Source organism: Pristis pectinata, chromosome 12 (genome assembly GCF_009764475.1).
Source record: "Pristis pectinata isolate sPriPec2 chromosome 12, sPriPec2.1.pri, whole genome shotgun sequence".
Lineage (NCBI taxonomy): Eukaryota > Metazoa > Chordata > Chondrichthyes > Rhinopristiformes > Pristidae > Pristis > Pristis pectinata.
The window spans coordinates 33,054,250-33,110,496 of NC_067416.1; the positions used below are offsets into that span (position 1 = coordinate 33,054,250).

The 56,247-nt window shown below is 42.1% G+C and overlaps 2 protein-coding genes across 2 annotated transcripts in view; one reads left to right on the forward strand and one right to left on the reverse strand.

Annotated features, from left to right (window-relative positions):
- Window positions 1-1,738: 1,738 nt before the first annotated feature.
- Window positions 1,739-32,817, forward strand: LOC127576744 (monocarboxylate transporter 12-like). Its single transcript, XM_052027455.1, is given in 7 exon segments — window positions 1,739-1,808; window positions 5,201-5,418; window positions 11,768-11,871; window positions 19,444-19,587; window positions 25,680-25,787; window positions 25,790-26,298; window positions 32,561-32,817. Coding segments are annotated over 5 exon segments (786 nt in total). The 5' UTR covers window positions 1,739-1,808; window positions 5,201-5,308; the 3' UTR covers window positions 26,110-26,298; window positions 32,561-32,817.
- Window positions 32,818-52,775: 19,958 nt separating this feature from the next.
- LOC127576735 (interferon-induced protein with tetratricopeptide repeats 5-like) overlaps window positions 52,776-56,247 on the reverse strand; it is a 15,053-nt gene continuing 11,581 nt past the window's right edge. The window contains exon 2 of the mRNA XM_052027437.1: window positions 52,776-56,247. This exon is cut by the window's right edge and continues 505 nt beyond it. Coding sequence (XP_051883397.1) covers window positions 55,297-56,247 — 951 coding nt within the window. The 3' untranslated portion in view covers window positions 52,776-55,296.

Below are 56,247 nucleotides of genomic sequence, written 5' to 3' on the forward strand. Positions count from 1 at the left end.
GTGTTCTATGGCAAAAAATATTGTTGTGAGCTAATGAAGTTTTGTGTCCCTGGGAAAATGTTCAGTAATATTTAGGATTAAGGACTGAGTCAATGTGAGTAGCATTCATTAAGTAACTGATATTGAATCTGGTCTGGAGTTAAGTGCTCGGTTTTTGTTTTAACTTGGGTACAGAATACTACAGAAATTAATAGTTAACAGCCTTTGACTTTTGCTCTAGAGGGTGTTACGTTACTGGCAGGAGTAAGCTAGAAAACTAACCAAATGGAAAAAGCTAGGCTCAGCAGGCTGGGTCCTTCCAGCATTTTATTGTTTTTATTTCAGATTTTCAGCATCTGCAGTTTTATTTTGATATTTCATGGAAAACTAACATGAGCCAACCAAACACTTCAATACACTTATAAGTGATTATAGCCCATGACAAGCAGATATTCATCCAGGCTATGATGAGGAAGTCCAGAAGATGCTGATGCACTTGTTGCAACTTACTGTGGTTCTCTGTGGAACAACTGGCAAGTTATCAGCATGGATTTATTTGTACTTATTTGAATTTATATGTAGCCTATGCACCTTTCTCAATTTAGTCCTTGTTATCCTCTTACCTGCTGTTAGTGCTGATTCGGTTGATAGTAAACTTGCCTCTGAGTTAAATGTCATAGTTCAAGTCTCTGTCCAGTAACTGGAGGTTAAATCGATGAACTATAAAGGGAATGCTGCATGGTCAGATGCAATATTAAACTGCTGCCTTTTCAGGTGGATGCAAAAGGTAGATGGCAATATCTTAAGGAAGAACAACAATGGTTATTACTGATTGATAGATCTCCCACAACTAGCATCATTAAAAGAGGTTATATGGCCAATTAGCTCATTACTATTCCTTGCATTTCACTGTGTGCAAATTGGTTGCTGTTTTTTTTTCATATTACAACAGTCACCACACTTACAAATGTATTCACTGTCATTATATAAATGCCAGCTCTATCGCTCTGGGTTTTTGGTTGACCAGTCCAGATAGCACAGATGGAAAAATAGCAGTGAGGTTGACTGTTGCCAATTCTTCATGTCTCCATTGGTCTCATTTACTCTGTCTGGACACCTTCCCATTTTTCTGGCATTCAACACCACCGCAATATGTTCCTTATTACAGAGCTGAGTTTCAATCAATGCAGTAGTAACAAAGATTGTATTGTTCACCTAGCTTTGAAATTGGCCTAGTCAAGAATCCAACAATGACCTTAACTTGCAGTATTAACGAGACGTTGGCTAGACAGTCTGCAGTAGCTTTGGAAATATTTTGTTCCATTACTAACTGACTGAAGTGGGCTAAGTAGCACTTTGAATGGGATGACTCTCCATTGTAAATTCTGTAAACCAGTGTTAACAAACAGTACACGTACCTGCTCCATAGTAAGAGAGGTCTGTGTGCTTCTTATCTCATTCTCATGACATGCTGCTAAAAGTCTAAAATAGTTATCCATTTGGCACATAAATCCTCAGTTCACCAACAGTGAAGTAGTACTTAACTCCAACTGTTGCTGGTACATTGATCTCTTATAAACAGCTGATGCTGCTGCTCTCTGGAGGTTTTTAATAATTAGATTTTGGCCTAACAGCTCTCAGAGGGAAGTCCTGAATTCCTAAATCTCATTGTAAGAAGTTTTAGGTATTCATTGTATCTAGAACCACTAACTCGAGTTTTTCATATTCCCAGGGCCCTGATCACTTGATATCCTGCCCTCAGCTGCCTTACCTTGTCAAGCAACCAGTTTTTCTCCATTTACAAGAAATACGTTTTACTATTAATTAAAGTAAGTATTCAAAGAAAGTAAAAGAAAAGCTGTTACTTTTAACACGCTTTGATTTTTCTCCCCACTTGCTTGCAATGTTGTCATAAACCCTTGAGAATTTCAGGAAAATCCAGGAGGATTGCAAATCCGGGAGGAGTGCGATTGTTACAGTTGGGGAATTGTGTGTAGCATGAGGCCTACTTTCTGACAGGCATTTCCAGCAGAAGTCCTTCCAAGATCTCAACAACTGAAGAACAGCCAAATTCATTCAACAATACTTGTATTATGCTCTTCTATAAAAGCAATTGTTAATGCTTTCACATTAATTTTAACATTTTAAAATGTTTGGTTGTGGTTCACCCTCACCTCTGATCTGAACAAGATCTTAATTCTTAACTACCCCACTTTAGGAAAATAATTACAGAATCCAGGCTGGCAATCCTGTGCAGTACTGAGGGCGTTGTACTCTATTTGCGATGCAGTATTATGATGTGATGTTAATCAGAGTCCCTGTCTGCCTTATTAAGTAAGCAGAAAAGAAGAATAGATTAGTTCTCCCTGGCATAATATTTCTCTTAGCCAACCAATATTGAGAGCAAGATATCTGGTTATTGCCTCATTGCTGTTCATGCAAACTTTGCAAATTGACTGCTGTATTTGTTTTATTAAAGAAAATGCTTGAAAATTACACAATTGGTTACCAAGTACTTAATGTCTTGAATATGTGTAAGCTCATTCTTCAAAATGCAAACTCCATTGAACAATTACAGGCACTGTGATTGTTTTTCCATTGAGGTGCATTAAATACATAATAAGGTGGAAATTTATTTATAAGACAGTGCATTTACCAGTTATATGATGAATCTCTAAGCCATTGGTGGAAGCTGTATTGGTCTATTATTGTCACTTGTACCGAGGTGCAGTGAAAAACTTGTCTTGCGTACCAATCGTACAGGTCAGTTCATAATACAGTGCAGTTACATTGAGTTAGTACAGAGTGCATTGAGGTAGTACAGATAAAAACAATAACAGTACAGAGTAAAGTGTCACAGCTACAGAGAGAGTGCAGTGCAATAAGGTGCAAAGTCACAACAAAGTAGATCATGAGGTCAACGTCCATCTCCTCATATAAGGAAACCATTCAATAGTCTTATCACAGTGGGGTAGAAGCTGTCCTTGAGCCTGGTGGTACATGCCCTCAGACTCTTGTATCTTCTACCTGCTGGAAGAGGAGAGAAGAGAGAATGACTCAGGTGAATGGAGTCTTTGATTACGCTGGCTGCTTCACCAAGGCAACGAGAGGTAAAGGGGACTCTAAATGTCGCTGAAACTGTAACATTGCTGACGTGGTTCATCTCTAGCAAAGATCATTTGAGTCCATGTGAACATTTCAGATTCTGTCATCAATTTCAAACATCTCTTGATTCTACAAACCTGTACTGTGTTTTCTACCTTCTAATTGTTCAAACTTGTCTTGCTAGAAGGGGTTAGAACATGAAAGTTTTTTTCAGATTAGTGCAAAGGTGATGCTTTTGACACAACGGAATCTGTTCATCTTTAGAAGCCAAATTTCGTTGAGCAATGTTTGAGCATGTTTCCAATCTTCTCTTCATCAAGAATTCTGCAGGTGAATTCCTCACAGGAATGTGTACAATTGCTCTGTACATTAGCAAGAAATCAGCTGAGCTTTGAATATCTCTGCAACACTTGCTTCTTGAACCTCCTGAACTATTCAGGTTGACCTTTCGACTGATCCATTTGAAGCCAGATGATATGAGGATTAAGAGTATTTTTGAATCCATTCTGTTTCATAAAGTTTGTGAGCAAGTAGCATCATATGCATGCAGATCCTTATTAAAAGCTAAAGATAGTAATATATCCAGGGATAATGAGAAAATCAATATCAGAACCTGGTTTATAACAAACACTACTGACACACTTGATTCTTTGTAGCACACAGTGCTGGGCTCTGCCTCAATTAAACTGGTATTGTATCTGGTCTGATGTTAATGTGCATATTGCACCCTTCTGTACCAGTGTACTTAACATCCTGAATAGTTGATCAAGTCTGACTTTGAAGTGTCAAGACTGAAAATATTCTTCTATGTTAGCATGAGTTGTCTCAGCCAATGCTTCCCTATTAAATTTGACCTGTTTCATAGTTTATACAAGATGAAAGTTTGTAAAGACCTCCACCAGACTGGGTTTTCAGTTTGACAGTACTTTCCATAAACGATATCCGGCTAAATTTGTAGAGTTAATGTCTTTACTCATTACTGAACACCTGTGGCAGTATTAATTCATGTGTTAACACACTGGTTATTAATCAACATGCTGTAATCAAAAGCAGGTCCGTTTGCTGTCACTGCTTGCGGCATTGATCCCGTACAATCCCATTTCACATAGGCCAGATAATGTAAAGATGGAAGATGTCTCAGTTACTCAAACTTACTCTTTCAATTGGATAAGGATGGCAGATATAGACAACAATCCCATCAGTTCATAGTTACCACTGCAAGCACGTGTTTTTTTAAAATTTACTATTTTCTAATAATGTAATTACTTCAATCGAAATTCCTGAGCAGTTGTGATGGGATCAAAATTCTTATCTCCAGGTCAATAGCCCTGACTCACGTATACTAGGTCAGTAACTTCACCACCATGCCACCTGCTATAAAATGAAATTAATCATTTTTCATTGATCACTCCAGCCTGTTTAAGTCAAACGTATCTGTTTCTGTTGTAGCCAGGGTGAAATTTGAGGCATGCTTGAAAATAACATTCCCAGTCCTACCACATTGTTTTGGAATCTCTTGGAATGGGAAATCTAAACCTTGTTGGAGGATAAATAAAGAGGTCTTACAAAAATATCTGAGATAGTTTGAGAGGGGCAGGGTTGTGAAGGCTCAAAGATGTAAAGAAGCATCGTTTGGAAATTTGAAATCAAGACGGCAGGAGCTTATTAACATTAAAGAATAAGGGTACCACTAAGCGCAAGTGGAGCCCACTTTACAGTCAGATGTCACAGGGCAAGAACATCATCAATGCCATCAGAGCATCATGGGATTCCCATAGTATCTGCAATCAGACAGGAAACCAGAAGGGGAGGAGCTCATTGGGCACAGGAGGCCAAGGTACTTAGTAAACAACAACTTGTGTGAGGTTTTCCCAGGCCAGTGCTCCCTCACAAAGGGGATCTACATCTCTGGCTTCCCCCTCATCTCTTCAACAAAACTAAAATGAAAAAATAATTAAAGTTTACTTTTAAATTCCTTCTTTAATGCTTTTACAGTCTTGCTGTAAAGTTGAATCATTTGCATCTGTATATTAGAGTTGCAAATAATTCATGTCATTTTAACCCTGTGGATATGAGCTTTGATCTTACCTATTCTTTGTGTCTCATTTTTTTCTAGATGGTTATCGAAAATCATTTACAAGCAATAATTCCAGGCAGTCAGGCAGTATATGTGAACTGACCTTGGAAGAACCACTGCAACCTGTGTGAATCCCAAAGGGCAGCAATGGCTCATCACTCAAAGGTTCCTTTAAGGGAAGCCCCAGATGGAGGATGGGGCTGGATGGTTGTGATCAGCTGCTTCTTGGTGACCATCTGCACAAGGGCAGTGTCCAGGTTTGTTAGTAAAATATCTCTAGTTCATTTAAGGGCAAGCTGTGTATTGAATTTAGAACCCTCTGCTTAATGTGATCTGTGACCAGTGCTTCTGTTCATTGTGTGACGTTTGTTTGAATCTTGGTTATTGTCCTCTGCGTTATCTTGTGTGCATGCTGTTCCCTTGTAATGAGGCAACAGGTGCATGCTCTGAGGAAATCATTGCTGTTGCTCCTCTTCTATCTTCAGCAGACAGTCTCATACAGCCTGGTTCATTCTGGCTTCACAGTACCAAGAACACTTACTTCTACCATTCGCTGGGACTGTTTGATCAGAGAGTGTAGAGGGAGTGTGACCCATGTCTAACACCCTTCTTTTCATTTTCTTTTATTAATTCTATGTTGAACTCTTCTGTCCCTGCAATGAGATTGTGTGACAGGACTGTAGATGTAACTTTGTTCTGGTTCCACCCCATTTTCTAATTTTCAAACTCTTTTGTTTGAACTTTATCCCAAGCACCCCAGATCGAGTGTGTCTTTTTTGTTTTAAAAGTAACTTCATTTCTAAGATTTTAAATTAAAATACAATCCTAGCTGTCCAGGTCTCACCCCAGCCTCTGCAGTGTGCACCAGTGCTCATCAGCCTGTGGACATTACTGCTCCCTCTCCAGGGACAGCAGGGCATGGAGGTACTTTAGGGAGGTTTCAGAGCCCGGGTCCGATGAGCAATTCCAGCCGAGTGGGTGAAGCTCATTCGGAATCACCTCACACCCCTGACCCCTCGTGGCGCCCACTGTGTCAGAGGCTTCAGCTCTGAGCCTCTGTGCTATGTGGCTTTCTCCTCTACCATCCAGTCTGTCCCCACGTCCAGTTGCCCAGGCAACCAGAGCAGTCTCCTCCACCAGCAGGGGAGCACTCTGACTGGAGCCAATACTTTCTCAGACATATAAGGTCCCATAAAAGACACCCAACTCCCTCAAAACAGCATAGCTGACGCTTGCCACTGGGACCTACCCGCCATCTAGAAGCCTGTGGCAGAAAAAAATACATTGCCAGTGCACACCATTTAGGAAGATGTTCTATGTACAGGTACCTCTGTAGGGATTGAAGGCAGAGAGTGACACCTGGGTGCAGATACCCACCAGTGACTAGCCACCCTTCTCAATTAGGATACTCAGATCTGTGGCAGAGACCCAGTGCTTCCTGTTGCACTAGAAGAAATCCATGCAAAGTAATCAGCTCCTGTGGGGAAGTATTTGGAGCAGTCCTGTCCTGTGCCTGAGCCAAGTGATGACTTTAACCTGCAGCGTCTGCTGGTTTACCAGCCAGACCTCCTCAGCAATGTTCAGGCCGACTTCCAGTTAGAGGAGGTGCTTGGTTCTCCAAGAGAATGGTGCCATCTCCTCTGGCAAGGAGTCTACCCACCACTGACCTACCAGAAGTCCAGAACATTTCTCTCTGTGGATCTGTGCAGAGGACGCAGCCGTAAAGACCTCCTGGCACTCACACATCCTCTGCAGAACAATGGGATCAGTGACCACGAGGAGCATGTCTTCAGCATAAGCTGTGAGGACAACCTCCTTTTCTAGTCTGCACAAAACTAAACCCGTCAACCTTCTTCTCCGAAGGGACAGGAATGGTTCCATGCATATGGAATATAGCTGGCCTGGCATGGATCATCCCCGATGCAGCCTTCCACCAAAGCAATGGGACGTGGTCAAGGACCCATTAACTTTGACCAGACACTCTGTGGCAGCTGACATGAAATGTGGCTCAAATCTAAATGTGTGCAGAGACCAAATAAGGTGTTCATGTTCCACCCTGTTGAATGCCCTCTCCTGGTTGAGAGAGAGCCAGGCAACTGGGAACACTGGGAAAGATGGACAGGATCCCGGATAGATGTTGTCCTGAATGGACTGGCTCAGGATTGCATAGGACTGACTAGGGTGGGTTATGTGGGCCGGCACGGAGCTTAGCTGGGTGGGTGGGTATGGCTCGGCCTGAAGGTGAAGAACGAGTACCGGTTTCATAAGAGGTGGAGATTGCTCCTAATAGGCAGCAGGGCTTCTCCCCAGTCACCAGGCTTTTCCCCCAGGACTTGGTGGACTTCTTGAACTTCAGAGACACCCCATCCAGCCCTTTGAACATGCTTCCTGAGAACTAGTGGAGGGCATTGGTCAGCTTCACCAATGTCAGTGCAGCATGCAGTCGATTGCCACCCTCCTATCTGTCCTTTGGCAGATCCTGCCACGGAGCTGAGTATGTTCTTGCTGGATACCTACACCCCCAGCTTTATTTTGTATCTAACCTTTCTCCCCCCAAAAAATCAGTGACAGTTATTAGCTCTTGCAAAAAAATATGTATAAGAATTTCACAGGTTCATCAAAAGTCGTTGGCAAAATTGAGATCTAGTGATCAAGCTATGCGCTGCTAACATGAGGCCAAGGGAAATTGATAAATGTAGGGCAGTGCAGGATAATAAATAGATGAGGTGGTTGATAAAGGCACAGAGTCTTGATTAAAACCTAAATGAAAATTGAGGGACAAGACAGCACTTAAGGTAGCACGTTAACATCTAAACATCGTGTTGTAGGAGGTGAACACAAAGAAAGCTTGTTGACAGAGGCATGGTTAACAAATGAGTCAAAGACATGGAAGTTGACTTGAGGTCCCCAGAACTATATGGCATGAGGATGCCCGTCTGTGGAACAGTCAGATGTATTTAACCTATGCTGTACCTATCCTGAGATTGTTAGATGGGACAGTGGAGAGAGACTCTAAATCTATTTCTGTAAGCTTGAGCAGCACAGAGTTGTCAAATGACTGCCCACAGAGATGTTACAACTATACCTTTGAGATCTGGAACATTACACTTTTAACTTCTTGGGGGAAGGCTGCAGAACACTGAAAAAATTTGTTACATTTGGTGTTATGTTTAAAATTGTCCTCAAGGGTTATTCATTACATATGACACTGAAGTGTGAACTTTTGGAACTTTAGTATGATATTTTAGGTCATTTAATTCTAATTCTGTAATTTATTGAAATACTGATAGCACATGAAGGTTGCAAGTCTCAATTAGCATGATAGCCAATGTGGATCTTGTCAAAGTTAACAAATAAACCATGTCTGGTTTCAAACTGGGAATGAATATATTTGGAGAGAGGGGTCCAGATGAATTTACAACCTTACTGGAATATCCAAGTGTACTTCCAGTTTGTTAAACATTAAGAGTTCATAACAGAATAATGGATTGAGAGTTTAATCATAAATGATCTAAGTTGAGACTTATGTCGAAAATTGGCAGGCACAGAATGCTGTCACAAGAGACTGTAAGAAAGCTGTTCTATTAGCAGTGATTGGCTTTGAGACTTATTGCTCACTTACTAACTTAGTTGTCCCACTGAAAGGTATCTTCTCCGCAGACATTATGAAGGAAATTAGATGATTACTCTAGTCTACAGCCATTTGAAATAGCAAAGAGTTACAAATTTGGCATGTGGAATTCAAGATTAAGAAGAACAGTCAAGTGAATATTGTCATTGACTACTATCATTGAATGACTTATTCAGCTTGGTTGAATTCACAAGCCACGTGCTGAGGGATAGATTTGTATTTTGCTTAAATGATCCACTACATTTGCATTTGATTTGACTTTCAAGATTACAAATTTGATTAAACTTGCAAAGTAATTTTATCTAGCACTAGGTAGAAACATAACTGCAGTTTATAGTCAGAAGGCATCAGCAATACATATTAATGAAAAGTCAGGAGAGATGCATTTTGATTGCAGATTCTTCTATCCTGGATAGAGGTAGCTGTAACAGTAAGTTCTGTCATCTGTCTTTGACAAAAAGCATAGATAGTTTGAAGGCAAATTCCAGTGAAGTACTAAAGAATGTACAGAATGCTATAGGATTGTCAGTGATAGTAGTTAATTATAGAGGGGCCAACATTAGCTGGCAAGAACTGCCTAAGGGAACTAAAGATCAATTGGATAGATGTATTTGGTATCCATGAAGATACTTGAATATCTTATATGGAAATGGTTTTAAATAAATATGAAGCCATCTTTATATCTTCTGACATTACTTGATGCAAAGCATAGTTCCAAACTTGATGCCAAACTCTTAGATTATAAACTTCACCCAGTCCCTTACCTGTTAAGTCCCATACCTGTTAAACAAACCAGAGAAAATTGGCATCCCAGTGGAATTGACTCAAAGTGAATGGGCAATCATAGTTGTGATTGGACCCAAGGCTGACAAGACTGTCACATTATGTGACGACTAAAAAGTGATCCTCAGACAGGTGGATGACAATGAGCAGTATCTGCCACTGACATCCCAAGATCATTAACAGAATTGGTCACCTAGTTGTTCCCGCACTTACAGTTATGCATGCATACACTCCAATGGCCTGTCCTGGTCCAACCACGTAGACACCATGGCCAAGAAAGTTCACCAGTACCTCTACTTCCTTAGGAGGCTAAAGAAATTTGCCATGTCCCCGTCAACCCTCACTAATTTTTATTGATGCACCCTAGAAAGCTTCCTATCCAGATGCATCACAGCATGGTATGGCAACTGCTCTGCCCATGACTGCAAGAAACTGCAGAGAGTTGTGGGCACAGTTCAGCGCATCACAGAAACCAGTGTCCAATCCATGGACTCTGTCTACACTTCTCGCTGCCTTGGTAAAGGAGCCAACATAACCAAAGACCCCATCCACCCCAGACATTCTCTCTTCTCCCCCCTTCTATCAGGCAGAAAATACAAAAGCCTGAAAGCACATACCACCAGGCTCAAGGACAGCTTCTATCCTGCTGTTATAAGACTATTGAACAGTCCCCTAGTATGATAAGATGCACTCTTGACCTCACAATCTACCTTGTTATGACCCTGCACCTTATTGTCTACCTGCACTGCAGTTTCACTGTAACTGTAACGTTTTATTCTACATTCTGATGCATTTCACTGTGTGTTTCAGTGTGCTAATAAAGACATCTCATCTTTTCCCTTGTATTTCCTCAATGCACTCTTGTAATGAATTGACCTGTATGAATGGTATGCAAGACAAGTTTTTCACTCTACCTCAGTACATGTGACAATAATAAACCAATTTACCAAATTTACTACTCAATTAAGTGCAGAAGAAAGGAATCAACATTATTACACCACAAGCGTCTGTACTCTTATGCAAAATTGCCTTAAGGAATTAACATGTCGATTTTCCAGTCAACAATGAATAAGATTCACTGTTGCCAGTGTAACCAGGCCAATCTTATCAAGCCCACCACTACTAAGGAAGACAATCTTCACATTCTTGAAGAGCTTCTCTAACGACTACATGACCATAACGTGAAACTCCAGCAAAGTAAACATACTTTTACCCAACCATATGTTAGCTATCTGGGATTGAAATTGGAGGTCAGTGATTGGAGGCCAAGGTCAAAGCTGTTGTAAAGGCACAGAGACAAAATATGGCAGATCTCTGATCCTTTTCGCCTATGGTTGAGGATTCCTCAAGATTTTTACAGGATTTGGTAATAGTGCTTGCATCACTGCACTAACTGCTCAGAACAGAGAAATGAGCCGGTAGGTTAATTAACTATTGTATGTTACCGTAGTGTAGCTAAGTGGGAAAAGAATCAAGGGGAGGTAAATGGGAATGTGAGAGGGAATAACCTGTAGAATTACAGGGAAATAATAAGGGTATTGGACTGATGGGATGGCCCAGTTTTCTAAATGGCAGTCTCCTGTGTCATTATGAGTAAGATAGTTAAGAGTGTGTAACTTATATAAACAGAGCTTTTGTAGTGGATGCTTATCAGAATGTTATGACACAACAAGGGCATTGGACTTCACATATACTATTTCAAGCTAAGGTGTGGATGCTGTTATTTTGGGATGATGGCCAAGAGAAGCCAATAACGCTTGTCTCCTGCATTTAAAAAAAGTTGAACAGAACTAAATATGGACATAAATAGAAAAGCCAAGTATGTTTCTTAGAATGAAGAAACTTCAGCAGTTTCTGTTAGATTCTTTAGTTCCATGATGTATCACAAATGTATATTAACTACCTTAGGTCCAAAATCCACGATTTCAACCATGGCAGCTTCCAAAATGCTGAGACAAGCGGTTTTATTATCCCAACATGTCAATATGATTCAGTGGCAAAACCCTATTGTTGATACTTTATTCAGTCTGCCAAACAAAGATTCTGATGAGGGATGGATTCACCTGGTCTAGCTCTATAAATATTATTCATTTTTCCATTTTTTTCATTTTCTGCAGATCCTATTATGTATATGGAACATTTGGTTTGATGTTATGAAACTGTTAATGTAAAACATTGTTTTGGGTCTCTAGGTGCTTCTCCATATTTTTTGTGGAGTTCCAGAATTATTTTGCTCAGGATTATGCAATGACGGCATGGATACACTCCACTGTCGACTGCACTACAATGGTGTGTGGTGAGTGTACATTACTTCCACTCATAAACTTCAGTCTCCCTAGTACAACCAGAGAGCATTCTTTGCATGGAATCGCAATTTAAACATGTATTCTGAGATGCAGCAGATTAACTGTAGGCATTTGTTTGCATTGAAGCTACGAGTTAATCATACTCATTGGTATCATAATTCATATTAGAATTGTGCATGGGATTTTTGGTTCATTCACAAGAAAATGTCATAAAAAGAAAACTAATTCAACTTAATGCTCTTGCACAAGCTCACCATCTGCAGTATCCATGAATTATTCTCAAGTCTTTTTTCTTTGGAGCGCCAGAACAAATGATCACCAACACCCCATTGGATTAAAAATTGTGTTTCAAAATCTCTTGCTATCACAAGGCCTCCTGAATCTTATTGGAGCTCTACTCCACCAGCTTGATCAACATCCTGCTCGTATTTCACTTGGATTGTGGGAAAACATATGGCTTTGAGGAAAGGAAGTAATAAAATTCCTGATTTATTGGGACGGGACAATTAGTCGCCATCTTTGAGTTTTCAGTTTTTCGTCTCTTGACTAAAACCACTTAAAAAGTCCTTCTGTTAATGCCTTTGTGGTAAGTATGGGTAAAAACCACAAACTGCTGTAGGCAGTGCATTGAGCTCCCGAGCGGAGGTAGGGTGATGTTACAGCAATCCTTGCAACACAAAAAAGCTGAGCTAGTTGAAGGGAAACTTCTATGGCCTGCTAGCATGGCAACACTGCCACTGGATTGGAGGCTTGTAATTAAATAATGATGTACTTGATTTTTCACAATTCACAATTGGGAAGTATGAATAAAATGCCAGTCACAATTCAGGTTTTAAATGTACTGAAGGAAGTATAACGACTGCTTCAGCAGCCCTGATTTTATTTTTGCAGTTTAAAAAAGATCTTTTGCATTAAAGATTATATCCTGTTGGTATAAGTTCCATTTTTATGCTGTTTGTGAGTGATTCTGTAACTGTAGTATGGCAGCATGTTTTTTGTTATTGGATCATTAGCTACTGATCTGGAGAATTGAGTTCAAATCCCATTGCACCAATTTGTGGTTTGCACGTCTTTATATGGAGGGAGTCTCCTGTTGTGTGGTGTTTCATTGTCACCGTGCTAAATGATCAGAAGTGGGTAACAGTAGTCATGTGGCCCAGCAGCAGCAGCAGAACAGTATTCCATCACAATCTGTAATGTCATTTTCTGGCATATCCCTTAGTCTACCTTTATTGACAACCCTGGTTTAATGTAGAGTGTAGGCCAGCATACATAAAAATGAAATGCCAACTGCTGAAGCTGCATAGATGGTTAGAACCATGGTAACCAATGGAAGAAATGAGAATAAAAAATGCTGGACAAGCAACATCCATGGGATGAGAAACAGAGTCGATGCTTCTGATCAAAGACCTCCGTCAGAACAGGAAAAGTGAGAAGACAAGCATGTTTTAAGTTGCAGAGGGGAGGAGGGGTGGAGAGAATGGAGGAAGTGTCTGTGATAGGGTGCACAGCAAAATTCTCAAGCCTACAATCACTTTGAAATTCAGCAGTCAGCGACAGAAGAGGAAAGAAGAAGAGACAAAAAGGTACAGCCAGAACTGCGGAGAAAGGGAAAAGGATGGTTCCCTGAAATTGTAAAATTGAACATTTAGTGGAGAGGACTGCAAAGTGGCCAGTTGGAAGATGAGGTCCTGTTTCTCTAGCTTACGTTGGGCATCATTGGAGAAACATAGTCTGAGGACAGAGATCAGAGTGGGAATGGGATGGAGAATTAAAGTGACAGGTGACTGGAAGCTCAGTCCATCCTTATGGACTGTATGGAGATGTTCTGCAAAGCAGTCACCCAATTTGCATTTGGTTTCTTCAATGCAGAGGAGAGCACTGTATGGATTACACTGAATTGGAAGAAGTTGAATTGTTGCTTCGTGTGGAGATGGAAAAATGGATTGATTATCACGGAGGAAACAGTCCATTTGTAATTCTGGGAGAGGAGAGGAATGTGCTTCTGAAGGTGGCAGGAATTATGGAAGGTGATCAATTGAATGTGACAGCAGGTGAAGTGGAAGGTGAGGACAAGGAGAATTCTGTCCTTGTTCTGGCTGGGAACAGAGGGAGTGAGAGCAGATTGGGGGAGACATGGTTTTAAGCCTGTCAACCATGAGGGGGAACCATGGGGAAGGAAGGAGGAAGACACCTTTTAGGCATTTGTGTGGCAGATCTCATCATCAAAGCACATTCAATGATGGTGGCAAATAACTAGAGTGTGCACCTCCACAAGGGTTAGGAATGTCCTAAGTAGATTCCCGGTAGCATAGAGCCGATGCTTGCACTGAGGTCAAGGGGTCAGGCATTGTATTGTTTCTTCCTCGTTCATTTGTAACCAGTTTTGTGTGTGTGTGTGTGTGCACGTCTCACCCTTGTTGCGATTTCCCCTATATTCGCGATCACCCATGTGTGTAAGTGTGTGTCTGTTCCCGTTCGTCCTGTCCCGCGTTTGTCTTTGCAAATAAATCATTTTAACTCCAAAGACTGTGTCCAGAGTCCTTGACCTTTAAGACCTTATGAACTTGTCTTACAACACACCCTCTGTTTGCTCCCATACTCTGCAACTTCAAAACTACCTGTTTTCTCACTTTGTTTTGATGAAGGGTCCTTGACCTGAAACATTGATGTTCTTTCCCTCCCCACTCTTGCTACTTGGCCTACCAAGTGCTTCCAACAATTTCTATTTCTGCTTTGGATTTCTAGCAGCTGCAACTTTTTGCTCCCACGAATTGCAACCTCTTATAGATGAAAACTAAATTCTCCCACAGCCAAGTAATCAGATGAAAGCTCTGTAATCCTGTCCCACCCAGTCATGAATGGTGTTGGACAATAAATAGTAGGAAGAGGCTCCACATGAATTCCCACATGGTGAGGCTTAGCAGGTGAATGCCGATGCCATGGTGAAGCACCTTAAGCTGGAAGGGAGAACAGATAATCCATCTTGGCCTTGTTCTGAAATTCCCCTGTTACAGAATCCAATCCTTAGCCAATTTGATTCACTCCATAGGAAGTCACTGAGAGCACAGCTTATAGCAAAAACTCTGGGACCCGACAGAAACTATAATGAGAAATGGATGCAAATTTGGTGCCTGCCCAGACAATTAAGATTACAAGTTAAATTCTGTGGCCTCAAAGTTGCATATTATGAAAATTACATTTACTTTAGTTTGTGAATGCCCATAATAGAATGCACAAAAGGCGGTGAATTCATGTGCAGTTTTTTTCTGGAAAGTTATCAGGTTAGCCTTGCTTGTCCCATTCTGCATGTCCCTAACTCTGCCAATCTTTATGTCATCAGCAGACTTGGATGGGATTTTCTATCTCATCTTCTAACTTGTTTATAAATATGGAACTTAGCTATAGCTCCACCTGGATCTTGTGAGACACTCTCCTCACATTGTACAAATTTTTTTCTGCCTTCAGTCTCCTGCCACTTGGTCTGTTTCCTGGCCAGGTCAATATTTTACCTTTAACTTTAACTTCAGTTAACAGTTTCTTACAAGGGATCTTTTATCAGATGCCTTCCGAAATTGCAAATTATCAATAGTTATAAGTTTTGCCCTCCTCTTTTACTTTGGACATTTCTTCAGAAAAAGATTTGTCAGGATTTCTTATTCTTTACAAATCCATGCCAGTTATCTGAGAAGCAGAAAGTTTTCAAAATATTTAGACATCATAATCCCAATCACAGACCCAAGTAACTTACAATCAACAAACATCAGAATAAATGATTGTGATTTTCTGATTTTCTCAGTTCCACTCTGGGCTGTTAAATGGAAAGTAATATCTTTGCTAAAATGCAGCCCAAGTGCTGGGTATTGGCCATTTCCAACATAAGGAAGTTGGCCCATCTTCCAATGACATTCTCTGTTGATACTGTCATGAAGTCCACCACCGTTAAAGTCCTAGGGTGCAGCAGAGATCAGTAACTTTGCTGGAATGCCCACATAAATATTGTGGCTACAAGCATGATTCACCTTGTGACTCCACAGTACTTGCTACCACCCACAAGGGTGAAGGAACACTTTCCATCTGCCTGGATAAGTTAAGATCATCATGGAAAAGAGTAGCCTGCTCAATTGGTGCCTTTGACCACAGTCCTGAAGAAGGGTCCTGACCCGAAACATTGACCGCTTACTTTTCTCCACGGATGCTGTCTGGCCTGCTGAGTTCCTCCAGCATCATTGTGTTTTTCATCTAGGCTCCAGCATCTGCAGCCCTTTGTTTCTCAAACATTTGCACCCTCTATGCCTAATGCACCACATCTTCCACCATTCACAAGATGCTCTGCAGCAACTTGCCAAGATTTTCTCAACAGCACCTTCTAAACCCAGGACCTATCATCATATAGTAGGACAGTAGAACAGGTGCAAAACAATGCCAAAAGCTACCAATCAGACTCCATCCTGATTTATTATTGCTGTGTTAAAATCCTGCAGCTATACCCCTGACATAACTAAGCATGCCTTTTTAATATGGGCTACAGTGGTTCAAGAGAGACCCTCCCACAATCTTCTCGAGGGCAGTTAATGATGAGCAATAATGATTGGTCATGCTTACGAGTCTCTTGTCCCATGTAGGAATAAAAAAGTGCTCTTCATTTTATTGATCTAAGTAACTATAACTGTTTTTAAATGGTACAATTTAAATTGGTGTCTGACATTTGTAGCCAAGTGTTTTTTCTTTGTATCCTTAGGTGCCCTAAAGACAGGCTTGATGACTGTGATTAATTATTCTTCACCAGAGCCACTCAGTAACAGGATTGCTTGTACTCTGAGTAGAGCCTGGCATAGACTATTACATTGTGTGTTTAATATGTACAACAGAGAATGAATTTATGCCTTGTTTACATCTGGTGCACACTGCAGAACAGTAATGGAAACAGGCCTGAAGTTCTGCTGAGGATTGCAGGATCCTGAATATGACCTCTTGCATCCTTCAGCTTCAACAAAAATTGCTGAAGTTTTAAAAATAAGGCTGTTGTTCTTGTGTTGTGCTTGTGTTGAGCTCATCAATAATTGTAGTTTCTACCTACTGTTCATCTGTTGTCTGATTCCTTTCACTTGTTCTATAAATATGTGTGATATTTTGATATAGTGATTAAAAAGGTTGGGAACTCTGAACAGCAACAATTTAGAAAGGAAGTGGAGACGGTGAATAGCATTGGGTATGGGGACCTGTCCCAACCTATCCCGGTTTGCCCCGGTGCCATTGGCATGTGATTTACAAGTGTGTGCTCTTGCAAGTGCTTGAGCACTTAAAGGCTGATGGTGCCAATTGTTATCTTTTCCCCATTAACAACTTAGACCATAAGTAGTTTCAGGAGACCCACACAGCATCTGAAACAAATTTGTGCCATAACTACACTTCCTACAAATAAACTGATCACCAAACCAAGTTGCTACTGGAAATCGTTGAGGTGCACTGTTTTATTTCAATGATAGTACAGATGTGGCAGCAAGCTCACCAATTCATGGACCAAACCCCTGCATCCTGGTTGAAGAGGTGGACATTAAGAGAGGGCATGCTTGCTCAGGATTCCAGGAAACTCACCAAGTACTGAGAGGAAAAGGCTTGGACTCAGAAGTAATTCGCCAAGGACCTGTTCCCAGTTCAGGGAAAAAATATTAACTACTTTGTACATCAGAGTATGATCAGTGGAATTAAGGCCAAATCCCATCCACCAAAATTATCATGACTCTAACACTCACAATGCACATCTTGCATAATACACACAATTCCAGCTATTCAACCATGACACACACATCGCTACAAACTCATTGATACTAGTTCTTCTCTTTTGCAGGAGAAGGTACCACACAACTGAAGGCTGGTGAAAGCCTATACAGGGCCCACAGGCTGAGTTGCTTGGGATCAGTTGAGTGATCTGTGTGTAGGTGGGGGGGTTAGATTGGTTGGGTGGGGGTGATTGGTATTGGTGCAGTTCTCGGGGGGGGGGATGGAGCTCGGTAACGGTTGGCAATTAATACCTGGCTAAGATTGAGTGATTGGTTCTGGGAGCAGACACATGGCATATCAGGTCATATGACCAGTGGCTACAGGTGGTGTCTGGGTGGGTGATGGCCATGGCTGAAGGGTTGGGAGCTGGTGCTGTGGAAGATGGGATAGGGTGAGAACCTTGGAGGAGAACCAAATTATAAATAATTTAAAGAAGCCATGCCTTATCAATTTGCCTGTGTCGGGCTAGAACCTGTTCAGGGAGGACCCCTTCAAATTGTATGTTTGCTGAGCACATAAAATTGGGTTGAGTTATGGGTGGCAAGAAACAGATGCACTTTGATATGACCCAGTGTCTTCCAGTAGCATTATAGTTAGCTTTGCCCTGAGAATGACATCATCATGTCCACATAATTCTCAAGTGCAAGTGGGATTGCAACTGGAAATGTCTATTCAAATTTTAGGAATGGTACGATCCAACCTGGTAAGCAACCTAGTAGTGTCGTATTCTGAGAAAGATTGGCTTTTGTACAGGGATGCTGAGAAAGGTGGTGTCATGTGACCAAATTGCCAGTCATTGAGGTCCACTTGCAAGTATTAAAGTAAACACATCAACTCTACTCTGATTCTCCTGCACACCAGGGGCAACTTACCACAGCTAATTAACCCATCAACCAGCACACCTTTGGAATATGGGAGAAGGCCAGAGCACCCAAGGAAAACCCAAGCAGTCACAGTGAGCATGTGCAAACTTCACACTGACTGCATTGTATTGCTCCTTGGCGTTAAATCCTCGGAGATAAACTTTCTGGGCAGAGCTCTTCTGCCCCTCCTCTATGAGGATGATTTGCTGTCGCCTCTATCCTCCTGCATTTGGAGCGCTGGAGGTTTTAATATGTTTGCAACTGAAGCATTTGTTGGTTTTTGGAAAGAAAGAAAGTTTCACCTTTAAAATGATCTGAAATCACCCGCGATATTGCGGCCTAAAGGTCACAGCAGCTGACTGCAATGAACTCTGCTCCTAACGGTTCCCAGGCATACCTGCAACTAATCGATGATTCCATTATATAATGCACATTGCAGGGCTTGTCTTGTTCTCCAGACCCTTTCCCAGTGTATGGTTCACGCTAATGCGGTAATTGAATCAGATTCACAGGGGACTAAGCTGTGTGTTGCACTGCAATGGACACCAAGTGTGTTTGCTCTGCTTCCTTCAGGTGTGTGTATGTGACCCCATGGAATCATGTGACCAAATGTATTACGTGTATTAAGTATATCTTTAGATATGAGAGCATCCCATGGGGTTTGTATAAATGAGTATCTCCAGGATATATCTTAATAGAAAGGAAATGAGTGGAATAGAGGCATAAATATAGTTTATGGTAAAATGTTCTGAAGTATGACAGCATTGACCACATTACCTTAAGAGTTGGTTCCAAGATGCATGGAGAATTGTGGTCTGTTTTATTAGATTTTATGTTTCAACAGAGTGGAAATGTAGCCTGGAAACACAGCAACAATGCATGATTTTCACCACCTTTGTCTTCTGTTCTCTTTAGCTCCTATTGGGAGTATTATTAGTAATCGTTATTCTACCAGAGTGGCTGTAATTATTGGAGGAATATTGGCTAGTGGTGGCCTCATTCTCAGTTCATTCGCAACTTGCCTGGAGTATCTGTATTTGTCGCTGGGAGTCCTGACTGGTAAGAAGCACAACTACATTATAAAATGAAAATTAAAGCATGCAGATGCTGAAAATCTGAAAGGAAAATAGAAACTGCTGGAAACACTGGGCAGGAAGGCAACATCTGAGGAAAGAGAAACAGATTTAACATTTCAGTTCAAAGATCCTTTATCAGGACTCAGTCCATACTAGGACCAATTTGCAGCAGACGATTAACTTGCTTATCTTTGGGATGTGGGAGGATCACCCAGAACACCCAGAGGAAACCCACATGCTCACAGGGAGAATGTGCAAACTCCACTGAGGTTAGAGTGAGACCATTGTCACTGCAGCTCTGCAGCAGCAGCACTCACTGTTGCACCCATGAATTTGATTATTTGAATTTTACATTGCCCAGCCACTGTGGTAAAATTGAAACTCACTTACCTGGCTCTATTTGTTTAATTGGACAAAAGCACTTCCATTTAATTAATGTTGTTCAGGGCTGTCAAATGAAATAAATTTGCTAATCCCTCAATGTTAAGCTAGTGCATAACTGAATGTGAAAGCAAGCAACAGAAGACCTGTGAATGTAGTTCCACCTATTTTGTGATGGCACTACCATTTGGAGAAACTATTTTTGCTTGGACATTTGTGCTGGTAAAACTGCTTCCCAGGAATCAGATAAGGTCCAGAAAAAGTACCACCAGTTCTTTAAGCTGATTGCTCTCTGGCAGCTTTGCAGTTTGAATTTCTGTTCTCAAAAGAAATCTTTAAAGTACAATTTCTGAGTAATTTTAGGTGTGGTCAGTGTAACATGCTTAGTAGGAAAAAGATAGCTTTTGACGCAAGGTTCCTAAAAACCGTCAACTTTGTATCATCTGTCGTATAATGATTGAAAGATTTGTTGCTCTACTAATGTAGAGGATACACCAGATAATCTTTTCTCATCTGGTAATTCCGATATTCTAAAAGATTCTTATTTCCATTGCAAAGGTTAGTTTGAAACCATTTGAATGCTTGGTCCCAATTTCTGGTTCACTCTTTAACAAACTTCATTGTAAGTGAAAGAAAAAGTTGGCTCACTTTAATATCAAAATTTCCTGCTCTGAAGAGACAATGGGTGAAACTTATGTGCTGACATTTCTATAGACAGCTGGGGAATGAAGGGCCATTTACTGATCTTGTGGGGAAGTAGCAGGGCTGGAACATTGTGAATGAATTGGGATATTGCCAAGTTTGAGACTTCCAGTGTTTGCTCAATTATAATGCAAGAAAAAGTTTCAGCTGATCCAATCTATGCACCTTAAGTATATGTGGCTTCCTTGACTGCTACTCATTAAAGTTTGGCATAGAAATAATCTGTGCTGTATTTTGGCTCTTAAAGTACTATTCCATAGCTCCCTAACACTGTGCCAAAAAGCTCCCAAATGATTGCAAAATTCATTCAAGCCAATTGAAAAGCAGCATTGTATGGTCTTTGGGAACTCAGGTGACTGCTTCTCTCAAATATTATTTGCTCCGAAGGTTTTGCAGCTTCAGTAAACTTCACACACATATGAACAGTCCACGCACCATGCACAAACTGAACAGCTCCCATTGCCATGCCGGGTTACAATTAGGATCTCTTCTCTGCTACGTAAACATCTCTTGAAAGAACTATCCAACCAATGGCAGACCATAATCTCTCCGCTACCCCGTACACTTGATACTTATTCCAAAAGTATACTTTATTTTAATATATGCAATAGATACAATCAGGACATGTCTTTCTCTATGTTTACCGTATCATCAATTCGATGCATTCTCTTAAAATACATCAATGCCACTCGTGTTTAAGGAGGAAATAATGCATCCATGAAGCGTTTGAGAGGCTGTTATATAGGGCACAGCCATTCAGTGTTCAGTGGCAGCAGGATCCTTGTCGGTGGTCCTTCCCCACAGAGCCTCATGATGGCTACACTAAGCTTCAGTGCGTCCCTCAGCAAGTATTCAGCTCAGATCATCAACTCAGTGGAAGACTTGCTTTGATCTGCCCTAAGCTTTCTGGCAGGACCACAGTCTAGGGATCTGTTGCCACTGGACACTGCAGAACTGGGTCCTGTGCAGCAGTCTCTCAAACACTTCATGGATGCACTGTGTATTGGTATTGGTATTGGTTTATTATTGTCACTTGTACCAAGGTACAGTGAAAAACTTGTCGCGCATACTGATTGTACAGGTCAATTCATTACACAGCGCAGTTACATTGAGTTAGTACAGAGTGCATTGATGTAGTACAGGTAAAAACAGTAACAGTACAGAGTAAAGTGTCACAGCTACAGAGAAAGTGCAGTGCAATAAGGTGCAAGGTCACAACAAGGTAGATCGTGAAGTCATAGTCCATCTCATTGTATAAGAGAACCGTTCAATAGTCTTATCACAGTGGGGTAGAAGCTGTCCTTAAGTCTGGTGGTACATGCCCTCAGGCTCCTGTATCTTCTACCCAATGGAAGAGGAGAGAAGAGAGAATGTCTTGGGTGGGTGGGGTCTTTGATTATGCTGGCTGCTTCTCCAAGACAACGAGAGGTAAAGACAGAGTCCAAGGAGGGGAGGCTGGTGTCCATGATGTGCTGGTACATGAGTGGTATTGACATATTGTAATAGAATGTGTTGATTTCATGGTACAATGAATGTGAAAAATGTGTACCGATTGCGTCTTGTATATATTATTATGAGTAAAGTATATTTTTGAAGTAAAAAGAATCAATGAAGAATGGGTGGCATCTTGGATGCTGGGATTTGGCTTCCCATGAGTGCAGGCAGCTGTTGACTGCATTCATGTCTATATGGGCTCCCAGTAATAATCAGGATCTTTTCCGCAGTAGGAATGGTTTCCACTCCTTCGATATTTGTGGGTTATCAAAAGAATGACCTCATGGTCACTGCCCTGATTCCTGTTATGAACAAACATATATGTTGTGAGCAGGAGTAGGCCCCTCAAGACTGCTCCACCAGTCAATAAGATCGCGGCTAATCTGACAGCAACCTCAATTCTATTCCGGGCAACCTTACACCCCGTGTTTATCAAGAATCTGACTAGTTCTGCCTTCAACTTATTGAAAGTCTTCTTTCACCACCCTTTGAGGAAGATAGTTCCAAAGACTCACAACTCTCTGATAGAAAACCTTTGCATCATCTCTGTTTTAGATGGGTGAACCCATATTTGTGAACAGTGATTCCTGACTCTGGATTCTCCAAAAAGAGGAGACATCATTACCATATCCACCCAGTCAAGAATCAGAATAGAGTCATGGAGTAATACAGCATGGAAACAGGCACTTTTGTTTAACTTGGCCGTACCAACAAAGATGCCCATCTAAACAAGTCCCATTTGCCTACATTTGGCCCATATGCTTCTAAACCTTTCCTATCCATGTACCTGATCCATTTTATCCTGATCCATGTACCTGATCCATTTTATCATTTTATCCTATTTTTTTATCCTGGAATCCTAGCAAAGGGGTTAGAGTCCAGGAAGCATAAATTTAAAATAATTGTAGAAGAATTTGAGGTAATGTGAGGAAGGTTTTTCACTCAGAGGGTGTCACAGGTCCACAACTCAAAGCCTGTAAGTGTTAGACACAGAACCATTCTCCGCACTTATACAGTACTTGAATGTGTACTTGAAGAGCTACGAGCTGCAGGGCAACAGACCTCATCCTGAAAGGTAGGATTGCATTCGTAGTTCCTTTTCAACCAGTACAGACATGATGGGCCAAATGGCACCCTGTGTTGTAACTTTCCCCTGGTTCACACATGACACCTTTGCCTTCAGGGAAGAACAATCTGCCAGTCATTTTCTGTGGCCAGCACTGCCCAGACTGATGGATCCTGGGTGACCCTCTTTCTTCCCTGCCTTCTCAATCCTGTTGGCAGTCGTAGCACTCCCGCTGAGCCTTGCTATGAGAACCCACGCAAGCACTAGAGTTATTGTGAAAAACACCACTAGAGGTCTAATAATGAGGTTCTGGTGCCTGCATCTGTCCAGCCAGTTGGGGGTCCTAGTGTATACATATGCCCAACTGGTACAGAGCCTACACTGAGTGCTGTATGCTGCTTAACCCAGCAATCTGAAGATCTCAGCCAATGCAACAGCAACAGCAGCAATTAGACTGAGAGGGTGAGGGATGTGGAGGAGACTGAAGAGCAGCAGAAGGATGAGGACGATTATTGGGGAAGTCCCAGCAGGACACCACTTGCCTCATCTCCTCGTACAGCAGAGGAGGTAGGCATGGTGTGCAAGGGCAAGAAAGGATTCATATAGAAGTAGATGATTTTCATTAGGAGCCTGCTAAATGAAGTTCTCAGTGCAGTTCAAGTTACCTTATCTGCGTAACAATCTTTCACACCAACAAGGTTCATCAATAAGGAGCTGAGAGACTCCAGGCAACACATCAATGAATGAACACATGATCCAGTTACAGAGATGGCTCACTGCAGCTGACTTCAGTGGTGTGCACATCACCCTGACTTAACTAATCCCTGCATTGCTTGAACGAGTGGGGGTTCTCATACCTGAAGGAGACAGCTGGAGCCACTTCCTGCCAAGCTCTTACAGCAGGGGCACTGACGGGTAGGCCTCCTGGCTCCCATGGTGCACAAGAGCTGCCTCCTGTAAATTAGTCCCTCTGATGTGTTGTACTGGGAGCTCTCCCCCTCTCCCATACAGCCTTTCTCTCCTCCGCCACAGTGCGTGTGGGAGGCTGTCTACATGCCTTGCGGAGTGTGCAGTCAGGGACTAATGCCTTTCTCAGACTGTCACATATCAAATTGTCGAAGGCTGCCTTCAATTGAGCCTGGTCCGTTGGGAACTGGGCAGGTTCCATTTTGGCCCATGCCTCTGTGTGTAAATGCCAGTTCAAACGTCCCTTTCACAAATTTCATAAGTCTCTGTGGGAGGAGTCCCAATAGGGCATTAGTGCAAGACTTAATAACGATTTAGCACACTAATAGAGAGTTAGTCCCAGTTAGTAGGCAGTTTCTCAGAGAGAGGGTTCCCACGGAATATCTGTCATTGAGAGGCCGGTAATGGTGGCAAATATAGGTCTTGCCGCACCTTGACGTAAACACTGGTACAGCAGAGTGATGTCCTGTTGTTTGTTGTAGTGAGGAGCTTAATTTGGTGATTCATTATTGTTGCAAAGAGAATCTTAAAAGCCTTGAGCTTTCTATTTTTCCCCCAGTCAATTCAAACAAAAGAAAATTGTTGTTCTGTCTGTTCAGTTGATAAAATGCTGGCAAGTTGCAGATTGCAAACTTGTGGCAATGTGCAATACTGAATCTTGCGTCAACAACAGAACCAATCCCAGTCCTGTTTAAAAAAAATAGGATCCCCAAACAGGAGCTGACCTGCTCCATCTTGTGCGTCAGCATGTACATGATATAGTTCCATTAATATTCATCAGAAATGATGACACTTGAAATATTACCTCTGTTTTTCTCTCCACAGATGCCCTTCTGGTTACTTCCAGCATTTTCTTTTTATTTCAGATTTCCAGCAGCTGCAATTTAGTTCTTCTTTTCCATTTGTATTTAAAGCAAGTTTGTTTGAATTCGCTAGGCAGACCATGGTTACAGATAATGTTAATTCAGTAGCAATATGCCTTTGTGAAGCTGTTAACCAGTTGAGTCCTTCATGGTCTAGATATTTAAATAACATATATAGCCAGAATGACGTCCCCTGATGATCTTGCTGTCTGCATTTCTTGGAGACCTGGAACAGAGAAAGGCTAGGAGCGTTAGATTTATAGATCAGTCTCATATTAATGTTATCCCTCTTGGCAAGATCTCTTTCTGTTTCTCTAACCAGTTTTATGCACTATTCTGTCTGCATTTAAGAATTCCTGTCACATTGCCATGAGATGACAGGGAGACAGGACCTCCTGACATAGCATATTGAGTAGGAGCAGTGATTTGGAAACCTTTCTTCTTGCATTAAAAGTTTTGTAATTTCCTGAAGTAGGGTTTTTTCAAAACTCACAGGCTTCAGAGCACCAGGGACAGGAAGTGAGTTACTACCAATATATGGCAAAACTTGATATCTTTTTTAGATGTATCATGATTTTTAAAAAATTGTATTCTCTGTTGCAGGTTGTGGATATGCTTTAGCTTATTCTCCTGCCATAGCAATTGTGGGAAAGTACTTCAGTAACAGAAAGCCATGGCGTATGGGTTTGGCCATGTCAGGAAGTGGAATTGGACTTTCATTTTAGCTCCAGTGGTTCAGCTGCTGATTGAAGAGTACTCTTGGCGTGGGGCACTACTCATCCTTGGAGGCCTTGTAGCTAATATTTGTGTCTGCGGTGCTCTGCTGCGACCCCTTGCACTTGTAGAGGATCTGTCTATTCTACCATTAGGAGTATTGCAAGCAGAAATACTTCTGAGGAATGCAGCTACAAAGTACAACGTGAAGATCCTCCACTGCCCTGCCATTCTGTGGATCCAAACTCTATCAGAAAAGATTATAATAAAAAGCAACTCTGTAACTGCTGCCCATCATACAAAGAATATGCCTTCCTGAAGCCAGACTTCCTTGTATTTGCTGTATCACTGCTGTTCTTAGCCTATGGTTGCAGTACTCCTTTTGTACATCTTGTACCATACGCCGTAAGCGCTGGGTCAGCCAGCAGCAAGCAGCCTTCTTAATGTCAATCCTTGGCATTGTAGACATTGTTGGAAACATCTCATTTGGCTGGCTAACGGATAGAAGGTAAGGATAAAAAGCAAAACTGTTCGCTTGGTATTCTGTGTGTGAATGATAAGGCTTGTAGGCTGTCAGATGATTTGCAGCATTAGTGGCTCCAAGGTGATTGAAAGTGGTACAAGGAGTTGGGATTCTCTTCCCCAGGCCCATTAACCTGAACGAGATTTTCTGCTCAAATTGCAATGATATTGTGAACCAAGGTAGATTGGGACCAACACTTCCAGAGTTCTATACTTGCAGCAGTAATGGACTTAGGATGAACCAGATTCAATGCACAAGATTATATAGAGCCATGCTGATATCTGCTATTGAATGTATTTCCCAACATTTACACTGCCAGGAAGGTTATTAGACTGCCTGAGACAGATTTGTTTTGTTTTCATATCTAGAAGCTATTTATCCTAAAAGAAGAAAGATATCGTAATCTACTAACATAATAAGTAATTAAGATAAATAATTTAAATATAATGAGACTCTGCCCTTGCCCTCAGCCTCATTGCTGCTGAAACCCTCATCCATGCCTGAATTACTCCTAATAGACACTTTGTTTATGAATCCATCTAAGTTATTGCCCTTATTGTCTCTATAATCTCCACCAACCCTACAGCTCTCTTCTAATTATGACCTCTTGATCATCCCTGTATTTAATTGTTCCCCTATTGATGGCATATCTTCAGCTGTCAAGTCCCTGAGCATTGGAGTTTCTTCCCAAGAGCTCTGTCCTATTCCTTTTTTTCCTTTAAGGCATTCCCTTAAAACCTATCTCTTTGACCAAACATTTCGTGATCTACCACAGGACCTCCTTCTGTCAATCAGTGTCAATGATTTTTTTGGTGAAGCTCCTGTGTAACCCACTTGGCACATTTTGCTACATTAAAGGTAATTTATATGTAAGTACAGGTTGTGTCACTCTTGGGTGTTCTTAATAATTCACCTTATGCCATTGTTTTACATTTCTTTATTTTATCTCCTTTTTTACATCATTCGCCCATTCTTTTGTTCTACTTTCTGCTCTGCCAACCTTTTCGATGCCTGGCTTTACTAATCATATCCTCGCATCAGTACACTCTTTTCATTCTTAATGACTTTCACAGTATATTTCCAGGAAGTCAATATTTTAAGGGCTGTGCTTTAATTGACCTCAATGCATCACCAAAGACTATTTTCTTAGCAAATCAGTAGTAGATGATATAAAGACTGATATGGCTGTTTCACCAGATGTTCCAGCATCAAGAACACATGCACAGCAAGACAGAATGTTATCTTAGTGGCACAGGAGAGATGGCTATATTGTGCACTTGGATATGCTAAATAATATGTTTGGATTTCTGGAATAAAACAGTTCCATTCTTCATTGCACATGTTATTCATTCGAAGGTCAGAAGTTAATCAGAAACATAAGGACTGGGAGAAGGAAGAGGTTAGGTAACTGGGCAGCCCACAGGAATTGCTTGTTTTCTTGCGCTTAGTCTATCTGATAAACGGAAAGACTAGTAAATCATGAAGCTGGTTTGTCAGTTTTAATCACAGATGATTGGATTGGTCTGACCCATGAATTGGAGATTTACAGCATCGTAGCACATATTCTCATTCAGAATGTTGGATCAATGAATTTTCTAAGCACCATCTAGTCTTACGTCGTTTCTAAATGGGCCCTCTCAGTCTGCATGGGAGGGACCTGGAGAGTGTTGCAGAACAGAGAGACCCAAGGTAAAGGTACATAGTTCCCTGAAAATGGGGACACGAGTAGACGGGCTGGTGAAGAAAGCATTTGGCATGCTTGCTTTCATCAGTTAGGGCTTTGAGAACAGGAGTAGGGATGTCATGTTACAACTATACAAGTCATTGGTGTGATCATACTAGGAGTATTGCATACAATTCTGATCATGCAGCTATAGGAAGGATGTCATTAAGCTGGAAGGGGTGCAGTAAAGATTCACAAGGATGTTACCAGGACTGGAGGGCTCGAGTTATAAGGAGAAGCTGGATAGGCTGTGACTTTTTTCCCTGCTGAGGGGTGATCTTATAGAGGTATATAAAATCATGAGGGGCACAGGTAAGATCACAGTCCTATTCCCAGGATAGGGGAGTCTGAAACTAGAGGGCATGGGTTTTAGGTGAGAGGGGAAAAGGACCGAAGGGATAACAGTGGGTGGCGAGTATATGACTCGAGCTGCCAGACGAAGCGGTAAAGGCAGGTACAATTACAATGTTTAAAAGACATTTAGACAGCTACATTGGTTAGGAAAGGTTTAGAGGGATATAGGCCAAACACAGGGAAGTGGGGCTCGCTCAGGTAGACAACGACTATTTCTCTCTTCCATTGAGATTTTCCAAATGTATTGCAAGTGCCCTGTAATTATGATTAGAGAAGGATAATGATTTTTTAATGAAAATGAATCACTCTGTCGAGGTTCAACAGGGTTGTAGTGTTCAAAAGTGAGTAATGATAGGTAAAACTAAGAATGTTGGTAATATTCAGAAAACCATGCAGCAGAGAGAAGCAGGGTTAATATTTGTTGATGTCTTTAGTCAGAACTGATTTTTTTTGTTAGTTATTATTTTTAGCAGAATGGTGGCAGGTAATTGTGACTGAGTAAAGTAGTTCCACTTTGTTACTAAACTGAGCTCCCCCTGGACACAAAATGATAATGTAACACCCCACTTCCAAATTTTTTTCATTTTTCTTTTTCCAGAGCACATTTTTAAGGATCTTGTGGCAGATTTTTTCAATTATTCCGGTGTTAAATATTTTAAACTATTTTTCAAGTGAAATTTTACTACTGTTTATCTGTATTTTTGATTAAATAGTGTGATCTTTTAACACACCTGAAATTAAGGTAGTGAAACAATTTAGGAAAGGTAAAGTTGCATGTGGTCTCAGGAATTAGGAAGTGAAACTTAACTGGTACTACCCGATATTTTGGCACCACAGTGCCCTTAAAATTCCAAGATGGCATCTGCAGTGCTGTCTCTCATTTGTAGACTAATTGTGACAAAGCATTGGCGTGAGCCATAACTCTGTCCGCAGAGAATACAGAGCAGGCAGATCATACCATCAATGAACATGTCATGCTGATTTCAAGGCCACCACTGAAAGTTTGTAGCCCAGTAGTCCATCAGCTAATCCACCCTGAACCCCATGTGCTGAACCAGCAACAAGAAAGACTGCATAACGCTCTTTAAAGGAATCCCCACCTAAGCAGAGGATGGCTGAAATCTGGAATGCACTGCCTGAGAAGATGGTGGAGGCATAAACGCTTGCAACATTTAAGAAGCACTTATAGATAAGTACCTGAAACATCACAGCACGGGAGGCTGCAGGCCAAGTGCTAGAAAATGGGATTGTACGGGTATGTATCTGATGGCTAGCACAGACACAATGGCAGGATTGAGTGGGTGAAAACTCTTGAGGGAGGATAGTAGGTTGTGCTCCATCCACTCCATCCTACCAGACACCCCTCTGGGGCTGCACCTCAGCAGTAAAAGCAGCCAATAGTGGATGGATTCGTGGAATGTTGCAATATCTCTCGAACCCACTCCACAGTTACGATGAGTACTAATCCCATATTCCTTGACTCCCTTAATATTCAAAAATCTCCTGCTTTTCATCTTGAATATACTCTGCAACAGAGACTCCACATCCCCCTTGGGTAGAGAAATCCAAAGGTTCACTACTCTCTGGGTGAAGAAATTTATTTTCATCTCAATCCTTAATGGTTGCCCCTTTATTCTAAGACATTGATCCCTGGATCTATTCACCCTAACCAGGGCAAAGCATAATTCTGAGTCTACCCTGTCAATACCCCTCCCATTTATAAATGTTGTATGTTTCAATTCTTTTTTGTCTTCTAAACCTGAAAATATAAGTCCAGTCTGTTTCATTCCTCTTCAATGACAAAACCAACTCTGCCACCCTATTCCAGGAATTGATTTACTGAACCCTCTATCGCAGTTATATCCTTCCCTTAGGTAGGGAGATCAGACACATATATGGTTTTCCAACTGCTGCCTCAACAGGACACAATACAATTCCTGTAAGATAGCTTTATTCTTGTGCTGACATCCTCTAGCATGAAGGCCAACATATTGTCTTCCTTCCCAATTTCTTGCTCTACCTGCACATTAAATTTTAGTAATTAGTATATTAGAACACCTATGTCTCTCTGAACACCGACCTCTTTCACCAGTTTAAAAAATGCTTTGCTTTTCTATTTTTAATCTACCAAAATTTATGATCTCACATTTTTTCCACACGGTATTCCACCTGCCATGTTTTTCCCATTCAGTTAGCATCTCTACATCCCTTTGAAGCCCCTCTCCTTCTCCTCACAACACACACTGCCATAATAGGGGCCAGCACTGAACGTCACCCACTGTTCCCATTCAGCACCCAATGGCATCACCACTGACCATTCTCCCAAACAGAAACATCCTGGAAATAGCTGTTGATGAGAATGTAATTAGAACCAGGCACTTAGTAACCGGGATGGGGATGGGGTGGTGTGGAGGTGATGGCGGGCAACAGCATGTTAGAGCTAGCAATTGCTGCACTGAGGAACTAAACTCCTTCCCTTGGAGTGAGTTTGGGGAAAAGTCTCTGAAAGTTCTGAAGATGCTGAAGAGGCTCTTGTCTTAAGGAATGCAGCCCCCAATCAAAGATCTCAGCGCTGGGCTCCATCACCGGATGCTCTGAAGAATACCTCATTCAGGACGATGATACTAACTACACGGCTGAACTAATGAAGCACCTGCTACAGTCCAACACTGGCTGGATTGGGCCATTTTCCAACTGGATAGCAGTACCAAGTGAAAGCTTCCTCTCCAATACAATGGGAAGGCTTGACCAAAGCCATCTACAAAGGCAAGGATTGTTGTCAGGGAAAAGTAAACCCCAAATCTCTCCATGTGGAAATATCTCTTCCTTTCCTGTGTGTTTGCTCATTCCCACAGTTCTTCTGGACAAATCATGAAAGCCAGTACCAAGCAGTTCAACATGTCAAGCATCCAATCAATGCTGTGACTTGCATCGACAAGAGTAGAATTCCCGTCAACATCCAAGACCCAGGAGCACTGAGGAATAAACAGTAATGCTGTTGTGATGTTGTTACCCATCTGTTTATTCCCACCTCAGTGTTCCCTTCTGGACAAATCATGAAAGCCAGAAGCAAGCAATTCAATGTGTGAAACATCCAAATAATACTGTGACAATATAATTGTTAACCACCTGGTGCGTTCCCTTTAGTGCCTGACTGGTAGCTTCCTTTTCTTGCCCTACTGTTTCTATGTATCAGAATCAGATTTATTATCACTGAATTATTTGACATGATGTTTGTTGTTTTTGTGGCAGTAGTACAGTGCAAAGACACTTTTATAGTTTATTGTTTAAAATTACTCTAAATTACAAATAAATAGTGAAAAAAAGGAATAATGAGGAAGTGCTCATGGGTTTATGGACCGTTCAGAAATTTGCTGGTGGAGGGGAAGAAGCGATCGTTGAGTGTGGGTCTTCTTACGTGGTGCTGCCTTCTTTGTGGATGGTTGCTCTCTTGGAGTGGATGTTGTGCTGTTAGTATCCATCTCTGAACTCACTGAAGGTGTCACTTATTGACTGCCTTCGGCCTCACTTCTGAAATAAATACAAACTCCCAATCCACCTGACCATTCTCCTCGGTATCTTGCAGTGCAATCAAGGGCTCTATGCCAACTTTTCTGAATTTCCATTGTTAGCCCTGTTTCTTTCTTCTCAGATGCCTGACCTGCTGAGTATCTCCAATATTTTCTGTTTGTACTTCAGATTGCTAATATCTGCACTTATTTGCCATTTTTCTGAGAACATATGCGACTGATATTATTCAGTCTTGCCTGGGTCCAACCTTACACATTGGGGCAATGTTGTACTTTTGTTTTACAGTTTAAAGTACTTTCCCCGCCCAAGTTAGTGAATATGTGATTAGTGAGCTGTATTACATTGCTGTTCAGCTTTTTCTACCTATCCCGCTTCTTATAATGGTGTCAATACTTTATCTTATGTTCAATGATGTTCCAGTACATTTAAGTCATTTGATTACCATTTGGAGATTGCATTCTGAAAGTTTTGATATCAAAATTCATCATTTAAAATTCACCTTAATAATTTCTAGATAGCATTTTCTCTGCGTAACAACAGTAATAAAAACATATGATTATGATTTTGTTTGTTAACCAATGTACAGAAACTGTGTACAAATATTTTTATTCTGGCTTCCGTCTCTCTTTAAATCCACAGGTGGTTGAAGAAGCACCGCAAGTTACTGTTACATTTTAACCATTGGGCTGGATTGCCTCTCCTCCCTGTTCATTCCTATTCTGAGATCTTTTCCACTCCTTGTTCCCTATGCAGTACTTTATGGATACTTTGATGGGGCATATGTTTCTCTCATCCAGTAGTAACATCAGATATAGCAGGAAATGCTTTTCCTCTCCTCTGCTCTGGGAATAGTATATTTTATCCATGGGATACCCTATCTTATTGGCCCACCAATAGCAGGTGAGTAATATGTTTCATGACTTATTAAAATCTCTTAATTGTAAATATGAACCGTGAATTTTACTGATTTCTTACAATTTTTAATATGCTTCAGCCAATCTCAGCCATACTGCAATATTTTTGCACTATAAGTCATCAGAAAAAGAATAATGCTACTGTCAGCTTATGTATTTGGTCTATATACTCTAGTTCATTTGTATGATTTTGGCATCCAAGCCTGTATTCCAGAATCCCCAAAATTAATACATTAACCAAATGAGTCCCAGCCAAACTTGTACAACCATCACTTCCCAGGATCGCACAAACATTGACAGTTATCTTGTCATCAACAGCAGTTGTTCTGAGAGGATGCAGGAAATGAAAGTGTGTTTTTCCCATGGCTACTTAACTGTGGTTGTATGGGATCTGATATAACTACTGGCTAATCCATGATTAAGTCTACTTTTTAGATTTACTGGAGGGTGAATCATGTTATCCATCTGTGGGGTCATTGCTGTTATAATTACTACCCTGATCCACTTGCATATGCAAATTTAACTTCTGCCTCAATTTGTATTGATAATGGGATATGCCATTGTTGGTGCTACCAAATTTGTAGGGATGTGCCGTACCTACTTGTGCTTATCGTGTTGATGCGGGTGTGATACCATTTTTTATGTATTTAGGACAGCTGATTTTCTCTTTTCAGGTTGGTGGTGGATACAACAGGAAGTTATACTGCAGCCTTTCTCGTCAGTGGATTGTCCATGATATTCAGTTCTACCTTGGTGATTTTCTATTGACTGGATTAAGAAATGCAGAAGTTCAGCAAATATTCAAACCACCGTCATCGAGTCAGATCCTTGCACTACAACTGTTCAGACTGTAACAGACAATCAGATATAAAGACAAGAGTTAATATAAAATCATTATTGCTAAGAAACAGGAGTAACAAATTGGTGGCTTTTGGAAGGTCCTCAAAATATGGAAACCATTTTGTGTAGGTAATCTATACTTGAGTCAATATCAGTAAATATTTTGTTAATTCTTTCAATGCCAAAGTATTTTTATATTCAAAGTAGTTTTTTCTTTAAATTTTCTAATTTCCCTTTTACATTCCACACATCCCTCTTGACTTGCTAACTTGCATTTCCATAGGTATCTTGCTATACCTCTTCTATAAAACAAACCAGGGAGCATTTGTGAATATGTGACTCCTGTGATGGATCAGATTTATAAGTGTCAGTTTTAGTTCTCATTACACATGCTAATGCTGAGTCAATAGACATTTTCAAGACATGGGCATTTTTGGAAGGTAAAAGCATCAAGGGACAGGAAATACAGTTGAGTGATTAGCTGTCATCTCCTGGAATAACAGAACTGAAAAGGCCTTGCTGTAGAGACCAGGTCATTGGGTATATTTAAAGCAGAGGTTGATAGGTTCTTGATTAGTAAGAGCATCAAAGGTTACGGTGAGAAGGCAGGAGAATGGGGTTGAGAGGGAAAAATAAATCACTCATGATCGAATGTAAGAGCAGACTCAATGGGCTGAACAGCCTACTTCTGCTCCTATGTCTTATGGCCTTATGGACTTGTGTTTGACTCTCAGATTGTTCATTGCAATTTGTTTAGACTGGCACAGCAACATATCGGATTAGTACAAACAGAAATGTAATGCCTGGAGGTTCCTGAGGCTGAGATAGGAATCATTAAAAGGTGTGTGTGTAAGAAGCTTGAAGGTTGCCACTCCATTTCATGCATTAAAAGACAAGGGGATTTTTATCTATGTCTTAATGCTACCTTGTCAATTTTCTTTGAATCTTGAGGAGAATTTCACTTTCAGTTGTGCGGTCTTTTGTACTGACAGAAAATGTCTATTTTTCTACTATCACAAGGCAACTCCACACAGAAGGAATCCCATGAGCTGCCATGCATCTGCTGGCTCTTTGACAGAACTGTCCAATTATTTCCACCTCTCTGTTGTTCCTTGTGGTGCTGCAGTGGCTTCTCATTGACTGTTTATCTAATCTTCTTTTGAAAGTTACTACTGAATTTCCAAAAAACATTCTTCCAGATATTTTGATCCAGATCACAATTCACTATATGGGAAAATGTTTCCTTACACTGCCTAGTCATCTTAAACCTGTCTCCTGTTCTTACAGACTTTTCTGTCAATAGATACAATTTCTCCTTATCTTTTCCAATCAAAAGCCTGCACAATTTTTGATGAGTTCTGTCAAATCTCCCCCTAAAACCTGTTGCAGGGAGAACAGCCTCGGCTTCTCCATTATGTTCACATGATTCATGGCACCATTCTGGTAAATCTCATCCACAGCTCTCCAAGGCATTCCCAGAATTCGAAGTGGTGCCTGAAACTGAGTGCCATATTTCACCTGAGGTTTAACCAGTGTATATAAAGATTCAGCATAATTTCCTTGCTTTTATTCTCTAAGCCTGTTAATTAAACCAAAGATCTCATATACTTTTTTGAAAACATCCTTTTCAATTTGTTCTGAAACTTTCAGAGTTGTATACTTCAGTTCCCTGCATTTTAATGTTGCCCCTCTTCATCCATCCTATGAAAATGTATCACTTAACAATCTTCCATGTTAAATTTCATCTTATGTGGTTGTCTACCCTCTGACCTGCTCAGGTAGCCATTGAATATAAGGGTTGGCTGGTGAGAAGATGACTTCTACTTTGTGAACTGTCAACCTTTATTTACGTAGATTTCTTTCAATATCCCATTCAATATTGTTTTTTTTCACCCAGGTTAACAGCATCAGTTTACTGAATTTGGCTCCAATCATTAAGTAACTCAACCACGCCCTTCAACTCCACAAGAAAGTTTCTTTTTAAATCCTCAGGCCAGCCTTCCTTTCAGCTATGCATTTTTAAAGACCTTTAGGATCCCTTTCATGATGACTTGTGATCTATTCTCTTTGTCTACCTTATTTTTTTAAACCCCTTCTACTTTCAATATTCATTACTGTACAGTAAAATCTCTGTCACCAGCATGTGCCAGTTCAGTTATCTAAATAATCAAATATGCCAGTCCATATTTTTTCCTTTCAATGTATAAAAGGTGGCCAAACACCCTTGCAAGTCTATGCTAATTCTTAGAGCAATCTTATTTCCCTGTTTATATCTCTGCAACCTAATCTCACACACGTCCATTAGCACCCCCCTATAAGGGCAATTCACAGGAGCCAATTGACCTAATATCCAGCATGATGTTGGGATGTGGGACGAAACTGGAGCACCTGGGGGAAGCCCACACAGTCACAGGGAGAGCAGTTACCCAGTTAAGTTAAAGAGGGCCTGGCAGATTTCCAGTGCTGAGGAAGGAGCTACTCAGGGAAGCCCTTTTAAAACCTCATTGGGGATCAGGGATCCCCAATGAGGTTTTAAATAATGGGTGCACCTCTGAACAATGTCACTAATTTCCTGGGGAATGGAGAATGTCAATTGTGCCTGCCTGATACGAAAATTGTGTTATGTGCACAGTCCATTTTCATGACTGAAAGTGCCTAGTTTAATTTTTGGCGTGGTGCATTTTAAACTGTAGAAGCTCCCAATCCACTTCAGAAATAGCGACCATTTATTTCCATGCTGTTTAAAAAAAAGTACCAATTGTCTTAGTTTCAAGCCCAGTGTGAACCACAGTCAGAAGGAAAGCAATCTATTCATGTGCCACTTAAGGGATCCACCATTGATTATACCTTTATTGAAACCCATTAGAATAGAAATTCTTGGGTTCATCTGAGCTACTACTTAGAGTCACATAGCACGGAAACAGACCCTTCGGCCCAACTACCACAAAGAAACAAATTTCTTTTTATTACCTTCTACATTTTCGGGACATCATTTTTTCCTGCTTATAGCAACCCTGAGCTTTCTGGTCCTCTCTCCATTGTCTGCCTCTCATCTAAATCATTTATAGAAACGACGAACAACAGTGGGCCCAGCACCGATCCCTGTGGCACACCACTGGTCATCGGCCTCCAAACCGTAGAACAACCTTCCACCATCACCCTCTGCTTCTAACATCAAACCAATTGTGTATCCAATTAGCCAGCTCTCCCTGGATCCCATGTGATCTAACCTTCCAGACTAGCCTTCCTTGTGGGTCCTTATCAAAGGCCTTGCTAAAATACATATAGACAACGTACACTGCTCTGCACTCATCTATCCTCTTGGTTACCTCTTCAAAAAACTTGAAGAGATTTGTGAGACAGAATTCTGTGTTCTAGCCTTCCTTACTATTGGTGTCAAACACAAGCTTTGCCACTATTCGCCACCTTCCTTTCCACTGGGACACTCTCCACATTTGGGATTAATGGAAAACAGAACTATTGCTGGACAAAAGCTGATCACTTGGAATTATATAAAGTTTTGGGAAGTCCTCACCTTCACATAGAAATTGTAGATCCCAGAATCACAGACAATGCAGCAGTGACTACATCTCCCGTAAGATGAGTGGGAAGGCCCTGACAGTAGCACCAGATGTGGTTAACATTCAGCATGTGCTGCAAATCACATGATGGCAGCAGGCTCACATTGTTATCAACAGAAAATACTTAAACATGAAAGTGGCCTGTGGAACTTGTTGTGGACTGTTGGTCTGTAGAGGAGAGCCCTTTGAGGAAAGCAATATACAGCAATGACCAATGCCATGTCAGAAGGTGGATTTATTATTGTGTTAATTGCTGCTTGATATGATATTCCAAAGAAGTATTGCCTGTTTCACATGCATTGTAACATCATTGCATTATTACAATCTTGTCTCAGTCATATATACAATATCATATAATGCTGATGGGTATTTTTCAGACTCTATGTTGCCCGATCTTATGATTCTCAACTTAGAAAAAAGGGAGGTTTGTTTTCCTCAGCTCGTAAAATTGGAGAAAACTACTTCACCATTATAAGCCAACTCAAATTTTCATTGCAAGAAATCTTCTTTAACTCACACGTAGTGGAAGATATTCTTCCACATGGGAAATATCGGTGTTAACCTTGATATAATTAGCCTATACTGGTTGACTGATCCCAAATGACACCTCAATTTCAGTTGGAAGAAAAGCTGGGAAATTCTGATCTAAATAAGCTACCAGGAGAAATACAAGATGACATTTCCTTTAAGATTAACACATTCTTGGTAACATGATCTCACAAGACATTTTTGTATCATGTATTTTGTATTATGCAAGGCTGGAGAAAAATCTTTGGAGCTTCTCCACTCCATTGCCATGGATGCCTTCCAGGAGCTTGGAAACTTGCATGTGGAATGCTAGGAGCTAACCAGCATGTAATACAACACATTAATGAACTAAGGTGCTGTAACTAAGTTGTGACTTCTCATCATGTTATCAACTTCAGGCACTATATGAAATCTTATAATGACCTATTGGGTGTTTGTGTAATGCCCTTGCCTCCAGAGCTTTTACTTATATTGCTTTTCACATTTATAGATTTACATAAGCTATGAAACGTCTCTGAAATTACACATGCCTGGAACCAGTTTTCCAATGTCCACTGCAGGCAGCTGAGGCCCACTGTTTGATGTTGCAAGTGCAACAAATAAACAAAAGTGTCCCAGAAAAAAATTCCAGGATCCTACCAGTTTCCTGCCATTATTCCTGCAAGAGACCAGCAGCACTCATGATGTTAGCTGTTCCAGATAAGGGTGAAGGGCAGAGAAATGAAAAGTCGATCATAACAAAAATACATCACTTATGACTTACATGCCAAAAGCACACAACCATGGTGCTGGTACACAAAAATTAAAAGTGTAAATTAGTGTAGTTTTATGCAAAAAAAAGTTTGCATCTCAACGAATGCTCCTGAAACTCCTTCAAAATATTGTTCCCCATAACTAGATTGGGAAGGAGTTTGATGCTTTCACTCCCTGCTTCCCCAGCAAGACTGGCACATCTACAGATTTGAATTTCTGGCTTTGTGCATTAAAATGTTTAATATTTAATGATAGTCATTTCCCCAAAATCTGATGGTAGGCACGCCTGCTGTTGAACTTCCTGAAATCTCTGTTCCTTGTTTCTCCACACATTGGAGGCTGCATTACCTCTGATCATGATCTCCTGGTGAGTGGTTTGGATTTGGTGCTCCGGGACATAGGCAGCAGAGCAGGAGGGTGCTGCTTAAGTATGCAGCTCTTAAGTACACAAGTATTTGGTGGCAGCCTGCACTGTTTGTGTGGCCAACCTGATATCAAGGAACTGAAACCACACAGTCCTTATAAATAATAATTACAGATCCTGGCATTTTCTGTCAAACTCCTTCTCCCTCTCCTTTTGACGGAGCACAGAAGGCATTTTGTTTGGAAGAGAAAAGTTGATGCACAAACAACTAGTGAGGCCCTCAAAAATATCTCCAGGTCAGTCCAGCAGTTTCAGATGCAGTTCTGCTCACTGCAGTGAGGTCACACCACTCCTAATATCTGAGACTGGAATATTGGCCCTTGAGGAATGCATTAAACTTTAGCATTTTAAATCACTTAATTTTTTTTTGTGTCTATATGCAATTCCAAATAATTATCAGTTACAGCACACATGCCATCAGTCATATCATGTAACATCACTGACTAACGTTCACATCAAATGAGATTCACCTCGTGAAATTCTTCACACCTTTATTCACTTGTCAACATTCACAATGCAAGTGGCATCATTCACATCACAAGTAACTTTCACACCACATACACCTCACACATTATTCACTATGTGGGTTCCTTCACAGTCAATGCTCACATCATAAGTAACTTTCACATCACATACACCTCACACGTTATTCATTCACATGACATAATCAACAATCATATCACACTTGGCATCAATCATATCAAACACTTCAATATTGTTGTCAGACAGGAGGTGGTTCACTTCACATGAAGTAATTCATACCATAGTACTGTATATATATGTTGCTATGAGGAGTTGTCCAACACCAGTGCCAAAAGTCTATCTAAATAATGCATAAGTATGATCTAATCAGTTTAAAAAGCTGACAAAAACTACTTACACAAAGGGTGGAAACTACAAATGTATTTTCTTATCTATGAAATAATTTTAACCTAAATATTGTTCATCAAGTATACATTTGTAAGGATTAAACTTATTAGGAAATGTTTTTATTCTAGTGATTTAATTGAAGCCATGTTTGCTCCTCTTTTTGTCTATATTGGTATTGGTATGTCTGCAGTTTAATGAAGAAATAAATTCTTTCAAATGATTGATTTGACCTAATTTTGTTTTTTATTAAATGACACTTGTTTACTTGTCTTATCTTCACAACTTGGTTTAAAATAGTTTTCTAGATTCATATACCAATAGTTAAGTTTGAGAAAGGTACATGGACAACAAGATTTCACCTTATTTCACATTAGTGTTGGTGAGGTAGGCCCTCTGCCCTGTGACATGCCCCTGACCCCTGTCTTCCAACTCCCTCCTCTCCCCACTCCCCCGAGACTCAGACCCCAGACTTATCTGATTTGTTTGCTCCAGTAAGGCAAAGGCAAGCCCCTTCCCCTGTGTGAGGCCTGTTCAGTGCCCATGACTCTGCACAACTAATGGGCTACTGAACTTTGCGGTGTTGTTCCCTCAATGAAGACATACATTGCCTGCTGCACACCAGTCAGAAAAAAGCACCTTTGAATTTCATGGCCATTCATTTCTAACCAACTCTGTGGAGCGTATTCCAGAGGAGAGAGCAGAATAAGATCTGAAAAGTATGGTCATCCACTATTCCCAGTGTCTTTCTGATGTTTCAGTTGTTCTTCCATTGAAGTTACTCCCTCTAACTTTATTGGATAAATCAGATGTTGCCAAATTCTCTCCCTAGAGTACTGAAAGTGAAAATTTCTTCCCAGTTTTACAATCACATCTGAAATTTTGGAAAATCAGAGTGTACAGCTATTTGCCAAGAATTCTGTTGGTGCCTCCAAGGCAAATTAGCTGTTCCTCAGCAGGCTGTAAGACATAGGAGCAGAATTAGGCCATTTGGCCCATTGAGTCAGGCTAACTAATGTTTCCTTTGTAGGCCTGCCAGTGGTTAGTTCAATAAATCGCAGATGAGGCCCAAGGAGTTATACATGATTGCATCTACAGTGAAAGGCCTTTCCTTTGGTTGCTTCGCCAGTGAGGTGAGTGCAAATGAAATCAGGGTAGTATGGGCCTGGTTATCAAAAAGCATTGTGAATGCTGGCTTCCATGAGTGCCGAACCACCCATCTGCCACTGAAAATGCTGTAAGTGTCATTCAGGCGCCCTAAAGTTGAGGATCAAGACCTCAAACCTGATGCAAAACTCATGATTTACCCAGCAATGATGATAGCTAGCTTCCTGTATGCTTCAGGGACTTGGACTACCTACAGCGGGCACCTGGAAAGGTGCCACTGCGTAATTCTCCCAATCCATTGGCTAGATAAACAAACCTCTCCCAGGCCAACACACTGAGAACGAAAGCTCTAATTAAACTCAGCCAGTCCTGAACAGCGGACCATATCGTTTACACACCCGGCACCAAATTTCTGAAACAGGCATTTACTCCAAGCTCTGTCGTGGCAAATGCTTACCAGACAGGCAGAGGAAACACTTCAAGAATATTCTCAAACTTTCTTGAAAAAATGTGCCACCCTCATCAATAGAGTCATAGAATCATACAGCACGGAAACAGGCCCCTCCACCCAACTGGTCCATGCCGACCAAGATTCCCATCTAAGCTAGTTTCATTTGGCCGCATTTGGCCCATTTCCCTCTAAACCTTTCCTCTCCATGTACCTGTCCAAGAGCCTTTTAAATGTCGTTAACGTACCTGCCTCAAACACTTCCTCTGGCAGCTCATTCCATATAAGGATTGCCCTCTGGATGAAAAGACTGCCCCTCAGGTTCCTATTAAGTCTTTCCCTTCTCACCCTAAACCTATATCCTCTAGTTCTTGATTCCCCAACCCTGGGAAAAAGACTGTGTCCATTCACCCTATCTATGCCCCTCATGATTTTATACACCTCTATATGATCACCCCTCATTCTCCTATGCTACATGGAAATCCCTGGCCCATAGCTAATCAAAACAGAGAAGGACCATCCAGGATGGTACTGAGAACCTCGTGGACTTTGTTGGGACCACAGCATTTCCCATGTGACCAATGCACCCACTCAATCAAGCACCTCCTGCCCCTCTTGTGGCGGAGTCTATGGATTCTATATTAGCCCCATCAGCCACCTCAGGACCTAAATGGCAGGAAGTCACCCTCATCTTTGATAGGCCTGACACTGGATGCCACAGCACAAGTCAGGGTCCTTTGTATTTTATCCCATCAGGTGCAGAGAGCACATGGAACCAGAATCACAATTCACGTGCAGCTCCTGATTTTCAACTATGTTTGGTTTTTCATTGAAATTGGATTGTGCAGCACCCAGAATTGTGATGCCAAGCCATTCAATTCAGCTAACATAGGGACATCTAAGAGACTCTTGGATAGATATATGAATGATAGAGAAATGGGGGGCCGATGTGGGAGGGAAGGGTTAGATAGGATAAAATGTCAGCACAACATTGTGGGCTGAAGGGCCTGTACTGTGCTGTAGTGTTCTATGTTCTATTTTCTAAATGCCCTTTATTCATTTCAACCCATTTTAGCATTTTTACTTCCTTAGTCTTCTTCCCTCTAATTTGTTTCCCGTCGATGAGACAGTGGCAGTCTTCAAAACTGGACTGTTCCCATCGGTCTGATGAGGAACTCAGGGAGTTAATGAAGCACTGCAGCCACTGACGTGTTACGGAATGGGGACACTCACACTAACAGAGACTGAAATCCAAATAAATGCCCTGGAAGTGAGCTCAGTTATCTGATGCAAAGCTTCCAAACAAGAGAGTTAAGCTGACGATTTACTTGAATGGCCTGCTGTTGCCATTAAGGCTTTCAAAACTTGCACATCTGTATTTGAAGCCCTGCAGTTGTTGTTGAGGTTTTCTCAACCTGTGCATCTGGAATTTGTGAAAAGTGAACAAGTGAAAGACAGCGTGGCAGTGTGGTTTTGTTGCACCCTCTTATGGCCAGATTAGGTGTTTCTTCTTATCACACATTCATTTAAAAAAGAACATGTCACTTGCTCAGAGTGTCCTGAGTGCATCTCCAGCAATAATGTTTTACATGCAGTGCTGTTAAAACACATAAAACAGCGGTGATTACAATAAAATGCACAGTTTTTAACTTGAACATCTTTATACATCAATCTGCCTTGATTACATTAAAACTTCAATGAGGGACCTTTAAACCTATCCAGAGAAAAAAAGGAGGAAGATAACTTCTACAAAGTGGGCATCTGGAAGAAAACTTCACCCCACCTCCCCTGTTTTGTCCACCAATCATTGCTCCGTTTTTGCCTCCTATATATTGGGCTTTCCCTTTTTCTATCTTCGGTCCTGAAGAAGGGTCCTGACCCAAAACGTTGACCACCTGCTTTTCTCCACGGATGCTGCCTGGCCTGCTGAGTTCCTCCAGCATCATCGTGTTTTTCATTTAAACCTATCCACTTGGTGGATGCCAAGGTGCCACCAGTAGCAAGTGGGTGTACACCAGTGACAAACAGTATACACATAGTGGCCTGCTAAATGTTTCTTCGTAGCCTGTCCAGGCCGTCTGCCATCGACTGGGTGGTTGATGCAGTCACCCTAAGTAAACTGCCAAATCTTCATGTGGTTTGCTACAATAAATCCCTTCACTAGTTCTCACTTGGATGTCATTAAAGGCTAGGCACAAGCATCCATGTCCACCTGCTCTAAGCATGCTCACAGAAGTTGTTCCTCACAGGGAAACTGCTACTTCACATGCATTGTACCTGTCACAACTTTTATTGATCCAGAACGACGTTGCAACCTTGCCTGAGGTGTCAAGAGTCAAACGGGACAAACAAAAATCATAAGGCTTTATGCAAAATTGAATGATTTTATGAGTGGTAAGTCTAGAAGGAACACTTTGTTCAGTTGAGAATGCACTTGTTGCTAATGTTTTTACAGAAGTTGTGCAGGTGGGAACGAGGAGGCAGCGGGAGAAGGAAAGTGAGGAAAGAGAAGGAAAGGAAAGTGGAGTGAAGAGGGAGAGTGGGGGGAGGGAAAAGAGGTTATCTGTCGCAAGAGCAAAGTAACAGGAGGCGGAAGAGGCCAGTTGCCTCCGTGGGCCTGCTCTGCTGTTCAATAAGGTCATGGCTGATCCAATCTTGGCCTCAACACCACTTTCCAGCTCTCTTCCCACACACTTGGTTCACTTGTTGTCCCAAAAGTCCCAACCTGTTTAGGTCATCTGAACTCTGTTTCACATGTTTGGAAGCCATTTCTAGTTGTCTTTTGAACCCACTTATAATATTTGTATCAGCAACATTTGTCTGATAAAACATTGTATTTCTCCTTGCAAGCTGCATCCAAAGTCTTTTCTGGAGGGATGGCTGAAGCATTGACAGCATTGATGTCTCAGAGACTGGAGGGGCTCCTAATTTATTGGATATCGGATTGCGCCATCTTTTAGTTGCGATCTGAGCAGGAAGAATAAAATTGTTGAACACTGAAGGCAGGAAGCTCCATAGAGGGTGGCGCAGGGTGGTGATAAATGCGCCCAGTAAAATGGGATGAGCATGTTTAGTGTGCTCAAAGGTCAAAGATGAGTACTGGAACTTCAGATGCAAGTTCAAACTATCAAATACTTTAGAGCATAGGAGACTGAGAGATGATCTTATAGAGGTGTATAAAATCATGAGGGGCATAGATAGGGTGAATGCACTCAGTCTTTTTCCCAAGTTTGGGGAATCAAGATCTAGAAGGCATAGGTTTGTCAGAAGGGAAAGATTTAATAGGATTTCGCAGGGCAACTTTTTTACACGAAGGGTGGTAGGTATGTGAAATGAGCTGCCAGAGGAAGTGGTTGAGGCAGGTACAATAACAACTTTTAAAAGACAGTTGGACAGGTACATAGATTGGAAAGGTTCAGAAGGTTATGGGCCAAACACTGGAAAATGGGACCAGCTAGTGTGGGGCACCTTGGCCGGCATGGACCAGTTGGGCTGAAGGGCCTGTTTCCGTGCTGTATAACTCTATGACCCAAGATTCCACCTCAAGTAATCGACTCAAATCATCAACATGCACATTATATTTACAATAATCTTGGTAAGAATATTCAAACATATTTTCTGTGGTCATTTCAACCTGCTACATTATTCCCCTTGGCAACACACTGCAATGACCAAGATGGCCAGTGCTATTAGCTGAAATATCACTAAATCCATTTGAAAAAATCCTAACCCAGGGATGTACTCCACACTATAACTGGCCTCCGGCATTCATATTGTTTCAAGAGCAAAAGATAAACTACTGGAAGAATTCAGCAGGTTGAGCATCATCTGTGGAGGGAAAGGGATTGTCAACATTTTGCTTCAAGACCCTGCATCAGGACCGAGGGTGTAGAGGGAAGATGGCTAGATATCAAGAACATAGAAGCGAGACCGAGGGGTGAGACAGAGGCTGATGGATGGAACCAGACGGGGTGGGGTGGGGTGGGCTGAGGTGGGTGGGGTGGTGGGGGGAGGGATAACGGGCAGATAGAGACTGTTGGAGATGGGGAAGGAGGAGTGTTAAGACAGAGGCTGGTCAGAGATAGGTGGAACCAGATGAGGGGGAGATGATGGGCAGAGGCAACCAGGTGGGGGGATGGTGAAAGAGAGAGAGAGAGAGAGAGAGAGAGAGAGAGAGAGAGAGAGAGAGAGAGAGAGAGAGAGAGAGAGACTCTGGATGGGTTTGACTGGTGGGAGTGAGAAAGAAACACAGGGGGAGTGGGCTTCCCAAAACCTTTCCATTGAGCTGTAAGCTACCCAAGCAGAATATGAGGTAATGTTCTTCTAGCTTGCATTTGGCCTCACCCTGGCAGTGGGGAAGGCAGAGGACAGACAGGTCGGTGTAGGAGTGGGGAGAGCAGTTGAAGTGCAACTGGAAACTCATGAAGGCTATTGTAGATAGAGCGCAGGTGGCTCTGCAAAACAATTACCTTGTCTAGGCTTGGTCTTGTCAATGTAGAGGAGGACATCTTGAGAGCAATAGACCAGGTTGGAGGAGGTGCACGTGAATCTCTGCCTCACCTGGAAGGGCTGCTTAGGTGCTTGGATCAGGTGTAGGGGCAGGTCTTGGACCTCCTACGGATACAGATCACAGAAAGGGTGCTCTCTGCCGAAAGCAGCAAGTGGGGGGAGAGGGTATGGTGTGTCTCTGGTGGTAGGATCCTGTTGGAGCTGATGGAAAACATGATGCATTGGATGCGTTGACTGATGGTGTGACAAGTGAGGACTAAGGGAACTCCACCCGTTCTATCTGGGGAGGGGGTAAGAAGATGAAAGCACGTGTGTGGGGACTGGAGAGAATACAAGTGAGGGCTCCATTGACGATGTCAGTGGGGAAGCCACATTTCGTGAAGAAGGACATTTCAGAAGTCCTGGAGTGGAAAACCTCATCTTGGGAGCAAATGCATTGGAGATGGAGAAATCAAGGTAGCTGTGGGAGTCCATAGGTTTATAATGGACATCAGTGGATAGTTTGTCTCCTGAGATGGACGGAGAGAGATCCAGGAAAGCAAGTGCCAGAAATAGTCCAGGTGAATTTGATGGCAGGGTAGACATTGGAGGCAAAAGTGATAACATTGACGAGTTCTGCATGAGTGCAGGAAGCAACAGCAAGGCAGTTAATGTAGTGAGAAAGTGTTGGTGAGGTAAATTTGGAACAAGGACTGTTCCACATAGCCAACAAAAAGACAGGCATAGAATGGTACACCTCTGATTTCTAGATAGTGGGAGTAATCAAAAAAGAAGTTGTTCAGGGTAAGAACAAATTCTGCCTGGTGGATGAGAGTGTTGGTGGAGGGAACCTGGTTGGGTCTTTGTTCCAGAGAGAAACAGTGGGCCCCAAGACCTTCCTGATGGAGGATGGAGGTGTATAAAAACTGGACATCTGTGGTGAAGATGAGGCAGTTGGGACCAGGGACTTGGAAGCTGTCAAAATGATTGAGGGCATGCGAGGTGTTCTGGATGTAGGTGAGAAGGGGCTAGACAAGAGGAGACAGGACAGAGTCAAGATATGAAGAGATATGTTCAGTGAGGCAAAAGCAGCCAGAAACAATGGGTCTACCAGAGCAGCTGTGTTTGTGGATCTTGGGTGAGTGTGGGGTTGGGGCATTGTAAGGTTGGAGGCTATGGAGGGGAGTCAGTGGAGAGGTGTTCATTTTGTGGGGTAATTGTCCAGTGTTGGGTATGAGGACATGTCTGAGATCTGCCAGAGGCCAGCCTACAACAGCACCTTCCTTATCTGCAGGTTTGTTGGTGAGGTTGGGATGGTGCAAAGTGAGCAGTGAGATGTGTGTTCAGAGGGGGTAAGGTTGGACTGGGGGAGGGGAGCAGAGAAGTCGAGGTGATCAATGTCGTGTTGGCAATTGGAAATGAAAAGGTTAAGAGAGGGTAAGAGGCCAGAGTTGGGTGTCCAAGTGGACGGGAAGTACAGGAAATGTGAGAACGGGTCGTCCTTTGGGGGTGAGGATTCTTGCTGAAGAAGTAGGCATGGAGCAAAGTCTGTGGAAGAAGTACCTCAGTGAGTTTTGTCAGGCCCAGAACTCCACTGAGGCACAGATTTAGAGAGAGGGAAGTCAGAGGGGGGTGGGGGATGGTGAAGAAACAGCAGGGATTGGAGCTAGGCTGAGGTGTGGGGGGTCAGAGTACGGTGAAGGGAGAGAGGCTCAAGGGGGGGTAAAGGAGTGGAGGAAGGGAGATCAGAGGAGAGAAGGGAGAGGGGAGGAAGGGCGGTGTTGGGGCTGGGATATGGGATCAAGGGAGGATGAGTGGGAGAGATGGCGGGGGTGGGGGGCAGAAGAACGTGGGAGGCACTTGTGCAGGTTGGGGGCTTGGAGCTGGGTGGGTTCACAATCCTTTGTGGAGGCCGGGAACATGGAAGAACCGTTGGTTGAGAGATAGGCTCCAGCAGGGGATGAAGAATTGAGGACCGAGGCACATACGAAAAAGTGAGGCCTGGAGCTGTGGGAGAGAGAGCAAGAGAAAGGAAAGAAAGTACCGGCACACGGTGGAGATGGTAGAACGAAGGATGTGGAGGGAAACCCATTGGGAGAAGCGGTGCATGGATTGTACATACCCAAAGTCCTGGCTGGGACCCAACTGAGAGGCCTCTAAATGGAGCTGGGAGCCACATGGGACAAAATGAGGTGAGCACATGTACTGAGGAAGGACACGCGGCTGTGGTACCCAGTCTTGATGAGAGCATTATGGAAGTGCAGTCAAGTCGCCAGAGGGAGAACGGTGAGAGAGGGACTTACGGAGCTCCCATTGAAGAGGGGAAAACTTCTTCAAGGTGGGCATAACTTGAAGAGAATTCACAGGGGTAGCAGAATGCAAGCATGATGTTGGAATCCGGAGCAAAAAATAAACTGCTGGGAGAAGGTAGCCCCTCCCCCACTCAGTTCCATCTACCTTTTAGATGAAAAACACAATGATGCTGGAGGAACTCATCAGGTCAGGCAGCATCCGTGGAGAAAAGCAGCCATCAACGTTTCGAGTCAGGACCCTTCTTTAGGGCATTCCAGCATCTGCAGTCTTTTGTTTTTCCATCTGCCTTTTTTTTCTCTTATGTTTCCTATTATCACCTATCAGTCTCTGTCTCAATAATTCCTCTGCCTCTCCCCCACCTGCTTTTCAGTAGTGCTGGACCAGGTACTTCACCATGCAATACTGGGGTCAGCACAGGTGGAGTAGGTCTGTCACCATGTAACACTGGTGCATAGAACAGGTGTAGGTATTGTATTGGTTGAGCACACATCAATCACTGTACTACTCTGGGATACAGTACCATTGTGCATGAGTCCGTCATTGTAGAACACTGGAATGTAGTCCTTTTGCCCATAGATCTATCATTGTTTAACACCTGGGTGTAACACTGGGCTCAGGTCTGTTGTATAATACGTAGGATACATATCTGGAGGGAGTCAGACTATCTCCATTTAATGCTGGGGTACAGTAATATTGTAGACAAGTATGTCACCATGTTACACTGATCGATCAGCCTGGTGTACCCTAGTCTCTCATTGTTTAATTCTGGTAGCACAGGCCTATCACCATATAACTCTAAGATGCAGTACTTCTTTGCGCAAGTCTATCATTGTATAATTCTGGGACATAGTACTTGCTTAGCTCACTGCTCTACTGTCTCTACACTCACGACTGTGTGGCTAAGCACAGCTCAAATGCCATCAACAAATTCGCAGATGACACCACTGTTGCCGGTAAAATCTCAGATGGCGATGAGGAGGCGTACAGGAGTGGGATAGCTGGTTGAGTGGTGTTGCAACAACAACCTCGCACACAACATCAGCAAGACCAAGGAATTGATTGTGGACTTCAGGAAGGAGAAGTCGGGAGAAAACACACCAGTCCTCATCGAGGAGTCAGCGGTGGAAAGGGTGAACAGCTTGAAGTTCCTGGGTGTCAACATCTCAGAGGATTTATCTTGGGCTCAACATATTGATGCAGTCATGAAGAAGGCATGTCAGAGGCTCTACTTCATTTGGAGTTTGAGGAGATTTGGTATGTCACCAAAGAGTCCTGCAAATTTCTACAGATGTACGGTCGAGACCATTCTGACTGGTTGCATCACCGCCTGGTATGGAGGCTCCAATGCGCAGCATTGCAAGAGGTTGCAGACGGTTATAGACTCAGCCTGCTCCATCACAGTCACAACCCTCCCCATCATCGACGACATCTTCAAGAGGCGGTGCCTCAAGAAGGTGGCATCCATCACTAAGGACCCTCAGCATCCAGGATATGCCTTCTTATTATTGCTTTCGGGGAGGAGGTACAGAAGCCTGAAGACCCACACTCAGTGACTTAGGAACAGCTTCTTCCCCTCCGCCATCAGATTTCTGAATGGTCTATGAACCCAGGAACACTATCTCATTATGTCTTATTTTTGCACTATTTATTTATTTTGTAATTTATCGCAAAACAACAAATTTCGCAACATGTAAGTCAATGATAATAAACCTGATTCTAATTCTGATTGTCAGCACAGGTCTGATGGCATTACTATTAGGAACAATCTATAACCATTTAATGCTGGGGTCCTGTACTGCTGGGCATAGATTTGTAATCAAATAACACTGATGTATAATGCTGGTGGGTACAGATCTGGCACAGTATAACTCTGGGGTGGAGTACAGGTGTGCACAGGTCTTTCACCATATAAGATTGGGGTACAGTACTGCTGAGTACAGGTCTGTCATCATATAACTCTATTACAGCATTTGTTGGAAACAGGTCTGTTATCCTGAAAGACTGGGTTACATTACAGGTGGAAACAGGTCTGTTGCTTTTAAATAATGGGGTACTGTACTGTTACGTGCAGGTATGTCAACATGTAACATGGTGTACAATACTGGTGTGCACTGGTTTGTCATTGTTTAATTCTGGTGGCACAGTCCTGTCACCATAGAACTCTGGGCTGCAATATTACTGAGCACGGGTGTTTCACCATGTAACTCTGGATTATACTGCTGATGGGAACCAATAGGTTACCGTGTACCTCTGGGGTGCAGCACTGTTCAGCACATTTGTGCTCATGTTTTATTGAAATTTCCATGTGATCTTTTGAGTGCTGTCAGAGATATGACTGGCTGTAACATTCCTTGAATTGGCCTCTGCACTGTGGTCTTCTTCCAGATCTTACTCCTGGTAGGGAGTTAATGAATACTTTGCTTCAGTGTTCACCAGGGAGAGGGATTTTGATGAATGTAAGGTAAGCATAGAACGGGGTAATGTGCTGGAGCATGCTGAAGTTAAGAAAGAGGTAGTGTTGGAGCTTCTGAAAAACATTAGGATAGATAAGTCCCTGGGGCTGGACACGATATTTTCTACATCAAGGAAAGAGATTGCTGGGGCATTAACAATGATCTTTGCATCCTCCCTGGCCACAGGAGTGATAGCAGAGGATTGGAGGATGGCAAATGTTGTTCTTTTCTTCAAGAAAGGTAATAGGGATAATCCTGGGAATTATAGACCAGTGAGTCTTACATCAGTGGTGGGCAAGCTATTGGAGAGGATTCTTAGGGACAGGATTTATGAGCATTTGGAGAAGCATAGTCTTATTAGGAGTAGTCAGCATGGCTTTGTGAGGGGCAGGTCGTGCCTCACTAGCCTAATGGACTTTTGAAGAGGTGACAAAACAAATTGATGAAAGTAGAACGGTGGATGTGTTGTATATGGACTTTAGTAAGGTATTTGACAAGGTTCCCCATGGTAGGCTCATCCAGAAAGTCATGAGCCATGGGATTCATGGAGACCTGGCTGCGTGGATTCTGAATTGGCTTGCCCATAGAAGGAAGAGGGTGGTAGTAGATGGAGAGTATTCTGCTTGGAGGTCGGTGACCAGTGGTGTTCCACAGAGATCTGTTTGGGACCCCTGCTCTTTGTCATTTTTATAAATGTCTTGGATGAGGAAGTGGAGGGATGGGTTAGTAAGTTTGCAGATGACACAAAGGTTGGAGGTGTTGTGGATAGTGTAGAAAGTTGTCATAGGTTACAATGGGATATAGACAGGATGCAGAGTTGGGTGGAGAAGTGGCAGATGGAGTTCAATCTGGAAAAGTGTGAAGTGATACACTTTGGAAGAATTAACTTGAAGGTGGAGTACAACGTTAATGGCAGGATTCTTAGTAGTGTGAAGGAACAGGGGGATCTTGGGGTCCAAGTCCATAGATTCCTCAATGTTGCCGCGCAGGTCGATGGGGTTGTTAAGAAGGCGTATGATGTGTTGGCCTTTATTAGTCAGGGTACTGAGTTCAGGAGCCGAGAGGTAATGTTGCAGCTCTATAGAACTCTGGTTAGACCACATTTAGAGTATTCTGTTCAGTTCTGGTTGCCTCATTATAGGAAGGATGTGGAAGCTTTAGAGAGGGTGCAGAGGAGATTTACCAGGATGCTGCCTGGATTAGAGAACATGTCTTATGAGGAAAGGTTGAGCGAGCTAGGGCTTTTCTCTTTGGAGTGACAGAGGATGAGAGGCAAATTGATAGAGGTGTATAAGATTATGAGGGGCATAGACAGAGTGGACAGCCAGCACCTTTTCCCCAGGGCAGCATTGGCCAACACCAAAGGACATCAATTTAAGGCCAGAGGAGGAAAGTTTAGGGGAGATGTCAGTGGTAGGATTTTTACACAGAATGTAGTGGGTGCCTGGAACGCACTGTGGGGTGGTGGCAGAGGCTGATACAATCAGCAAATTTAAGAGACTCTTAGATAGGCACATGGATGTAAGAAAAATGGAGGGTTATGGGCTGTGTAGGAGGGAAGGGTTGATCAAAGAGTAGGTGTTTATATAGGTTGGCACAACATTGTGGGCCGAAGGGCATGTACTGTGCTGTACTGTTCTATGTTCTACGTTAGGGGCAGGAAGTGCATGCATATTTTAAGTGCAGTGGTTATAGAGAGTGGAGAAGGGAAAAATGTGTCCAGCTTCCTGACTAAGCAGAGTAGGAAGTATTTGCCTGTGAAGCGAGCTGCAAGTAGTGTCTCATTCTCAGGTATCAGATCCAGAGGGCACTGATATAGTTTTTTGGTAGCTGGCTGATGAGCATGTCCATGGTTTTCCGTGTGTTACTTCACCAGATATGCAGAGAACCCAGAACCAGGGTCACAGAAACTGCAGCTCATGTTAAGTCCCAGATTTTTTTTAGACAAGACAGGATTTCTTTATTAGTCATATCCACATTGAAACACACAGTGAAATGCATCTATTGTGTAGAGGGTTCTGGGGGACAGCCTGCAAGTGTCGTCACACTTCCGGCACCAACATAGCATGCCCACAACTTCCTAACCCATACATCTTTGGAAATTGGGAGGAAACCAGAGCACCCAGAAGAAACGCACGCAGACACTGGGAGAACATACAAACTCCTCCCAGACAGCAGCTGGAATTGAACCTGGGTCGCTTGCACTGTAACAACATTATGCTAACCGCTACACTACTGTGCCTGCCCTGTGCAATTATGTTTGATGTTTCATTGAACTGAGTTTGTGTAGTGCTCCACTCCATCCAAATTCCATGTGATTGTCTTTCATTGTTTTAACATTTTTATTTCTTATAGTTTTCTTTCCTCTACTTTGTTTCCTGTCAATGAGAAAGGAACAGTCTCTGAGAATTGAACTGACACATATACACCAGTACCCTGCACAGTCCTGTCCTGCATAACTCACTGTACCGTTCTTGCTTCTGCAGTCCAAACACTCATAGGTGCACGCCCCCGTGAAGACATCTGTGCGCTGCTTGTTAGGCACCAGGAACGAACTTTTGCCTGCCCTCCCCCCCCTACTCTGTGCTGCAATGCCAGGAACCTGCAGCAAACCCCTCGTTTCATTCTCGACTAAGTCTTGGGGCTATGCAATCACCAGTTCATTACTGTGGTTCTGCAGCAGTGATAAGGGCAGGCGTGTGCACCAGTACCCAGCATGGCATCGCTGTCAGTAACACATCTTTATAAGCATAATACTACAATGATCCCACTCAGTGTTGATTGCACTCGAGCTGTTGCTTTTGGAATGCATTCTGAGAGTTTGGTATGAGTATTATCCAGCCCACTCCAACTCAGAAGGTTTGATGTAGAGATGTTAAAGAGCAGGGAGACTCCCACTGACATTAAGTGCTTCAACTTGCCTTGTGACATCTCTGGTTGCCCCTTTTCAGGCATCATGGATACTCTAGTTTTACAAGGCTCTACTCCATCAGTCTCTGTGGATTTTGTGGGAAAAATAGCATCCTGAGGTATACAGAGCACCAGGCAATCTTAGACAAAGCTATAGGCCACATGTCCAGACACATTTTCCCTGGGGTCTCTGATTGACGGGGACTCCAGGCTGGTGCTCCATGGGCTCTTGCATCCCTGTTCATATGTACCCTGCCATCCTGCAATGTCCTCATTGGACCTCCTTCAACTCCAACTACACACAGTATGGATGGAAATATAACTGCAGTAATGAAGCTTGGGATTTGAAACACCAAGGGTCCGAAATTGGTGATAATGGCTGAATGTCCATATCTACTCACCAACTGGCCACTCAAAATCACCTCGAGTGAAAATCAAGGCCTCAGTTAGATTTATTATTGATTTACAAATATCTGTTGTATTTCAGAAATAATTCTGCTAATCAATTCAATTAACTCTAATGCTGCATCTATGACAAATATCCTTTTCAATTCTAAATTCAAAACAATTTGACATGTTAGCAGCTATTATACTTTATTCAAAGTGAATGTGCCCAGTACAATGCAGTATCTTAGTGCCGATTAGCAAAGCATAGCATAGCATGTGTTATATTGCTCAATGTATTCTGGATAAACTCTCCAGTGGATTGATCCCACCGCCCATGCCCCAGCACTTCAGATCAATCCACGTGTTGCAAGGTAATCTTCTGAGAGAATATGCATTCTCTCACTCTTTGATCATGCTGATCAAATGCATCGATATTTCCCCTTTCTAGGGTTCTCTTCTTATATTTGTCATGCTCAAAACCCATGTAACAATAGTTCATCTGATATCAAACCTGCACCAAATTTCCACTTTCTGACTACAAACATGTCATGTACTCATCACCTGGAACTTCAAACCCAGTTTGCTCCATCCTGTTACAGGAATTGCCTCTTGGAAATCAATGCTCCGTCATGAGTGGAGCAGTCAAATACTTGACCCTACTCATCTGGTTACATAATGCGTCCATTGGCATTTCAGATCTGGGTTACAGACCTTGTCCTTGGCAGTTAACTATTCTGCCTGAGATTGAAAACTTGAGTCTGGTCTTTGGCTATTGCATTGTCTTTTGAAACATTCTTAGCTTCTGTCAGCAGACTGGACACATACTGTTAAGAATTTGCTGGTGTTCCTTTCATATAGTCTAAGCAGATCCAATCTTTGTTGTGAAACTTTAATTCTCAGACATGTCCATTTTAAAATGATCTTCATCAAATATTCATTCTTCAAAAGTTACATTTCTTCTGCAGGATTCATGTTACAAATTGAAAAGCAGAATACATCTAAGGATTAATAAGTAAAGGAAATGAAGTAGAAATTTGCCGAGATTCTCTGACAGGTTTTGACATTTGGCTCTAGTTAGAATAATTTCCTGACACCAAACTTTGCTTCACTTCACATATTCTGAACTAATAGTTCTGGAGTCATGTATGGCAGGGGTAGAATTATGGAATTAATGCAATTTACTTTGCATACTTAAGTCATCACCATTCTTGAATACAGCAGAGATTGAGAATGATTACAATAAGGTTATTGTTTGAATTTCACCAGTAGTGTCTAATTTGAAGAAGGTGCTGCAAAAATGTATTAAGTGAAACGGGTGTCCACCAAACCTCTCTTTCAGATCAGACAGAATCAATGCTTCTTTCAAGCATCATTTTGGCCCTTGATGGAAAGGCGTAATTCACAAAGAGCACACAGATAGTCTTCATTATCATGATCAAACTCCAAGGCATTTTCAAAGTATTCAATGGCTTTAGGCTTGTTCCCATCCAGCTGATACAGAAATCCTTTAACACCAAGGGCCTTGCTGTCATGTGGATTCCTGCGAAGTTTCCTGTCTGCCCACTTCTCCAGTTCCTTACGACATTTTCTCTGTTCATATGAGTCATATTCAATCTTCAGACCTTTCAGGAATAGGTTGATGGCATTTGATTCAGACTTTCTGTGATACATTTCAAATGACCCAGCATGAAAACATATGCTCTGCATGTTTTCTGGACGAATGCCCTCTAATTTCATGAGATTTCTGTAGATCTCCTCTGCTTTGGAGTAGTCTTTAATTTTAATACAGAAGTTTGCAAGATCCAATTGTGGTAGAGTACCCGACCTTTCACGGTATTCACAGGCCTTTTCAAAATGGTACTTACACTGTCTGATCAACTCAGTTTGGTGCTGAAATGCAGCATTGAGATGACCTGTGTGAGGTGCATTGAGTTTACTTCTGTAACACATTCCAATTTGGTGGTGTACGAAGCAAGAGTGTGGAGTGAATTCTAATATATGCTTCAGCAGCTTGATAGCTTTGTCCATAACTCCTTCAGTTCTGTAAAATTTTGCAGCATAGCGGAGCACATATGGAAAATCAGGGGTTTTCTGCAATGCTTGTTCAACTAATTTATTTGCTTCCTTCTTTTGCTTGAACCTCTGCATTTTTAGGGCCAACAGCACCATGGCCACAGAGTTATCTGGATCAAGCTCCAGCACCCGACGCAGATGCTTCTGGGACTGACTCTGTTCACGACTCTCTGGGGTTCCAGAAAATGATTCCAGACGAAATAGCACAGTCGCATAGCCCATGATCCATTCCGTGTTATC